Genomic DNA, 68417 nt, shown 5'->3' with positions numbered 1-68417 from the left:
AAACAGATAGAAGCTTACAAAATAAACAGGGTAACCATTTCAATGAGGAATCATAAATAAGGGGAATTCATCAATCTATCGCCGTGCCCCGTTTCTCCAAATAAAACAACTAAAAACAGTGTGGGGGCGGGGCACGGAGGGACGGGGAATGGCTTGCAGACTCGTTAAGATTATTTTCTGTGCATAGTGCATGGAGAGGAGGTGATCAGGGAGAGAGTCAGGGAGAAAGTGTCCCTCTTACGCGTTGTTTTGTTCCATACGCATTTGTTTTGTTCCGTAAGGAGAAGTAAAATAACCTTCATCCAAAATCAAAACACACTGTATTGGCGCGCCCATCAAGGGCATCTCATCGCTGCCGTGCGCATCGTCAGTACTGTCAGAGAGGGAGACAGGTGCGCCAAATGGGTCCTCATCACTCCCTCCCTCTTTCCGGGATGGTGCCCTAGGCACCACCTATAGGCATCTCGCCTATAGGAAGAGCCGGTGCGGAGAGGGACCATCAAACAATATATTACTTTTTTTGTTTTGTTCAAAAAAATGATTAGTTAAAAAAAAAAAAAAAAGTTGATATGTGCAATTTACAACCTAACTTCAATGTTTGTGCCATTCACTGTATCATAAATAAGAGGTCATGTTTCAGACGGCTGGGTAAATATGTTATCATGTTTACCATCATTTTGTACCTCATCCTATTTTGTCATAATTTTATGGTTGAAAATAGCATGGATTACTTGAATAATCAGAAAATAATTAAAAGATGAATTGATTATGAATATAACTGTTATTTGCTGCCCTTCACTCCACTGACGATGATGTTAATGATGATGATGACGCTCTGTGGTTGAAGGTGTGCTAATCAGTGATTAGTTGTTTGGTTGAAATGTAATATTACTCCCAGCTCCATCACGATTATACCAATGGCTGTTAAAAATCAGACATGAACATTTTATTTTGCTACGGCAGAACTTGAACTCGGGACACAAGGAGGTCAAAGTTTAAAACTCCATTTGTATCTCTTGAGTTATAACTCAATGGCGCAAAAGTGCATGGTTGCATCTTATTGTACCAATATCTATAGAGAAACTATTATCAAATAAAGTGATGAAACCTTTTGGCATATTTTTCTGATGATGTTTTTGATCCATTTTGCGTTTCATTTTTATATTCAGACTCAACTTGCTTGCTCTCTCATGTCAGCTTTTCGTAGCATGTCACCCAGCCTTACCAAATTAGCCTCATGTGAGTTATTAATAGTTGTTTGTTGGGTATTTATTACTCAATCCTGATGCCTCATCACAGCAAGGGAGTCCCCTGATGTTTGCATACGGGTGTCACTGTGCAGTTCAAGAAAAATGAAGATACCGATTTAACTTGTAGGTTAAGTGAAGTGGTCTGGGATTCGGAGATGGCATTTACAGAGCAAAACTAATTCAGCTCCAATCATTACATGGTCGGCTGTTTTGAGCCATTTATGTAACATAGCCTTGGAAATCAACACACTGCTGTCATTCTCTGTGTCCAGTGAACTCCGCGTGTGTGTGTGTGTGTGTGTGTGTGTGTGTGTGTGTGTGTGTGTGTGTGTGTGTGTGTGTGTGTGTGTGTGTGTGTGTGTGTGTGTGTGTGTGTGTGTGTGTGTGTGTGTGTGGTGAGAGACTGAGTGTTGATGAGGAAAGTGCGTGAGGAGAGTTGAGTAAGTTGTGTAATGGGCCACGGGCCCTTTGTTGGACACTGGATAAGCAGCACGCCAGGCCGTGCCAGACTTTCCTTGGCTCCCTAATGTCAGACGGAGGCTCCGATTTGGGACATTTTGTCCCTGTAAAAAAAACAAACAAACTGCTGAACGTTGGGCCCCCTGAATTTGGCATTAAGACTTGCATATGATTGCAGCAGCCACTGTCCCGAGAGAAGTTTGTTCTGTGGTTTTTGGGAAATTATCCCCTCCCCCTTCCGCAAATAAATATAAGAATGTAAAGGAAAAAAAATCTCCCATTCTAACGTTAGTGAATAAAAAAATATATTCCAGCTACTCAATGTGAAAATAATGTCTTGGGAGCTCTACCGAAATTCCCTGATTACAGCCGGAGCTGAGAATGCTCGGGTTTAAAATTGTCATATTTCAAAAAAAAAAAAACATCAACCTGAAGGGTAAATCCTGACCAGAGATAAAGTTGTTGTTCCCTGCCTCTAAAATGCCCTCTCCTGGCCCCAGATTATGTTGTAGCTCCATATGATGCTTTATTCACCGACATTTCGACAGGTTGGTCTTCATCGGGGTATCTGAACCATATGGAATTAGGGTGAGAGTGCGATTGATTCAAGAGGTTTATTCGTCACATACATATACATACTTTAATACATATATGCAGTGAAATGTCAGTGCAACGCACCCGGTGATTACACACAATATGTCCTAGACTGAACATATCTTATCCCAGGTTGAGTTGTGCCACGACACCCTTGAAGACCAAATTGTTGCCGAAAACAAAGCATTACACCTGTCTTTGTTTTTAGGAGATTAAGAGATAAACTACACTAAACAAAAGGAGACAGTGTTTTCCTGTATCCGCATCATCTGTCACTGTTGATCTCTTTCGACGAGCCCAAGGAACTTTGCATGCGGTGACCCGGCGAGCCCGAGAGCCGCCTGTCATTGCCGTGTTAGCCGACGCTGGGCAGCTGCTGATCCAGCCACCTGCTCTGGCGAGCCGGTAACACTTAGGTTTTACGGGAGTTTGATCAGGCGCGTGGATCCTCGAGGATTAAAAGCTTCAATTACGATGCTCTGCAGTCTCTATCTTTATTGTTCACGGTGTTGTTACTGTAGCCCTCTGAAAGGCAACCGCTAATACTGTATCTAAATCCAGGTAGTAAACCTTTGGGCCGGTTCTTATTAAACAGCTTTACAGTGACTGCATCGCATTATGAAGGCCCAGTCAACTGAAAATAGAAGACAGTAGGGGGATAAATACCGGCTGTATGCATGTCGACCGGATTGGCACGAAGATAGAAGAAGAATAGGAAACAACGTCACAGAGGGCTTCTTACACTGGGCACGGCAGGTGGAGCAGAAAAACCCGACCGCGCCGGGCGTTTATTCAACCAGAACCAAAGACCGTTTATCTTTTCGGACGACTTTCACCTGAGTCGCTCTGCGATGGGACGCTGCCGGGAGTACGCGAGAGAGGTGAGGTGACCGAAGCTTTTTTTTTTTTTTTTTAAGGTTCTGCTAATGGCCCCAATCTCCTGCAGCCGCGTCCCCTTTTCGCTTGCCGGTGCTGCCCCCCCCCCCCCCCCCCCCCCGCCTGCAGAGGGTGCCAAAACCACCTACCGCAGCCACATCGCCGTTAGAGTCCATTTAGATAGCAGCGTTGACATTCTGACTGTAATGGAACTGTTGTCTGAGGTCAACAAACTGTGAGTCGAAATCCATCTCGGTGCGTTTCCTTCTGATTTGTTTACAAACAGGATGGTTGCAGGCTCATCAGGGCTGTTCGTCGGTAACTGAGCCACTGTTTGCAATCTGGGAAACTGTGTGTGTGTGTGTGTGTGTGTGTGTGTGTGTGTGTGTGTGTGTGTGTGTGTGTGTGTGTGTGTGTGTGTGTGTGTGTGTGTGTGTGTGTGTGTGTGTGTGTGTGTGTGTGTGTGCCTTTGTTTTATATGCCATGGCGTCTTAACTTTATTTTCCTAATATCCTGCCTGTGTCCCCTGCTGTGTTTTGGTAGGGAAGCAGTCTGGGAACGAGCTGACCGATACGCTCCAGCACTCCAGCCCCCACCCCCACCACCCCCAGGCCTCGTGGCTCCAGTTCATCCTCCTCGGCTGTTGCTCCTCCTCCTTCTCCCCTTCCTCTTCCTCTCACCCCTCTCCACTTCTTCGCTCGTCTCCCCCAGTCGCTTCTCTCCCCCAAATCTCCCCTGAGGCTTTGATTCGCCCTCGTTCTCCTGCATCTCCCTCAACTCGCTTTTCACTTCCTCTCCCGTTGAGCGTTTACCGTTACCTCCCTCTGCCCTCCTTCCGCACGTCCTCATGTTTTTTGGACTGACGGGGATGCATGGCCTTGATACATAGATGCAGCATTGTGCGATAAGTTACTGTGCCATAGGAGTGCCAGAGACGCTTTGCTGGAATCCATTCGAATGGATTTCCAGTGGGATAATTACCGCGTCAATTCTGGCGGTTTTGACGTCTCGGACGGTCACCGCTCCTCAAAACGGATTGAATTGTGCAAAGTGTCGCGGGCCGTGCCGTGGTTTGAGCGCCGTCTCTCTCTCTCGCTCTTTCTCTCTCTCTCTTCTCGCTCCCTCCCTCCCGACCCTAACGCGACCTCTTTCTCACCATTTCCCTTGATTGTTCTCCCTCCTGAACTCGATCCGGTTACACGGCGACCGCCTCACTGCGCCGCTCCACTCTCATGTTCCTGTTTTGACACCTCGCATCGCGGATAAATGCAATAAATGAACCTGCCTCCGTGCACCGCACACATGGGAATTTCCTCGTTGGCTTGTCCAGACCAGCCCGACCGATGACCGTAACTGTTGGTGACCTGCTAACTTACTGCCAAATTGATTTGACATGTTCATTGTGTTCTGTGCTGCATTACTGTGGAACGTTCTGCACTGAGGAAATCCACCGTGTGTTGTTGTGTCTCTCTTTTTGGCGTTTGTTCGCCGCCATTTCGCTTACGATGGAGAAGGTCTGGGCTTTGACCACCCCGGCAACACCTTTCGCCCCGTCGACTCGTCCCTCCTTATCACCTGTCATTATTTCTTTTTGATTCGTTTTTATCCAATTACGAGCGAATCTCGCTTGAACACAGTTGGGGTGGGGGAAAAAAAAGAAGAAGAAGAAAAAAAAAAAGAGACATCTGTTCCCCCGTTTCCTGCGACAGCGCAACAGCGATTAATATTTCAGTCACTCCATGTTTGTTTGTCTCGCAATCCTGCACTAATTATAGAAGTATGGAGCCAGATCCTTGTGTGTGTGTGTGTCTCTCTCTCTCTCTCTCTCTCTCTCTCTCTCTCTCTCTCTCTCTCTCTCTCTGGGATATCCACCTCCTGCGTCGTTGGAGTCACCTCTTTCCTGTGTGTGAGCTTTGGCACCCTGGCACCGACTCGATGCAATTGGGTTCCTCATTAGTAGTTTCTGGAGGCCTTGGCGCGCTGGTGGCGACACAGCACCGACTCTGCTTTGTGCACGCCGGTTTTTAAACTCGTCCGCAACACCACACACGTACACGCACGCAACAAAAGAAAAAAGTGATGTTCTGTAGCTTACCAACTTTTAGCCCCTCCTGCTCCGCCTCGTCGGGCAGTGACCTGACATTTAGGCGGGGTTGCCGCGGTAACAGGGGCGAGCCGGCGCAGTGGGTACGGGGTGATCCACTGATCTGGGAATGTGGCCTGCGGTGTGTTCCTCACCTCCCGACCTTGTGGACACAAACGAATGGCTTTTCCTCTCAAACCTCACACTTTTCTACCTTCTCTCTCTCTCTCTCTCTCTCTCTCTCTCTCTCTCTCTCTCTCTCTCTCTCTCTCTCTCTCTCTCTCTCTCTCTGTGTGTGTGTGTGTTTCACATGGTGCTTGGCAAAAAGCGATATATAACTAGCTGGCATTTCTTCACACTCGCTCTGCTTCTCTGCCCCCGAGTTACTGAAGCTGTTTCAGGTTTATTGAGCATTTCAGGTATCTATGTAGAAAAATCCTATAAACATTAAGTTGAGTGGCCATCAGGTTCACTTTCATTCTCTTTATAATCGCGCTATGGGACTATTACATTGGCTCATAGGCTAGTATTGTTGAGAATCTGCTTAATTTAACACTGGTCGTTGTGGTCTTGCCAATGATCGACATTCACTTCAGCAGTGGTGTAAAGTAACAAATTAAAAATACTTTGTCACTGTACCGAAGGGAGTATCTGCACTTTACTTGAGTTATTCTATTTCTGTTGATGTTTGCTGTTACTTCGCTCCCTTTAGTGCAAAAAAAGAAAAAGAAAAAGTGCTTTTACTCCAATACATTTCCCCTGAACACCCTCGTTACTCGCTACAAAATGAAATGGGCCGAAAAATTGTAGCCAGTGATGTCGGTGAAACCAGTTATCGCCAGGTTCATGTTGTGAATCAAGGGTCACATCCAGCAGCGGCTAAATGTAAACAAACACTCTGCAGCCGCGGAGTCGAGTGGCCAGGTGTGCAGTTTCCCCGCAGAATTGGGCTACTTTTTGTTGGGGGACAGCTGGGTTTGTCATGGAGACCTGGCAACCCTGCCAGTGTTAAGTTTTAGTTTTTGCGATGTTGCTACTGAACCAGCACCGCTGTGTCCCAAAGAGCCACAACTAGGGCAGCGCGTCGGAGAGCGACCACCTCCACCAGGGGTGACCCTGCCCCACCTGTCAACCTGCACCTGCACCTCCACCTTCACCCACACTTGCACCAGCACCTGCTGTTGGAGACACCCGTGGCCATTTTCACCACAAATGTTTACGGAATTAAGTGCCTCTCATGCTTATCAGAAAATACAGAAATATTGGCAACCAGAATGAAAAAAAAAAGCTCATAGTAAGAAAAGTCTGGCTTTTTTTTCCTCCACAGCATTTACTTTCACTTTTGATAATTAAGTCAATTTAATACCGTATAATTATTTTTTTATACCTTTTAAGATCAGCTACTGTAAGACTTTTACTCAAATTAATATTTCAATGAGTGACTTTCACTTTTACCGGAGTAATCTTTCGGTAAGATATCCCTACTTTTACTCAAGTGTGGCGTTGGAATACTTTTCCACCACTGCAATTCAGTAAGATCTGGTGGTCCAGCCCTACGTCAGAACAGTGTGTTGGCCTGAAACCGTATACAATTGTGTGTGAATGTTTATTATAATGTGTGTATGCGCATCTTAATCAGAGCCTTTGGTTAAGATGGCACTTAACTGATTACCAAAGGTTTTTGAGCTCTATTCCCCCAGACTGCAGACCCTCTTGTCCTTGCAGAACCTTGGCTTTGATTGCAACAATAACACAGAAGGGGAAATCAGCTGTATTGCCAAGTCCCACTACTGGGTGTGATGGTGAAGCAAAGAAAATGTTCCTTCCCCCCAGGCCTCTTCACATCAGCTCCACGGGTGGAACTCTGTGTACTGTAAACATGAACTTTTCTCTCCAGAAAGACTAAGTGACGCAGAGGAGTTGGTTGTGCAATTAAGTTTCTTTATGTGCACGCACATGTGTGTAAGAATTGGTTTGTTCGCTTTTTCAGATGAATAGTTATGTTATATAGTTATTTGTAAAGATGCACAGAAATGTGTGGAAGCCAGAAGCCATAGTTGACCACACAACCGTTTCCAACATCGATAGCGGATGGTAGCCTCTTAAAGAGCACCTTCATAAATATAGGTAAACATCACATACACCTTGTGCAAAACCAAAGTGAAATATTGTGGTAAAACCACAAATCTCTGATATCACTTGGATGCTTTACATTCAGTTTATGTGTCTCTTTTGTCGTTTATTTTTTCTTAACGTTGATCAAAATAAGCATCACGTTGCCAGTCACAATTGCATGTTGCTGTTCATTACCGTGCCTATGACAAAAAAACTTTGATCCGACTTGGAGCAAAGGTTCGGCAATGGTTGATGTTCTTTTGAACGAAGGAAAATGACTGCACTTAAATAATTCAGACCCATTATTTGGAGAGTATATCGTTCTGTAAACATGACGTCTCTGTCTCTGTTCCACGTCTTTCACTCCCTCCAATGCGAGTGTAATGTAAATGCTCTCTGGTTGTCAACAGGGCGCACAGACACAAGCTTCCCGGGCTTCAGTGTGACATAACTAATGACAAGCAATCCCCTCCATGTAACCCTGTGACTGTACCTGCTATATACACACACACGCACACACACACACACACACATGCACACACACACACACATTGTGTCCCCATGCCAACAGAGTGGAAAGACATGGAAGTCAAGCCCACTGGTTAATTAAAACAATTCTATTTGAATTGCTGACCATGGCCTTGGTTCTGACCATGTTTTATAACCACCCTGGGTCTTTGTGGAAGGAGTGAGGTGCCCGGGGTCTTACATTTATAGACACACATCAAAGTGTGACACCATATGTGACAGCATGGTCTAATGTTACCATTGGCCATGAGTAAAGAGTGACAGTGAATGGCACGTGACCTCAGGCCAGTGTATTATGAATGGATTTGTTGCCATTTTTAAGCTCTTCTACGGGCTAGTGGCGATTGGTTGGACAGATGGAGCTGCAGTGTGGAGCTGCAGCTTAAGCACAATGGGGGTCGATTTCCAGAGAGTGGCACCAATTAAAACTTGTAATTGTAGTAAGGTTTTCTGAAGCAAACAGGAACATACATTACAATCATGCTATTTAAATAACTTTCATAAGAAATAAGGTGAACGAGTGGAACTATAACCTCTGGTTTTGTTGTTGGAGAATACTGGGTCTGGATTGCAGATACTGTATCATTCGTGTTCAAGTTTAAGGTTTGTTGGTTTATTTGTAACCAAACAAATAAACCAGCATATTTGGGGGTTGGGGGTGCCAAAGAAAGTTCTGTTTGCAAAAGCTCCATGTTGCTGGCTGACAACATAGATTTTGGCGTAGCCAGTTCTGGCTGTAATTAAAAAACACAGCAAATGATGTTTGCATCGAAGCCTGACAGTCAACTGCCTGAATGCATTTCTTCATTATTTATTGCCTTTTTTTATCGCAAATTTTTGGTTTGTAATCTTTGTGGTCTTTGTGGTATTCCATTCTACTAACCAGCACCAGCCATCCATAATGAGCTCTTGCTCCACAGCTGGTAAGAATATAAATGTGTTATTATGCTCCATTATTCCATACAGTACCAGGACTTTCTCTACTTGTCCTCACCTAAAATAGTGAGAGCACGCCGGAAGCAGGAAGTTAAATGGGGTGAAAGTGGCTTTGTGGATATCAATCTCCATTATTTCTGATTTATCTAAAAAATCATTGTAAATAATGATATTGTTATTTTATATTTCTGCATCTACTAAATTCTAAATTCAAGCACTATGAATTGGTTCAATTTGGACTCAAATCGATATGGAGGTTTTGTAGAACAGTGGCAGAATATGGATTTACAGCATATCAAGGTAAGGAACACACACACACACAGTCAACACTTCCATATCACCGCAAGAAGGCAGAGCTCGGTTCTGGCTCGATGCAGCCCAATTTGCGTTGCATCCATTGGAAGGAAAAAAAAAAAAAAAAGGCATTCACGACGTACTGGAATCGGCAAGAGAAAATGACTGTCCTATCGTGGAAATGTTAGTCAAGGCTTGATTCCTGAAAATCGCAGGGTAGTTTTCCGCAATCGACACCCGAGCTCCTTATCCAAGCCCTTCCTGTATTTCACATAGATCAGTCCCTCCAAATAGCGCTCTGGACTGGAACGATGATATTTTAGGTGCAACACGGAGGTCCAGGAGAAGGAGCAGGGGGCGGGGAGTGTTTGGAATTTGTTTTGAATATGAAGGACATGTCGTCCTCCATTATTAGAGACGCAAACTCACACCACATTGTTTTAAAGGCACATCCAGAGGGAAAGGTCTCAAGGTCAGATTTAAAAAGTTTGTCTAAGCCCAGTTAGTTGCGCAACGCCCCGTCTCCACCGACATCTCCTATTTCCCATCCATTGTCCCTCTTATCTATAGAGCTGGAAAGGCTGGTCTTAATCAGAGGGAGGATGATCAAGGAGAGAACTGAAAGGGAAGCTGAAAGCAAGTCTATTTCCAGGCCACGGAGGAAGCCTGGAGGATTATTACCCAGCTGCCACTGCTTCTGCCCGGGCTCCTCATTGGGAAGATTCACCCTCAGATGCCATCAGCTGTTGGAGGCTGACTGGATGGGTACAACGGGTAGGAAAATAAAAGACAGGTTCCAATATGGTGTAATAGGATAAAGTCGGATACAAGGAATGTTAAAAGGGTTGTTTTCCTTTTACACATACACTTGTATGCAAGAATATTTCACAGAAATAATCATTTTAGTGCACAGAGGTCGTTCCAGAGCAGGAATGTCAGACGTGACTTGTAGGTCAATTCTAGTCTACAGGGTGGTTTGTGACTTTATTTATTTATTTTTTGTTTATTATTTTGTTCATTAGAACGTGATCGTTTGCTGTCTGCGTGAAACAAATGGTTTTCCCCTCATTCCCACCACAAGGGCAGATAAACACCGCTTGTGCTGTCTGCGTGTTGCATGCGTAAGGACGATCTTCACCAGGAAAAAGAACAGCTGATGGGCTCCATAGTTATTAACCCCAAAAGGCTTCTGATTGTGGCTGTGGTCATGTGACCATAGACTACCACCATGGATTAAAATATTGCTTCAGCCTCCATGAGCATATTGCATTCGAAATAGTCCAATCCCACCTCAAAATGAAATTACTTTCTCTCCCTTCCCTCCTCAGCTTTGTAACTACTTCACAGTAACCCTTGACACTTACATTAAACTATACACAACGCAAGAATAATTATCAGAATTCAAAAGAACGTGGTTTACATTAATTATATAAGCATATATATCCAGTGGTGTGAAGTAACAAAGTACAAATACTGTGTTACTGTACTTAAGTATTTTTGGGAGTATCTGTATTTTACTTGAGTAATTATATTTCTGTCTACTTTTTCTTTTACTTAGTTACATTTTGACCAAAGAAAGTTAACTTTTACTCCAATACATTTCCCCTGAACAACTGAAAAACTGGGATCCAATGATGTCAGTGGAGCCAGTTATCACATCAGTTATCACAAAGGTAAAGTTAGTGAATCAAGGGTCATATCCAGCAGCGAGCTGAGTGTAAACAAACACTCTGCGGCCGTGCTCAGAGTTGCCAGGTCTGCGGTTTTCCCGCGGGTTGGGGGAAGTGTGGGTTTGTCATGAGACCTGGCAACCCTGCCTGTGTTAGGTTTAGTTTTAGCAGCGTACCTACTGAACCGGCACTGGCGTGTCCCAAAGAGCCACAACTAGGGCAGCGCATCGGCGAGCGACCACCACAGCGACGCCCTCCTCCAGCGGTGAAGCTGCCCCACCTGTCAACCTACACCTGCACCTGCACCTCCACCTCCTGCACCTTTACCTGCTACGACTGATGGTGTAGCAGGTCAAGTGTGGCTTTCGATTACTTTTCCACCGCTGTATATAACATATATGGATATAATTCAGCATGCACAATTATAAAATGAAACAAGATCACAAAATAACTCAGAACTAAAAATGCACTAGAATGATATTGGCAAAATGATTACGCATGGCTATTCAAAAGAATGGTATCTTGTGTGGTGAACTGTTTTACATTTATTGACAAATATGCTTAAAATTTTGAGTTAAATCACACCTATAAACAGAACGGCCTACATCTTGGCGGGGAGCTAAAAGGGGATGTGACTAAAATAAAAAATGCATATCACTATACAGTATGTCGTGTCTGAAGTCTTTGCGTGTGTGTGCGTGTGTGTGGACTTTCCACCTCAAGTATGTGTGTATGATAAGTAATAAAGAAACTGGATACCAACATGTAAATGTGTGTATCTGTAGAACAGGCGATAGAGGAGATGAACTTCACCTTTTACATACGTCTGCTTTACTTGGCAGCTGATAGAAAGGTTGAACACCAGCGTGTAGCTCAGTCTGAATATCGTCCTTGTGATGTGTCGTCCTCGGAATGCGTGACGGAATGCTCGGTCACTCCCCGTAATCGTGGCAAAGGGGAAGCCTGCCGAGTCCACCCTGTGAAAACATGTCACCCCGGCACCCATGTATGTGCAGCACGACCACTGTGCCTCCGCTGGCGGCGGCATGTGATAATCCGAGTTTATATCTGTTGTCAACAAGGTATATAACCTTTCTCTAGCGTGTTTAAAATAAACCTGATAACATGATCATTTCAGGTATAAAGTTACACCTGGTGATGGTGATACATGATTAACATGATATACTGACTGGGGGTGACACTGGAGTTGTTTGTGTGCACGCGTTGCCTTGACCACAGTGATATTGACCATGTCTGATTGGGGTGAGAGGCCCACGCGTGTGATCATCACTCACCTTTTTGGATGTTGCCACAGAGCAGGGTCATGCAGGACCTGCATTACACATGATGTCTTTCTTTACATCATGTTCTATCAATGTCAGTTCTATCAGTAAGAGAGGTTTTACTAGACTGTACAATCATTAAACGACTACCATTGTGTCAGAGAGAGAGAGAGAGTGTGTGTGTATGTGTGTGTGTGCGTGCGCACGTGTGGTTTGAATGCTGAAGACGAGATGGTGGCTGGTTGCATAAAGCACAAACACGTTTTGTTGATACAGTATGTGGATGAATTTGGACTGCAAGCAGAGCTGTCAGACACACCCACACACGCACACACACACACACACACAAACACACCACTCCCTCAGTTAATGGATCAACCTGTATTGATTAGATGATTAGATTAGATGTCACTGTATTGTCCATATTGTGGGTAAATTAGAATTTAGATATAGGCCGACAGAATTAATAATAAATAGATGTGACTGCACTGTATAAAAGAAAAGAAAAATGCTCCTACAATTAATAACTCATATTATTTTCGTGCTAATTTTATCAACCGACTTGATTTTTAGGAAAGGAGTAGACTGTTTGCTGTGAACGTACAAATGCATCAGACTGTCTCTGGAGTTTGCCTCAAATTGCTTTTATTTTTATTCCCTCTTCTCACTCATTGCCCCTTACGACCATTTTAACTCAGCGTCATCCCCCCCCCCCCCCCTCTCGCTCCCCCTTGCTCTCTCTCACTCTCTCGCTCTCCCTCTCTTCTTCTCTCTCTCTCTCTTTCTCCCTCTCTCTCTAAATTTCTCTCCTCCCTCCCTCTCTATCCCCCCTCTTTCTTTCTCTCTACCCCCCCTCTCTCTTTCTCTCTATCTTTCTCTCTCCTTCAGTCTTTTTTGGGGTATTCTGTAAATCTCTGTGAATCCCAGCCTGCTCTCCTCATGTGTTTATTTTTGGGGTCTGACTCTCATTGGGTGGCTGCCATGGGAGCCGGAACCATGACTGAGAGGTGAGGAGGGAGGGGTGGGAGGAGGGAGGGGAGGCGGTGTGGGAGGGACCTGAGAAAGGAGGCGAGTCAGAGCCAGAGGAGAGATAGTGTGTGTGGCTGAGTGGGTCGTGAGTTTCTATAAAAGAGTGTGCCATCGCTGTCAGCGGCATTGGATCCAGCCGACTGACGTACGCACAGAACCGGGAACGAGAGGGAGAGAGAGAGAAATAGAGAGAGAGATAGAGAGGAATAAGAGAGAGGGGGGGTGTTGATCACAGAGTTGAAAATCAGGGTCACGTTGTGAGAAGAGCAGACTGAGAAAACCGGACCCTCTTCCGCTCTGCACTTTGGCGACTGGCTGCTCGTCTTCTTCCTGGGCTTTTGAGAAATTTTGTGGACTTGTTGTCCGGGGTTGACATTGGGAGGAGCCCTTCTTTGTGGTCTCGTTGACGCAAGGACTTACATTACGAGACGGCCAGAAAAAAAGTGCAAGGGAAACGCACAGGGAAGGAGAACGTCAGTGTGTGCGGAGCGGCAAATCACCTCATTTCGGCCGCGGTTGTCACGGCTGAACTGCCGAGCCGCTTTGAAACGGCCACTTCAGCTCAATTCCACATCCGTCCATCCATGGCCGCCGTGCGTCAGATGCCCATGGAGGCCTCCGGCTTCCACATCCTGCCGGCGCACCTTCTGTCCTCCGCCATGGAGGAGTTCCCCCAGCAGCTGCCCGTCCCCAAGGGCCCGGCCAGGGGCAAGAGCCGCTCCCGGCGACCCCGCGAGGCCCGCTTCAAGACCCAGCCGGTGACGTTTGCCGAGATCGCCGAGGTGGAGGAGGAGGGCTCTTCGCCCATGGAGGAGGAGAGGGCCCGCCGTTCCTTCCTGCAGTCCCTGGAGAACCTGCGACGGAGCACCCAAACCCTGCACACCCCGGCCACCCGCCACGGCCGCACCGCCGCGCCCGCCCAGGCGAGCCTCGACTCCAGTGACTCTGACTCCACCCAGTGAGGAGAGAGCCAGTCCGGTTGTAGCGCAACCTTAGCAATTCAAAGTTGGCGGTTTCCTCAACAGAACTCCGGCGTGCTTCCCCATTGGGTGTCAGTCAGATCCACAATCGAGGGCTGTGGTTGACGCCATGAGAGATTTGAACATTTTGTAAAATGTGAAATGATTGAAAAGCTGTAAAAGTAACAGGTTTTAATGATCGTTTAAAAAAAACATCCCAATTAGTCTTTCTTCTACGCATAGCTCATGTTCTGCATCAATCCAAAATCCAATGGGGAACATGTCTCTGGGGTTTTGGCCAGGGAACCCATGGCAGAGCTGACTGAAAGACATCTCCACTAACAAGCTCTAATTACCAGACGCCCACCTTCCTGGCAGCACACGCCTGCGGCCCTGGTCCTGCCCGGACAACGCTTCACATCGAGGCCAAGCGAAACCGAACCGAACCAAACTTGACTGTTAAGCAAGTCTGCCTTTGTGTGTGTCTGTGTGTGTGTGTGTGTGTGTGTGTGTGTGTGTGTGTGTGTGTGTGTGTGTGCGCGCGTGTGCGTGTGTCTATCCGCCGCCATCATAAAAACAACGTGCGTTTATTTCTGCTCGATAAGTACTAATATTGATGTACGTTCCTGATACGATGCTGCTTATGCATGTTGGTGAAGTCGTCTACCGGTGCCACTGGGTGGTCCTACTGCTGTGTAGATATGTAACCTGTAGCACATGACACGGTGTTGAACGCAACATTCTGACAATTCTGTTACGTTATGTTTCTTTTCTACTGTGGATGACATTTGAACTTTATGAGGAAAACTTGAAAGATGGAAGATGATTGTTATACGTATATATATATTTTTTTTCTTTTTTTTTTAATCCAAACTTGTAAAAGATATTTTGCTTCGAGACAGGCAGAGGGGATCGTTGGTGGATGCTCAGTTGTGGCTTTGCTAAGAATCATTATTTCCCAGCATCGCAGAGATCCCTGTGTTCTGCCCTCTTTCTCCGAGCAAAGAAATACCTTTTCAAACGGCAAGATATTTATTCTCTTATTTTGATGATAAGTGAAAGTCTAGATGTTATTTCTCTCTCTCTCTATCTCTCTTGCTCTCTCTCTCATCAAAAAGTCTCGCTATCTCTCTCTCTTTCTCCCTCTTTCGTTTCCCAAAAATTATATAGTACTAGTATACTTTATATTTGTTTCCCGTTATTCATATATTTGATATCATGTATGTATTACTTTGTCACATGTACTTTAATAAATATTTGCCAATACTTCTGAGTTGCATGTCATTCGCATTTGGTAGGATTTGCATGAAAATACCCTTTAACTGTGCAAAAGCCCAAGATGCTTTTAGTCGCTCGTGGATTTACTTCAACAACAAATAGTAAAGAGTGCAAAGGTCAGCTGTTCCCCAAAAAAGCCGCTGTGTCCCCTGAATGCTGCCGTGCCCGATCGTACGCAGCGAGTGTGACATACATCCTGTACGTGTCGTGCTTCACGTGTCACTTTTCCTCCGGTGAAGCCGAGGCGTCTCTCACATGTTAACCCTCGTCTTCTAAGCCCGGCTCCCCTTTAAGCTCCTCCGGCACCGTGTTGCACTTGCAGTAATGCCGGGGGTTTGCGTCGGCGAGGGAGGTGATCCTCGCTGCCTGGGAGTGACTCTCGCGCATCCTTCTCTCACGTGCTGCCGCTAATGACCTTCTGCTCCCAATCCGCTCGGCGGCAGGTGAAACGTGACGGGTGACGCTCACCCCGGGGAAAGTCCTTCACCTCAAGACAATGACGGGGAGGGTTTAAGTCGGCGATCTCCTCGAGCCGCATGCGGCCGGATTAAATGTAGACGCTCTTAAGTCAACCTGCAACGATGGGAGGGAGGGACGGTCATTCCAGAAGTAGGGGTGGCTTGAGCGTTTGATTGGGATTCACATGTTGCGCAGAGAGGTATTTACAGATGGGTGCGGGACGAAAATCATTCGAGAGAGAAAAGCAACAAATAACTGTTCAATACCAAACATGTGCACGTATACTTGTTCACACGTGGATCTCTGCAAGCAACTCAATCCAATGGTTAGAAGCCACATATCTCATAGCCAGAATGACCGACAAATAAGAGTTGGTGTTTGTGAAATCGATGATTCAGTGGCTTAATCTTGGGTAGGTTTTTCGACCAGGCACCGGATTTGGGTTCGATGAAGATATTATGTGAGTTTTTTCACGTGACGCTCTCCAGCTTCATGTTTTTTAATTACTCTCCCATCGCCGCAGCAACGGCATAAAAAAAATAAAATAAAATAAAAATAAAAAAAGCAGTTTTCCGGAGAAAAGAGGTTGACGAGTGGAGTGATGAGCCGGAGCAGGCAATCTGTCACCTCGGCGTGAGATGAAAAATAATGTTTCTCTGTTATTCTGCCTGTTTTCTCTGTTTATTTCTCCTCATCCTTCCACTGAGCCTCTCTTTGGTTCTTCCCTTCGAATGTTCCCTCAGTAAAAGCTTTGTGAGGCAAATACTTGCACGGTCTGACCACGCTGCGGGACTAGTTAAGTGTGACGGTTCTTCAAGTACATGGTAAAAGAAACAACTCGAGAGATGGATCGACTGAGAGACGGCAAATAAACACAGCCAAACACGCTTTGCAGTCACATTGACCTTTCATTTGCTCCTACTTGGTCCTTATTTGTCATGGCAAATGGCTGTGAAACAGAAAGTGGATTTTGTGTTTGCTTTCACCCCCAGGGGTACTGATAGCTGAGACAGCGAGACGACTTGTGGTTCATTAAGTAAGGGAAACAACAACCAGCTATAAGGTTTCTAGTTCAACTGCCCAATAAACCGAGGAGTTCAGTGATTCTAGCAAACTGCACCACCAGAGGCGACTTTCGTCTTTTGCAGTCTGTTCCAAGTACAGGTCTTAAAGATCAGCCGATTTTATTAGCAATGTCCAAGTTCTGCATGACAGGCCCTTGCAAGTAAGACGCCTTAAACGGAGGATCCCCAGCCACCCCGCCTTTTAAAATGTCACCACTCTGAACCTGCAAATAGCACAGCAGGTCACAACAATCCCTGCTGTAACAATTTACACAATCTCCCATGGACAAGATCTATTCCGCTTTATTACTTAACGACAATCTGTTGTGATTACTTCTAGAATCTAATATTAACCATGTGAAAAAGTTATTGAATAATCATACTTTTAGAATCATACTGCAACATAAATCCGCATACATACACACATACTGTACATACATACATACAAACCAAAGGATAGTTTTAAAGATTGCGCCTGTGGTGTAGGGGTGGTGTGGTTTAAGCAGCCACACCTCTGGTGGAGCTAGGTAATATGGCCCAGGATCAGGGTGACTGTGCACCTGGCTGTGTCTCTGTGTCAGAGGGCCCTGAAAACACCACCCGGGTGGCATGTGGAAGGCGAAACCGCCGCAATGGTACCTGAAGAGAGTCTCCGGCATGGGGAAGGGACACAGAAGGGCCGCCCGAAGACGCACTGGAGCCACCAGCAGGTCAAGGTCAGAGGGCTGGTGCTGTGTACTTACAATAAGTACATTTGTCACGGTATCAAACCAACTGTAAGCAGCCACACCTGTCGTGGGGCTGGGTAATTGGACCCAGGATCAGGGTGGCTGTGCGCCTGTTGCTTGTTAGAGTAATCAACGAGCAACAGGTAAATCACCCATCCCCACACACACAGCGCCCTTTAGAGTTTGTCTTTGTAGTGGAACGCGATCTTTTTACTGTATATAACATTACATCATATCGTTTAGCAGACGCTTTTGTCCAAAATCACTTACAATAAGTAACTTTGTCACGGTATCAAACCAACTGTATGTCACAGTCACAGCTAAACATTCTCTCGGAACAAGCGGTACTCCAAGCAGTACTACAAGTTTTTCTTTTTTTTTATAATGAAAGTGCGTTAGACAGTAAAGGGAAAATAGATGCTCATGGGTTAGTCAGGTCAGTGCAACTCGGGTCCAGGTATAGTCTGGAGATGTGTTCCGTCTTCACAACCAAGAAGAATTAATTTTTTTCAACTGGTATGAGCTACGTAGAAGTCCGATTCCAGTTAGCAGACGGTCATTGAGATGGGACACTTAAAGCGATGATGCTGTCGTTCCACTCAGGTGCCGCCGCGTTTGCTGTGGGAAGGAGCCACTTCTACTTGTCTAGGATTTAGCGGTTTAATTGTTTAGGCTTTCTTTTAGGTTATTCCCGAGATAATGGCACAGCGCTTCTGTGCACTCCACTCACCTAGCCGCTGTGCGGTTTGGGGCTTGCGGGGCTTGCGACCTGACCAAATATGCTGTCATATCGCTGCAGTGCAGTTTGTTCCATCATGTGCACCACAGACGCAATTTTCCAGATGATTGTGCTATTATTATGTTGGATTCTGCAGGAAAGTGGTTGACAAAGACTACCCACAAGTTGCTGAATTGCATTGGCCCTTTTTTGTCTGCTCTTCAGTGGTTTTCTTTTACAAAAAAATGTTACTAATGGCCTTTGAAGTCCCTCAAGGTTTGGCTATTTCATCTCAGATCTTTTAATATTTAAGGACTTGGCTCATTATGGTGCCAAAGCGGAGTTTATAATTCCTAAGCATTGCCTTCTTGGCCACCGTAAAGTCTTGGCTAAAGACCAAATTCATGTTTTGTTGTTTGAGGACGCACGCTTTTTGAAAGCCCTGCAAGCTCAGTCCTTCAAATCAGTGTCACGATTCATTACTTTTTAAAGTTGAGTTATTGTAGGATAGGTTATTATGGAAACCATTTCAGACATTTTAATTTTGTTTGTCTACATTGTTGCCTTGTATTTTCCAATCCAGTTGTAACTGAAAATATCAATGTCCTGTTTTTTGTAATTAATACATTTCATGGAGAGTTTGCTGTAACTTTTTTTGCGGACAGTGTTTCCAAAATAATACAAATTCATAAAATTGAAAAAAGGAAAAGAAAACATCTCCGGTCTGGTCCATGGGGTCATGTTCATTTTACCTTGTTCCCATTATAATGTTTTCCTGATTATATTGCATTACATATCTATTTTGGCTACCATTGACGTTTATCCAACGTGGCTCTTATGCATGTGAAAACATAAATGATGACTAATATGCCAGACGTTGCGATAGAACAAATGGACTAGCTCCAAAATTCAAGGCATCTGCTCAACCTTATTATACGTAGGCAAAGGGGGAGAGAAACACACAGTCATTCATATACAGTTCATACAGTGCATTGGTAAGTATTTTAAAAAATAGGCCAATTGACTCATATAATATAAATCCAGAGAAAATAGAAATACATTATTAACACTGAGTAGGCATTGAGTAATGACACCCAGAATCGGCAATGTGCTTACGTTTCCTTTGAAATATCAGAAAATGACCTGGTGTTATGCATTTATGGCATTGACCAAAATTTCAAGAAATGACGTGTAAACTTTGACACCAAAATCTGATTTGTGATCCTCTGGTGACCTGTGAATCAGCATTTGCAGTGACACACGCGCACACACTCTCACTCACACACACACACGCACGCACGCACACATGCACACATGCACACACACATACACTGTGTCAGATTTGTCATAATAATTGACAAAGTTATTACGTTTGGTACAGTTTATAAGGTTAAAACCCCTTTGCATCCAGCAGGAATTAATTAAATGGAGATAGGCCCATTGATTTAAATTCACTTAAACATTGACCGTACAGCATGAAATATTTTCAGTCATTGCACAGATCAACCACGCTACGCAAACACCAGCACTGGACATCATGGAAACTACCAAATTTGTGTTGTTTTGGATATTGTCATGGTTTAAATAAAGATTTGTCCTCCTGTTTTGTGCTCAGATTGAGGAGGCGGTGGCCATCCCACTGGAATAAAACAAGATCCTGAGACTGAAGAATAATATTGTGATGGATTTTTTTTTATTTTTATTTTTACCATTTTAGGCACTGTACGAAGGGAAGAGGGAATGACTGCGAGGCTGATTTGAGGATGCCAGGCTCACTCTCACTAGTTTCCTTGGCAAAACCAAAACATATTGTATCGTACGTCTATTTTATTCGACCTTTCTTCGGTGCCAAGTCGTCACGTGACGCATATTCTCGACCAGTTGAGTAGTCAAAACAAACATAAGTAGCGTCACCAAACAAGTGGCTTAGGTTAGCGTTGTATTTTCATAGACAATAATGCGTTATAATAAAAGTCTCTTCCAGGGCAAGTAAGTGTAAGTGTGAATTGCATTGGCCCTTTTTTGTCTGCTCTTTTGTCTAAGGGTAAGTGTCTTATATCACCTTGATTCAGGTCTACATCATTTGTGATGTTATTACTTATCACTGTCAAATTCACACATGTATGTAGTGATGTACATTAAAGAACATAAGCGCCAACAAATGTCATTTTTCAAGTCAAGTATTAAAATAACAGGCCACTAGTCATAAACAAATAGTCCTAATTATTAAGTGCGCATAAAGCGGCCTCTGCTGGTGGATCGTTACGGATGCACCCGCTCAATGCAAAGGGTGCAGTTTTATGGAGGACCAAATTACTTAAAATGGAATTATTACATCAAGAAGTTATTGAATGAATCAAATAATGAAACATACCATATTATTTCCAAATACCCTGTCGAAATATTCCAATCATTATCGTAAATATTTGATAATAGCCATTTTCGTCATAATAGTGTTGCATTTCAATTCAGTCAAACAATAAGGGGCACTGTAATACGGAGCTATGAGAACCAGTATGAAACGAATTAATAGTTCAATGGTTTGTGTTTTTGTAAAAAAAAAAAAAAAAACAACAACAACAACAACAACAACAACATATAACGCAAATTTTGTGTAGTCGGAGCCATTTACAAGTCGCACTTCCCTTGCAATTTGATTGACAACGCGACGGACCAATGAGAATGCGCTGGGGGGGTATTAGCTCCCTCCCTTTTGAGGAAAGGTATCAAACTGAAAACCTTGATCCAGACTTTCTCCCTCGTTTACGAGAAAGTGGCGGAACCAAGCTGCGGTTCAGTCGATGGATTTTATTTCCGTGGTTCAATCGATGCATTTTATTTCTGTGGTTCAATCGATGCATTTTATTTCTGTGGTTCAATCGATGCCTTTTATTTCTCTGTTTCTTGTTGGCACGGACGGCGTGAGCTACTCGCCAATCCCATACTACTGTCAGGGGTCTGCCGTCGTGACGCGAGAGTCGCGAACGATTCGTTTGTAGCGAACAACACCTTGGAATGACTCGGACGTCGGGAGTCGCTCCGCTGAACCAGTCCTGACAGAACTAAATGACTCTCGAGAGCATTCCACATTTCACAACTCGGAGCGTGGCCGACACTTCTGGCTCGTTATACCAACGGAGTCAAACAAACGAAAGAGTCTGAAAACTAAGCGAATCGTTCTTACCGGGCCGCTCGTGTAAGAGCCGAGTCTCCGGGAGAGAGCCGAAGTTTTCATCGCCAGTCTGTGCGTTTGAGATGTGAATGACGGACCAGGTAGCCAATCGGAAGTTAGACTGGGCCGGTTGACGGCCGTTTTGCGTTTTGCTCTGGACCAATGGCGACGCAGCGCTCGCGGGATTTCACCAATCGCAGCGAGGGGGCGGGGACCCCCGCGAGAGGAGCGCGAAGAGTTGAGAAAGAAAGACGGAGCTCGGAGGAAATGGCGAAGCGCGTAGGCTCCGCGTTTACCCGGTCGCAGTGACGATGTGAGCTTCCGCGCAGAGTCATGGCCCTGCACAACTTCGTGTTCGTCATCGACGTGGACGGCGAAGACCGCGCCTCGGCTGCCGGGAGCCACCCCGTGAAGCGAGGGGTTCTGCGGATACTCCTGCACGTCGGGCTTAAGTACGGCTTGGACAAGGTGCGCTGGGGCTACAAGTTCTTCCAGTCGAAGAGCGGCCGACACGCCAGCCTCTCGTCCAGGGGCTCGGACTTCAAGGAGCTCCGGGGTAAAACCTTCGACGACTTCGGGGTGGAATTCGAGGCCAAGCTGGACGCGGTGCCGGGGAGGTGTTCTTCTTCCTCTTCGCTGACGAGGCAGCCCGGTCCGTCCACGTCGGTCCAAACCGCCCTGAAAGAGGCTCTTCTGGACTTCCAGTGGGACCGGCCGGACATCACCTCGCCCGCCAAGCCGTCACTGAGACCCAGGAGGTCGGGGCGCGGTGGCGGCGCGGAGGTTGGGGTCCCGCCACGGGAGGAGGACGACGCGGCCGGGGGTGGCAGGAATGTGCTGTTTGTGGTCTCCCGGTGTCCGCCTTCCACGGAGCAGTTTGGGGAGGTGATGCCCAAAGGACTCCGCGACTTGTTGGTCCAGAAAAACGTGACGATGCACTGGATCGACAGCAGTTCACATCTCAAGGTTGGTTAAACAAAAACAAACTAAAAACAATTCGAAAATTGGCTGGACAAGTCACGGTATATTATCTGGTAGGTGGCAATTGTACAAGGCAAGTTTATTTCTCTAGCACATTGTTTCACACAAACCTCTACCTTGTATAGGAGTAAAGAAGAATATAAACAGAATGAAAAGAAAATTAAAACAGATTTTAGAAAAAGACAACCTCACAGATAACAGGTTGAAGTGCCATTTAAAACAGGCCAGCGCACTCACACATACGTTATGGCTTTGTTTACTTCTGGTGCTCATCATTTACTTACATTAGTTTGTTTATTTTGGGTACTTTCTTTATTTACCCCTTTATATTGTAGATAGCCATTGTTATTTCCTTGATATATTTGCGATTCATATACATCATTACATGTACATGTTAATTTACAATTAGACAGATACAATTTAGGTGTTTAGAAAATTCTTAAACATGTATTCAAAGTACAAATTCAGTTTGTAAAGCAGGTACAGGTCTCACATAAGTGAGGTTAATAAAATAACGTAATTAGCAAGAAGATGCTGGTTCAAGCACCTTGGTACTAACCCTCCCTCTTTCCAAATTCAGAGGCTGTGGGTGGGATCCTAAACAGAAGGAGATTGCTTGATCAAAGCCGATAGTTGCAGGCGCATCAGTTGAAAAGACCATAGGGTATTCTAAAGACTAGGGGGTCGTGGTTGAAAGCAACAGCTGCTACTGTGGATGGATTAACATTGATTTAATAGTCTAATTCACCACCATTGTAAGAGATCAACGTTTTTATCCCCAAGCTAAAGTCATTCTCAAAGTTGATCACAGCCCTTTTTAATTTCTGTTAATTAGTTGAGTTTCTGTCTGTCTTATTACAGGCGCTGAGTTGTGAAGACCAACTAGGCGCTGATAAGTTATCGAAGGTTCTGAAGCAAGTGGGTGGTAGAGTGATTTCGATGGATGCTCTGTTGAACCTCTGCTGCCCTCACCCAGCCACCAGTAGAGAAAGCTTTCCTCTTGAGTCCAGCATTGGATACCTGCTGTCTTCTGAACGATTATACCGCTTGGCTTTCCCTGTTGTGGCAGGGGCTTTACACTGGGGGCAAGGTTTGTAAAGTTCAAAGTTTGCTGTTTAAGAAGCATCAGCTCCATTGTTGAGCATTGTAAAAAAAATATAATAATAATATTCATAATAACAATGTTTTACTATAATAGACAGTAGATGACAATGCAAACAAAACAAGAACCAAATTAATTCATAATTGGTCAAGGGTACAGTAAATGAAGCATAATGATCTGTATGTGCTTTATGTCCCCAAACAGGCAAAGCCGTACAGAGCTTTGGCATCTTGATGGAACCGGTATCCAACAGTCAAAGGATTCTCCCAGAGCAGACAGATGTGACTCTAACGGCAGTGATCCAGGGCTCTGAAATATCGTCACTAATTCAAGGCTCTTCAGACTTCTGGGTTCTGCAGTGTACCAGTAGTGGCAAGCAGACTGCCTTCCAGAACCTCCTGATGCAACTCTCTGCTCGGGGTCTGCATATGGTGAGTCATTTGAGCCAGGGCACTATTTTACATCTATTTTTGTTTTAACAATAACTCTTAACCATCAAATAACTATTATTATGGTAGGGCTGGACGATCGTTTAATATATTTGTTTATCAGCTGGCAGGTGTAATTTGCTAACTTATTCTATTATAATAATAATAATAATAATAATAATGATGATGATGTGATCTGACTAGGTCTGGCTAAGACAAGTAATAAGCATTTAAATTGTTTTATTTGAAAACTAGTTTTTCAACGCGACAACATACATTTGCTCCTTCGATATAGGGTTTTAAATAATATCCCTGGCTATTGCAATATATTGTACAGCATATTGATAATGTCAAATTCCTTATGATATGAAATAACAAATTATTCCATATTGCCCAGTCTATTTGCTTCCCTTTCGGTTGCAGCCCAGATGAAGTGCTACCGATTTATACTCTGAATGTAGAAGGGGGGTGGGGCGGGGTACTAATTCCAAAAATGTTGATGCAGTTTTCATTGATTTTGGCAAATGTATACTTTGCCTTTTGTCTTCAGCTTGCTGATGTGAATGATGGAGGCCTGGTCTGCTCAGCCGTCCTCTCGCCACTGTCTGCTTGTACTGCTCTGCTCTCTGTACCCCAGCCGGGAATTACCCGGGACAGTCAAATCTGTTCCGATGTCATTGCCCCAGCCACTGAAAGTATTTCCTCAGACCTGCCCGACGTGGTCAGCAGTGTCCTGGGAGTTGTCTACAACATCATGGATGAGGATGGAGACTGTGGAGATGGTGAGGGTGAAGACATACCACTCCAGGTTTTAACTAGAGATGTCACAATACCAGAGTTTTGGATGATTAATACTTGCAGTCATTTCAAAAGGCGCTGTCATGTAATATTCAACGTATTGTGTTTATTTGATTATAGAATACAGTTAACATGTCCGATTTTCTATGTTCCACAGCTGCCCTAAAGCAACCCCAGGTTCCCGATTGGGCCCGACAGGAGCTCGGCCATCGGTCCAGTCCACAGACGGCTGGACTGACGGAGAGTTGGTTCTCTCAGTCAGACCAATCAGGAGTCAGCTCCTATTTAATGGAGTCAATGAGGTATGGAGATTCTTTAGCATTTGAATAGAAAGGCAAGAGGGGTTTGAATGCATCAGGCACACGTCGGCCCGAATGAAATGACTTATTCTCTCCAGTCAGGATAGTTACAGACTTGTTGATCCATACATAAACTGAAATCTATGCTCATATGAAGTCTTTGTTTGTCTCCTTTTGGATAGTGGTTTTAAATATTTGTAATTATTTCAACTGTTAAAGGGTTTCTGTGTCTGACATTGTTGGACCAAGCATCCCATAGTGCTTCATTCTTGACAATCAATGAGCACTTTTGGCCTATATTTCTCATTTGTTTTTCAGGCTTCTCCATGCTGCGTCAGAGCAGACAGAAGAGGAGGCTCAGGGAGAAGAGCTGTCTGATCTCCAAAACGAGCTGATCGATGGTCTGGCTGAACTTTATCAGACCTCCCAGGGCCTCAACGACAAGAGGAGCAAGAAACGTAAGATAGCTAAACTCTGCTTTCATGGTTTTGATAGTTTGGAGAATGGATTCCATAACTGGCAAGTTTGAAATAAGTAAAAGTTTCCCATCCTACTCTTCTGAGTTTTAAACGGTTTAGTAAATAGTTAGCCTATCTTCTCATTTAGTTGTTAAGGATTGCTCTTTGTATGGATGGCATGGGGGGCCGAGCGTCAATGCCTATATTGTATCAGATAAAGGCTAAAACCAGGATAATCTGTGTTGGAGAATATCTACAATACGATAATCGGATACGAGGCTTGGGCCGATTTTCAAATAAATCGGCTATCGGCAATCGACTCGTGATGACAGACACACAAAAATGACAGACAAAAAATAAATATACATTTTATCGCCAGGAAAAATCTGAGAAGTGAAACGGTTGCAGTTTACCGTGTCCTGGAACTGGAGCGCAGAGGAGGGGAGGAGGGGGGGAGGGATAGAGGGGCTGGAGGCTCTCTCCTCTCCGCTCAGAGCTGTTGAGTAACCACTGGTGATCAGGCGTCACTTCCCCTAGACAGTCCCGTACAGAGACTTTGAGGGGCAGGTACTCAAAAAAGAAAAGGCACATGGACCCCCATCTCCGGTTCTAGGCATTTTGCCGCTCTGGGCAAATGGAGCAGCACAGCGGAGCCGCTATGCGTACATCGCAGGTGTGCCGAGGTGCAAGGTTCTTGAGGAGTTCCTCACGAATATATTTTTGCCCTATACAATCCGCTACCTTGACACCCATTCATTTAAAATTAAATTTAAAATTAGAAATAAATAAAAAAGTGTGCCTGATAAGCCTGACAGGTGTTCGGCCCCCCTCGCACGTACCTGCCGCTAATATAATATGCAAATCTTGTGATAATAATATAGCAACATATAATATAACCTCATAGAGAGATTAAGATTTCAGATGCACGTCTCCCTGTTGCCTTCTTTTGCTATGGGACTTAATTGAGTAAAAACTGGATTTTTTTAATGGAAATACTTTGCTTCACAATAATAAATCCTGCATTTCCGGAATGGGGAGACCGCATTTGCCACCTTACATTACATTCTATGCGCGCACAAACCCCGCCACGTGCACATGCCCCCCAATAACATCGTATATCGGATTGGAATTTTGCATGATCGTCCAATCCTATTGGATACCAAGAGCAAGATCAAACAATTTGGATATTATTGACTTGACTTCTTAGTTTTCTTTTTTTAACCCTCTCATAGAAGACTTAGATGCCTCATGAAGAAATAAGATATGTCAATCACTATGTTCTAATGGCCCCACACTAAAGTGTGAGTTGATATGGTTCTGCATCAATAATACATGTTAAATCCCTTTTGCTAATAATTCAGTAAAAATAATGGATCTGATTAGTACTTGACATTGGCAAATAGGACCTGAAATTGGCAGTGAAAAAGTGATATCGGTGCATCCCTGGCTGTTTCAGAGGTTTGACAGTATTAACAGGATTACCAACAGCACTACTAAACCAAAAAAACAATCTTCCAGTCGAGGAATAAATATTTCAAATTTGAATTAAAAGAAAAATAATCCATTGTGTGGCGACCCCTAACGGGAGTAGCCTAAAGAGAAAAAAAGAAAGATTGTTTATACCTAAATTTGGTGTCCCTGTCCGTGACCTGCAGGTGGCGCCCAGCGCACGCCTGTCAAACAGAAGATGAAGAGCATGAGCCGCTCCCTGCAGATGCTGAATGTGGCCCGGCTCAACGCCAAGGCCCAGAAGAGCCAGGCGGATGCTGAGCCAACAGGGGGTGAGCCCCGGGGAGCCGACAGGCAGAGCAAGAGACGGTCCAGTGACAAATCTGGAAGAGCGAACTCCCTCAGTGAGTCCCTCGCCGAACACTTCACATCACACTCTCTGTGGGGGTGTGGGGCGGGGACACTTTGTTTTTTTCATTTATTTTTTATTATTAAAAATAGAGTTGGTCTGCAAGTGGAGTTCAAGAAAAGGAGAGGATTGCGTGCGCACGTGTGTGTGTGCATGTCTTATCCCAATTGGTTCTGGTGTATAAGGTCGATATTATGTCGTGGCGCCTCCAAGCAGCGGAAAGGACCATAAGCTCCCCCCGAGCTCCGCAGCTTCAGAGACACCCCACGGCTGTGGGAAAGCACCCCGCCCCGCAGCCGCAGTAGACCCGCTGGCCCCCAGAGAAGCCGGAAGCCCACGGAGCAACCCCCACGCCCGGCCCCGAGGAGCATAACCCAGTCCCAGGGAGTGCAGGAGGCCCCGCACACATACAACCAACCCCCAAGTGCAGGCACAAGACGCAGCCCCAGAACCCAGGCCGCGGGCCCGGAGCCGTAACGCACCCGGCGGCACTCTCCGTAGCCCCGCCAGGTCGCAGCACACCTTCAGCCACCAGGCGCAAGCCGCCAGGACTTCAGCCCAGCCGACGGGGGCCCTGGCCTCCCCCCGACCAACCACACCCTCACACCAACCCACCAGCGACCCGCCACCGAATATGAGTTTTGGCACTGGGAGAGATGGGTGAAGTCGACAAATTAACGCAGGGGCGCAGCAGGCCCGGGAGCGGCCACACAGAAGCGCCATAGCACACCCACCTCCCGTACCTGGAGGCATCCAACCTACAGCGACCAGCCACGGGCGCAGAGCGGCCCACCATGCGCCTCCGCCATGCCGGGCAGCTCAGCGCCCCCATCAGGCCCCTGGTCAGCCCCCGGCCGCCGAGCATGCAGACCACAGAGCAGAGGGGGGCAAGGGGGTGGGCACGCTTCCACTGAGGACACCATGTTGCGCCGCCATGTTTATACAGTAGCCCAGAACGGACAAACCGAACACTGGCTCTAGAGAGGGCCTTTTGCGAGATACGCCATGTTGCACTACCATGGGGAGGTGTATTTAGTTGCTTGCGATCTGCAACCTCATGCTAGATGTCACTAAATTCTAGACACTGCACCTTTTAAATAGTAAAAATAAATATCTTTATACATTATGCCACAGTACAACAAAGGCACCTATCTTTCCATCTGACCTAAATTAGAATTATAACACTTCATAGAATCATCTAGATCATAACTTACCCTGTTTCTGTCTAATACTGGCCAAATATATTCTTACCTTGATACTTGCGTGCATACTTTATTGAATAGGACTATTAGGTTTAGTTAAAATTTGACTTAAATAGGTCTTAAAAAGCCTTTTTTTTTTACCACAGTTAATGGATCTTCTTCCTTTAAGCAGACTTCACATGTGAGGCGGAGCTGCTGACCCACCTGATGTCCAGTTATGAGAAGACTGTGGGAGAGAGAGACTCATCCCTCTTCACCGCAGTCGAGCTCCTTTTCTCCGCCATCAGAGCTTTCTTCAGCACTAAGCCTGACCTGGAGGTGAGAAGCCATTTAAGCAACATTATGTATGTTTAATAGTATAGACAACCCCAGCTGTTTCGCACAAAATAACTCCTAGAACTAGATTGATTGAAGTTTTGTCTTTCTCCATACGTACTGTATGTGGAATATACGTAGCCGAGTGACACAAAGATTATGAAATCATGTTTTGTTGAGCTCTGAATGGTAAACAAATATTTAGATTAAAAATATACACTTCCTTCCAACAAACATGATGCTATGGGTAGGAGATTTATTGGTCTGCATTTTCAGTTTCTTATTTTTGTGTTGCAGGTGAAGACGTCCGTCTTTCTGCATCAGCACCTTTTCAAGTCCAGCAAATCCATCAGGCAGTTCTACGGCTCTGCTCCCAACGTGGAGAGTAAAGTCAGAGAGTGAGTGCTTCCTGCCGCAGTAGAGCAGCTTTCTTTGAGAATGGACTGAGCGTTTAATACACTCTTAGGCACCCTTTTCTTTTCATGCACCTTTTCCCAACTGTGCGTTTACTCCAACAAATGTTACTGCAGCAATTTCCTTCAATGTAACTAAAGTTTTATTGTATCTTATTTGGAGCAGGTGACCCAAGACTGAAATTGAGTAGAACTTATTTTTACTAAATGCATTTCACTTGTTTGCTTTGTTTTCTTTATTATTATTATTATTTTGTTTTTACTACTAATAAGTACTATTTCATTGCCTCAATGTAAAGCACTTTGCATGCATTTGCATGCTACATGTTTTGTTTTTTTTTTATGAAAGGTGCTATACAAATTAAGGTAATTAAACAAAGGTATATGTTACAAATATGTGCCCTACTTCAGCTGTCACTAACAGCTTTTTGCCATCTGTCCCAGGTGCCAGCTGCAGGCGGTGCTGAGGTTGGAGTTGCTCAAGCTCCTCCCGTCAGAGCAGTCTGACTCTGTGGATGCAGAACAAATAGTAGAAGAGGTAAGACTCTTAATTTGTTAACACTGATAGTGTCGAATGACAACACCGGTGTTACTGGTGACACTAGACATTTTACAATGGGGGGGGGGTGGGACGTGGTGCGGTGCGCAGAGTGTCCCCATTGTGCACGGTAGCTAATTACGGATGGAAGGAGATGTTGGATTATTTAGCGGAATGAAGGCATCAAGATGTTTTGCATACATATATCAGTCTACAATGTATAGGATTTGTACAACTCTTAACACCTTTTCGTTTGGTGAGGGTGACTGAAATTAGTAGTTTTATATATGTGTTGCAGCAGTGTTTCATCACTCAAGTTGACCAGTGCAAAAATTAAAAACCTTACGAATGGTATTATTTTCTTGTATCCCATCTTTAGCAGCTAATGGATGCATGAATCTCCACAGGGATTCATTTGAAGAACTGGTCGGGGGAACGTACAGTACCTTCACAAGTGTTATTTTATGAGTCATCAGCGCAATCTCGTCCAACCTTTTCCACAGGTGGCTGATATGTTGAGGATTATCTCGCTGACCAAAGACCCCGTGAGCATGACCAGATTTCTGCAGGACTGCATCCTCCCAGGGTGAAGAGCACATACTCATCTCGCTTTGATTTCCTGGGTTCTGCATGCACGAACTTCATTCATTTCAAAGATTGCTGCAGCGTTACTGTTTGTTTTCTCTTTCCACTGCATTTTCTTCCCTCAATCATATCTCTGTTCAAGATTATTACAAAGGTATAGTTTAGATCAAAGTTAGACATGCTTTCCAATAAAAACGTGAGGAAAATGGAACTTTACCGTTAACAGTGTGCACTGCCATGTTGCTGTAATGGCAGGTTTGTTAACTCAGCAAAATCGGACGAGAGTGTTCTGTCTTGAAATTCCTGGTTCGGTGGCCGTTCCATTGTTCTTTTGCCAGTAGGAGGTCGGGAGTCTTCCAAACTGTGACTTCAGTGGAATATAGAATTGGTGATTATGACCTGCCACTGGTCTCTCTGTTGTTGTAGGTTCCTGACCTCCATCCCCAGGACTCTGGCCGACGTCTACCATAGTCTGGGAAATCAGCTCCCAGAAGCCCTGGCAGCTGTGCTGCCCCTTGACTTTTTTAGCGACGAGTCAGTCGCTAGGGACAGCATGTCTCCATCAGTTTCCTCACTCCCCCCCTCCATCGCTCACAGCTTGGCCTCAGACGGCCGGGAACGCCTGGAGGATTTGCGTAACCGCTCTGCCAACAAGAAGAGGTGAGGACCTTGGATTTGGGCTGTGCGTTTATGTTTAAAAAAAAAAAAAAAAAAAAAAAAAAAAAAAAAGTGGGGGCGGGGACAAAATGTTATTTTAGAGAATAACAGGAAATTAAACTACCCAGTGCCTAGTATGAGTCTTTAATTACAGATTTGGAAGAAAAAGATAATGTTGTAATTATTATTTATTTATTTATTTTTAGGAGCGGTATGTTGACCCGTCATCGCAGCATGACTGAATCATCACAGAGTCTACGGCAAATCACAATGCCCAAAAAGGTCACGAAAGCTGAGAGTTGAGACAACTGATGATGAAACAATGCTGATAGAGTTTCTATGATAATTACATAATAAGACAACTTATTCATGGTGAAATATTTGCAAAATTTAACAAGTGGTTTTAACCTTGCAGACCAAAGTGGAAGGTTCGAGTGGCAAATTGAGATAAACATTTTAGACCATTCTTAGACCAGTTGTTTTGTTCTCATTAGGCCAAACAGAAGTGCAGTGTTGCCTCGGCGAAATCAGCTGCAGAGCTGCCACATCAGAAACAAGCAACACAAGGTACGTCAAGGATTGATTTATAGGAGCTGCCGGAGTCTCAATATTTTTGTTCGGTGCGATTGTTTCTGACTGAATGTCTTCTGATTCAGTAAATTATCTTTTGTGCAATATTCAATTGGCGCTTGATTTGTAGCAATTTTTTTATTTTTATTTATTTATTTTAACAAACAAGTCATGACTGAAAATATGCAGAAATGTATTTATAACATTCAAGCTTTTTAAAAAATTTACATTAAATTCATAATTGGGTCCATATATTGATTATACCTATGATTGGATTAATACCAATTATATGGCGATTCTTTACAGAGGTGACTAAGGTCAGGAGAAACCTGTTCAACCAAGAGATGGTCTCTCCTTCCAAGAAAGCCAAACTTCCAAGGAGCCAGTCTGTGTCTGCTGTGGAGGGGCTGAAGTGCAAGCGAAGTCATGACCTGGAAGGTAAACAGACTCTTCACCTTTACTCCTTACACTTTACAGTTTAATGTAGAGGAATTCATATTTGAGGCTTTTATGGCATGGCAGCATTTTCCGCATTGCGAGACTCAGCTGCAGCCACTCATAATTTGGAATGAGTTTCTGCACTGAGATCTACCTGTGCAAGCTCTGATAATGTGTCTAATATTAGTCATGTGCAAAAGTCTATTTTTAAGTCAAGTTTATTTATGCAGCCCTCAATCACAGTGCAGTCTCAAAGGGCTTCACGGGGCCACATGTTTGCATAGTAATCAACCTCCACCCAAAACCAGCATTGATTGTCTCTCCTGGTTGTATCAGCTGTTCAGCTACGGATGATTTATTTATTTATTTTAATGCATACTATACTTTACAGAACGACACAAACTGCTAACAAAGAAGGTGGCTGAGACGCCACGTCACAAGCAGGTGTCCAGTCGTCTTCTTTATAGGCAAAGAATGGGAAGGTATGTTCCACAAACCAATCACCATGTTACAGATGTTGCACCCCTTCAGACCAAATCACACTGTTTTGGCACACCGATCACGGGCAGCGCATCACTGGAGCGCACATCGTCTATGGTGCCGAGGTGGTTGCCTATCTCGCTTTTAGGGCGGGCCGCCACCCCCCCTGAATCCGATCCGACTGACAAAATTCTGAGTCGGGTACAGCCCTACAAATTAGGTTGGACTCTAAAATCAAACAATGTGCACTCCTAACCAAAAGTGTTTGTCTATTCTGTAACAGACGATCAGCCCCAGTGGAGGAATGTATTGTGGAGGAATCACCAGTTAAGCCTGCAGAAGGTACTTGAATGCACGGTGTCTGTTTCTATTAAGGGGAATGTATCATCTGGAATTACAAGTCTTATAAGTAAATGTGTTGTTAACTGTTACAGAAATTAAGTATTGCGAAAACACATTGGATACATGTTTGATAATCCGGCTGTATGCTGAAGCATTTTGTATCTTGCACAGTTCCTTAGGAACTTGTGAGTCGTTTCTCGAGGCAAACAATTGCCTTTCAAACTGTGCGCTATTTGATGGCTATCTGGTTAAGAGTGGTTGCTGCGTAGCCCCTCAGTGAATTCTTCATTTGTGTGATGAGAAGGGGGTCATTTAAAGACTGCTTACTACACAACTGGATAGAATTGGCAAACTATAATTTACTGAAATTGTGCTGTAGTTTCCTATATAAGTTAGTTTGGTAATCAGTTATCTAACTAGCTTTGGTAATCTTTCTCACTTTTTAATCTTAAGTTACTCAAAATAAATGTAATGCAGGCAGCATTACTAGCTACACATAACTATAGATTTTCTACTGCCTGCTGCCAAAGAGTCGATATTCCATCCTGTCTGTTAAGGGTTTGTTTTTGTCTCCGTCGGGACCGCCCTGGATTAAAAAAATAAAATAAAAATCTATGGCTCAAGTGCAATACTGCACTTACAAATGTGATTAAATGCGTCAGGTGATTTTGAGTCTGTCCTTTTTATACAACAGACCTTAGAAGGAGCCCACGGATAAAGAAGCTAGCCAGAAGACATTCCAACATCTTCTACTCAAGCTCTCAACCTCGCTCCAGAAACCTGGACAGGGCCATCTCTGCCTCCCAGCTCCTTCTTGGTGATGGGCAAACAGGAGAGGCTAAACTGACCAACGTCCGGTCTCCCATGCGTCTTCTTTTCGGGGCAGCTCAGTCCTCTGCTCACCCTTCCACTTCCTCAGAGTCTCGCTTAACCAGGGCCAGTCGGAGGCGGCGATCCACCGACGCTGATGTCTTTGAGGTAAGATTTACATTTTCCATGTTCATTTGACATGCCACAATGGTACCATTCTGGCCATGGAAATAAATTATTTTTAACTTAAAACTAACAGTGCTTGCCATTTGTTCTTATTTTTTGGAGGGCTGAGAAATGTTGACTTATACCTGCTAATTTTAGGCAATGGACGCCTTTCCTATTGCCAGGAGAAATTTTTTTTTTGGGTTTTTTTTTCCTGGCATCATGAACACGCCTGAAAGGGGCCATGTCATGTTTCCAGTGTGATTGGGAACAAAACAATAGAGGAGATAGCAACTTCAACAAACAACGACATAAAACTATACAACTTGGAGGGGAAATAAAAAAAGTATTTTGACCTATTCAAAAAAAACTTGGATTGTATGTGAACGACCCAACCCTACAGTAGAAGCAGCATGGCGTATCCACGCTGGTCCTTCAGGGTGGGGGTGCGAAGACGCTTCTCCTGTTTGGACAGTGGCCTGGGGTGGTGCCGGAGTGGCGTGTGTGTAATAATTGTGGGGTTTTTTTTGGTGTTATAATATTGAAAAATACCAACTTTTGTATTCCCCATTCTCTTTGTCAGAGTCCAATGAAAACTCCAACAAAGTCGCCTGGTAAACTTGGACAATTTGCTCATGGGAACAGAACGCCAAGGACACCTCAGACGCCAAGAACCCCCAAAACAACCCATCCACTTTCCATTGCAGAGAGCCCCAGAGCAGGGGGCTCTCATCAGGATGGTATGGTCCTCAGGGGCAGCCCCTTCAGATCTCCAATAGAAAGGACACTGGTGCTGGACACCCCTGAAAAGCAGACCCCGTTGAAGAGCCCACTGAAGGGTATTCTCAGGACCCCAGTCAAGGCCTTGCACAAGAACTTATCACCCACTGGATCTCTCCTGCTCATGAGCCCAAGTTGCAGGACGCCCAAGAAGAGTGTCACCTGGTCACCGTCACCACGCAAACCCATAGCGACAGGGAAGGATGTAACGTTCAAAGTGCCCGAATCACCCCACACTTCGGTACGAAGTTCTCCAAGATTGTTGAGAACTCCAAACAAGTTTGGCAGCCCTCTCCAAAGTCCTGTCAGCCAGGTGGCTCATTTCAAGACACCGGATAAATTATGGCGGAGAGCGCAAGGCAGTCAGGCAGGTCCAACAAGTCCCCATGAAAAAATCGCCCGTTCTGAAATTTCTAAACATGAGAACAACCAGCGCCAGAGATCCTCAGAAAGGCTTTGCAACATGATAAACACACCTGTGAAGGGTGTAGAAAATGAGGTTAGACCCTTGGCTAACCCCCTACAATTGACTCCACCCCCAGATCAGCTTTCCCCATTTAAAGCCAACACTAGGACACCAGCTAAGAACCCTGGTCCTACTCACCAACTGAATACCTGCTCCAGAAGAACTCCTGTAAAGGACTCCAGCATGTTCTCCACATCCAAGCCAGTGCTTACAGCAGTGTGTGCTGTTTCTCAAACATTGAGTACCTCCCAGGAGTCTCCAAGAACACCTCTGATGAGGACCAGGTCCGCCCAAAGAGGTCAAAGTGAGACGAGGCCCAGTTTTAGATCTCAAGCAAGCCTCATGCTGCTTTCCAATCCGAACCCTACCTCTAGTTGTACGGTGACCGGTGACAGCGCGGTGGAGGAAAGCACGACGCCCAAAACACAGGAGCAGAAACCCCACCCTGTATCTCCTCGAAGATCAGCGTCTGGATCCCGTACCCAATCCCAACAGTTGGACTCCTCCCAAAATAGCTCTGCCACTACTGAGGATGAGAGCATGGATATTGTCGACGCTGCCATCGTCAAGACTAAACTCAGTGGCGGTCTCAAGATGAACATTCAGTTCTCCAGGAAACCGCCGAAGTCCGGCGGCGTCTTTCAGTTCACAGGCGCCTCTCCCGAACCCCCTCCGCCACACCAAGTCGCCACGCCAACACAGAGCTACGGCTTCCGCCAAACACCTGACCGCCAACAGAGAGAGGCTGCCGCGCGTTTGGGATACTCTAATGAACCCCCTCGCTTTTCGACCCCCAGGGGTACCGCGACACAGAGTCGGTGTAAGGGTTTGGCAACTCCTGTGACGTACAAAGTAGAACTGGAGATGCAAACCTCTGGTCTCCACAAGCTTAGATTCAGACGCACGGACTCCCTTAACGCTGGTGATTTGGCTACTGACGGTGGTCTTGGATCAGGAGCTCATAGTCCCATAGTTGGTGCGAAACCATCTCAGTCGGACAGCCCTTTGGCTTTGTGCTCTAAGCGCAGAGATCCTAGCTGTGTTTCACCATCCCTCTGCACTCACGTCACCCCGGCAAAGAGCACACCTGGCAAAGGCGGGACCGTCCAAACCTATATCTGCAAGTCCTACACCCCGACGCGGCACACTGCAGAAACTATGTCCCCAATTCAAGTTGCAGATCTTGCTCCTCCTGCTTCCTCACCCCAGAACGCAGCGAGGGCAACCCCAGATAACCTAAACAGCTGGCCTCGTCGGAAGAGAGCCCAGGCTGCTGTGGTTGGCGGCAAAGACCGTGGTCTGAAGGGGGAGCCACTGCACGCAGAGTTGCTGGAAGAGGCTGAGCTTGGAGTTAGCAGGTTGCAGGACACTGAGGACACAGACTATCACTCAGGCAACCAGGCTGTAACCTCCGAACGGCTTTCTTCCATTGAAACAGACGCTTCTCTGTCGCCGCTGGTGGATATGGATTGGTTGGAGAGCCTGGCTCACCAAGCCGATGAGGCCGATCCGAAGAAATGTGGAGATGACTTGACCTGGGCCACCGGAGAAGATGTTAAGTCAAGTAAGTGTTGGCCGATATTTATTAACGCAGAGGTTGAATGAGGTCGATGTGCAGTCATCATGTGTGTATTTATTCTTTTGATAGCCGCGACCCCTCCCAGCTCCAAGGTGAGGAAACCAGTGACAGCAAGTGGGATACTGGCCCTCACTCAGTCCCCCATGTTATTCAAGGGCAAATCAAACTCTGCTCCCAAGAGAATGAAGTGCTTTAAAGGTGAGGCTGAATGTCTGCGTTTATGTCCCTCGTTGCTGATAGAGGCCAACAGAGTTTTTTCAGTCACTCAAATTAAATTCTCATGTCTGGACGATTTGTTTAGAATTGGAAAGAAATAAAAAAAAAAAAACAACAACATGGACATATAGACTGAAGTTGTTTCCGGTAGCTAATGATTATCTATTTTAATCTCTTCGCACAAATACCAAATGTTACTTGTTGTAGCTATGGTTAACTCTGTGTTGACCATTGTAGATGAGGCTGCAGCAGAGAGAACAACTGTGGAGCTGGAGCGCCCTCCTTTCAGCCAGGCTCCCCATCGCCCTGTGACGGGAAGAACCTGCAGCAGGAAGAGACTTCTTTCTTGACTTGATTACTCGCGTAACCCTGACATTCTGGTTATTCTTTTATGACAGCGCCGAGGTTCAAGACGGAGGCGTCTGGGGGAAAATTAGGCTCAGAGGTCCGAGATCATTGTTGGTGTCATTTCCACTTCTGAACTGTCAATTTAGCTAAAGAATTTAAGAAATGCTGACTTTTTCAAGCAATTTTCTTGCCTGGGTCTTTGAGCTGAAAGCAAGCGTCGGTGGTGACATTCAATTCAATACTCTTATCCACATTCTAAGCAGCCACTTTGTGAGAAAATGGGAACTTACATTTGTTTAAATTGAGACATGTTTATTTATTGAACACGTTATTTTAATATTTTTTTTATTAAATGTTTTTAAGTAAAATTGAAGGTGTGATACTGTACATTATAAATACTGGATGTTATATTTGTAAAAGTCCTTTGTAAATAAAAACTAATTTTCCTAAATAAATCCAGAATGCTACACAAGATATTTGTGACTTTTTCCACATTTGCTTTGTGGATCTGCGGCAGATTATGGCCAGACAACAAATCAAACTTTTAAATAATTGATTGCTTACAGCTTCCACCGTTAACCCTGATGAATAACTGGGATGGGCACCTCAAAAAAACCATACCACAGTTTTGTTTTTGTCTTTGTCTGTGGGTGTTCGTCATAAGTTAATCTTAGTTTTTCCAAGGTTTGCCGTCACACTGACCAGAGCCAACCAGCACATATTTCCTTGTGTATTATGTAGATAAACCTGATAGCGTTCACTGGAAACCTAACTTCTGCTCAAAGGTCAATGATCTTAAAGTGAAGTGCCCTTCCTATTCTGGGTAAAGTGTTGGAAAAGGTTTTGAAATTACATTAAATGGCTTCAAATTACCCAATGATTGGATCATGGCTGCATAAGTGTAATAAGAAAATCGAATTGCAAATCATGCTTAATAGAATTCTTGCTCATGGTAGTTGTGCATGTTTCACTTGTCAAGTCTAGGTCTCAGCCACTGATTGTTGATGAAAGATCAAGGTGGCACGCCTTATGCTCTGCCAACTTGGACAAACTGCAGAAGGAAAATTTTCTCCATTAAAAGTTACCAGCTGAAGGTGCATGATCTAGCCCAGCAAACCTCTCAGCTAACCCCAACCCTACCACATCGCCCATTGGTGTATTGCCCAACGGGCCGACCCGTCACAAGACCAGGGGCCCAAGAGCTCAAGGGGCCCGTCAGCCAGAGCTTGATGCATGATGACGTTATCTCTAATTTCACATTTATTTCCCCCCATTCGGAGGAAGGGAAGTAATTCATATCGACAATAAAGCCCCAAAATTCCTACTGTAATAGCCTAAACACTTACTTTGAAGGTGTCACCATGGCACTGTCAATTACAGTGAGTGTTCCCTTCACTTCACATCTATAGGATTCTAACGGTAAAGCACTGTATTATTGTCTAAGGCTCCAAAATGTCGTTTTCCACTCCTGATCTGCCTGAATACGGCCCCCTGAGTCATATGACATGGGGCCCATCCCTCCAGACCAACAACCAAGTGGCCATACAGTCGATTTTGGGGGAGTGCAGGTCATTGGACGGCCTGAGCATTCTGTCTGTAGAAGCATTTTGCACTAAAAAACATGTTTTGATCGTCCAAACAAACCTTTCTTACAAAGGTTTTTCGAAGGCAAAATGGGTTATGTAATGGAAATACTTTTAGGATTTGATCCCATTTCTAGTATACCTACCTACCTACCTACCGGAGGGTGGCGTCTTATGGTGCAACAATATACAAATGATGCACATTCACAACGTTGTGGGGGAATTTCAGCCGACATTCTACTCATGACTTGTTCACTGGTGTTAAATGCATGAACCCTATTTTCTTTTTTGAATATCTATATTGAATAGACTGTAACTGATACATTCAGCCACATGTAGTTTGCTTTTCACGCACTCTGCAGATGCAAAAAGGTGATATATGGTCAGTGGTTAGAGTGATCATTTTACTATGTAATCAAAGCACTCAGACCTTTTACTCATAAGGAATGACCCTAAATACAAATACCCTGACACAAAATGACTCGTAAAAAGTGCCACATTTACGTTTCTACTCCAATAAAGTGTATATATTGCTCTTAAATTAACTTAAGATGTCTTAAAAGCAAATGTACAAAAAAAAAACAACAACACTTTTTCAATAATCTAAAAAAAAAATGGTCAGGCGCTGGAATGGGAATTCCGCATTTCTTGTGACGTCACAAAAATGTCCTAGCGCTCCCTAACGGCGCTTATTATGACGGCGGACTCCGCGTTCACGTTCAGTGTGAAACCCGAGCTTGTCCTGGTGAACACGCAGCTGCCCCCGGTGGACTAGCGCGTCCTCGCAACTTTGACCTTGCAACACGCGATCCAATTCCCGCTCGATATTTCGCCGCAGAAGCGCTCGGCGTGGTGACAAGTGGAGGGAACCGCCTCCCCCGCCCCGCAGCCCTCTCCTCCCAGCAGCGCTCTCCTCCTCCTCCTCCTCCGCCGCCTCCTCCTCCGCCTCCTCTCCGCTCCCATTCCTCCAGACAGCGTCACTCCTCCGCGATCCGTCCGTCCCGCCGTCCGTCCGTCCCGTCCCGTCCCGCCCCGCCGTCCGTCCCGCCGTCCGTCCGTCCGTTTCTCCCTCCTCCCGCGGAACCCGAGGGTCTAACCATGGCGAGCAGCTTCTCCAGGATCCTCACCTCCAGGCGCAACGTCGGGATCCTGTCTCTGGTCGGAGCCGGGTCCCTCACCGCGGGCCTGCTGCTGAACCGGGAGCACGTCGCCGCCGGAGCCCCGGTCCGGAGGCTGTACCCCTCCAGGTAACCAGCAGCCACGCCGCCCGCTCCGTGGGCACCGGTGGGTGATCACTAAAGATCAGATAGGATGGAGTAAGATGGTGCATTGATGAGCTGGGTGAGGAATATGGAGTGAGAGCATATACACCAAATTAGATATAATAAGATCTTATTAGAGTCTGTTGGTTTTTTGTTTTTTTTTTCAATTGAATGATAAACAGAACAGAAATATGAAATGACCAATGTGCAATGCAAAATAATAACTTACAAATAATGTGTCATATGCCGTTAATGAAACAACAGAGACATACAGTGTACACCAGGACGGCGTGTCTGTGTGGTTCCTGAAAATTGTAACAAAGACACAACAGTGTTGACTGTCATTACGTTTTCTTGGCACATTCTGCAGCCTCTTGAATGGCCTAGCTGGAACTGTAAGTAGGGGAAAAAAATGCAGGGACCCATTGCAAGGTAACCTCCATAATACCCTGCAGCTCTATAAGAAGGTGTGTGTGTGTGTGTGTGTGTGTGTGCGCGCGTGTGAGTACAGTACGTGCTCCTGTGCACACAGCCACACAGTCACCTTGATGCATTTTTAGGGCCTTGCACAACCTTATCCATTGCTATGTGATAACATTGCCTCATGCACAGGGATTAAACGAGTGCACACAATACCCGCTGGGTGTGTATCATGGGCCTTGCCCTCTATGCGTCAAGCCAAGATTGCTCTGAGAGCAGCTCCCGCTTCCAGCCCACCCGGTGGGGGGCCAAAGGTGTGGACAACCTTTACGTTTCCAAGGGAACTCTGGGACTTGTAGCGTCTTCCACCCAGCGCGGATGGTTTTATGGATTTTCGCTTTAACCCTACACCGCCTTTGAAGTCAGTGGGACGGTGGTGAATCTCACACTATTATGTTCACCACAACCCCAGGAGATTTCTAGTCATATCACTTGCTCACCGCTTGTCCTCCACACGTCAGAGGACGTCGCACCTCATTCGCCGCAGCGCTGCAATGTTCTTTTCAAGCACTCACAAGCATCTGCCCCAAATAAGCGTCTTAAATAGTAGTGTAATAACTAATTATAATGGACAAGACCTGTACGGTAAATTGCCATTCAAAAGTAGTCAAATTAATTAACAAAATGTGCTTACTATTCACTATTACACTATTCAGAATCAGAATCTTAGTTTCCTATCTTTTTATGATTTTGGACTTCATGTCTTAACCAAGTTTGATGAAAAAAATTGGACTCTTTGGAAAATGAGTGAATGAGTTTTAAAGGCTCAACTTTTAGGTTTATTGTGAATTTAATGCAAATTATTCACTAAATTAGTAATTAAAATAATTTTTGTTATATCCCTTTTTATGGCTGACAGACAGGTCAAAATGCTTTACATTGAACAAATAGATAGATAGAGAGAGAGAGAGAGAGATAGATAGATAGATAGATAGATAGATAGATAGATAGATAGATAGATAGATAGATAAAATGCTATACATTACAATAGAAAATTCAACGATAAGGTAGATAAGATATGCATAAGAATATGCAATATGCATATTAAATGCAATAAACAAAACTGCATTAGAAGAACACAATTGCTATAAACTATTCAAAGGAAGATCCGTCTATAGATCATCTGAAAAGGTGGATCAGCAACTCAAAGCGGCCCTTCCCGTCTGGATCAATGAGTCACTTGTTCACCTTTCATGTCGCGTTTCAGACACTCATGCGCTCACGTCTTTCCTGCCCCGCCCGAACCCTTTGTGAATTTAATCCAGATGAAAACCTCTTGTGAAGTTCACGCCACGTCTCACTTGATCATTCGGAAGGCCCCCCCCCCCACACCTAATTATTCGGTTATTCCGGACGACAAGAGGGTGAGACAGGGTCATGGGTCGCAAGGTGTTCAGCGGACGTGTGAGGCGCTCGGGAAGCGCTGGATCCCCCCCCGACCTGTCGGCGCGAAGGGTCTTTTTCCTAAAACTTTTACCCTCCCCGTGCGTGCGTCCGTCTGTGGGTCCGCCCGTCCGTGCAGTTTCTAATCCGGTGTTTGCCTGCGTCCAGTGCCGAGTACCCCGACCTGCGCAAGCACAACAACTGCATGGCCAGCCACCTGACGCCCTCCATCTACGCCAAGCTGTGCGGCAAGGCCACGCCCAACGGCTACACGCTGGACCAGGCCATCCAGACCGGGGTGGACAACCCGGGCCATCCCTTCATCAAGACCGTTGGCATGGTGGCCGGGGACGAGGAGTCCTACGAGGTCAGACCTTAGAACTTCTCGCGATTTGGAGCCGCTGAATTGCCTTGAACTCGCTCAAATGTTCGGTTCAAAAGAAACACGGTCTGGATCTCGAATGGATTAAAGGGTTTCCTCCAGATTTGGGCGCCTCGCAAAAGTCAATATTCTTAAGCGTCTGGTGGCGTCGATGTAACATTCCGTGCATAAATTGGGCAGACCACGGGAACTTATTTGGTTAGTTTATTTGAAAGTTTAAGGTTTGTTACCACTCTTACTGAAGTGGTACTAAAACTTGCCACGTAGTTGTTTACACTGAGCCGCACCCTGGTTAGTCATAGGGAGGAAATGATCTGGAATGTACAGTTATCTTAGTATTGTTGATAATGGAAGGAAAGCGCTGAGCGGAACTCCTCCTCGTGACCCCCCCAGAGCCAGACGCTGAGTTGAGAAATGTTTTCTAATTTCCTAAGATCGACCCTCAGAATTGACAAATAACCCCGGCGTGAGTGTGATAAATCGGATGCTTAGAGAACCCAAGGTGAATACCCCTCCGTGACCTGGGAGAGCGGAGTTCTCTTCCTGTTCTATTTGGTTTCCAGCGCCGTGCCCTGTTTAAGAACAAGGCCAGTTTTTTCACCAGAGAGGTTTGATTTTAGAATCAGCGCCGCGCTCCACTTGGGAGCTCGTTGTACTGATAACTGCATATTTATAATGAACTACAGACCCTGCCAACCACGTTTCTTTAGAATAGAAAAAAATATATACTGAATATTTTATTTTAAGGAGTGATATTGAGACCTCGAGCATCTACTGCATTTCTCCTGGTTTTTATATATATATATATGACATTTTTTCCTGGTTTTAATGCAATGCTCAGCCGCGCCTAAAGGGGGAAAACCTTTTCGTTCTCCCATTTAAAGTCTTATGAATAACATGAATGATAAACATACCATAACAACACTGCAGGATCATTGGAAGTTAGTGATGTCATTTCCTGCCCGGGGGCCTGGGGAAAACCTTTGAGCAATACGATACCGACTGCCAACACGTTTTACGTTGAATGTACCATAGTGTAACAGCAGTTCATTGTCTGCATCCCTATTAAATATGAATATGCTGCGGTGCTTTCAGGTTTTCGCAGCCCTGCTGGACCCCGTCATCAAAGAGAGACACAACGGCTATGACCCCGCCACCATGACCCACCCCACCGACCTGGACGCTGGCAAGGTACCCCCCCCAAAGACCATCTGCTGTAGAGTACAGCAACGTTCTACTGCTACTTTTTTTTTTTACCCCGCAACGCTGTGAAAAAATCCAAAGTGCAATTTTTTTTATCAAAAAACAAAAAAAAGTACAAACCCTGATGTGCAGTTTGTCTGAATATGTGCAATACGCCTCATTACTCTAATTCCTATTTATGTTGTTTCTACTTAGGTATATATTTTCTATATATTTTATATTGCATATAGTGCTTACCTTGATTCTTACTTGCTTTTTAGTTACTACGACTCTTTATCGATGCTCTCTATTTTCTGCTGTCACTTTTTGCTGCTGTAACTGTGCAAATTTCCCCGTTGTGGGACCAAAAAAGGTTTAAGTTATGTTATGTTATCTTATCTTATCTTATCTTATCACTAGTGCTACGAGCTGAGCTGATAATTCTGGCAAACCTATTTTATTACCCAAACGTGTCCGACCTACTCTTGATCCTCTGACCTGTGCGCGGACAGATCCGATCAGCGGTTTTCGACGACCGCTACGTGCTGTCGTCCCGCGTTAGGACGGGCCGCAGCATCCGCGGCCTGAGCCTGCCCCCCGCCTGCACCCGGGCCGAGCGGAGGGAGGTGGAGCGGGTGGTGGTGGACGCCCTCGCCGGCCTGAAGGGCGACCTGACCGGGAAGTACTACAGCCTCACTCTGATGACGGACAAGGAGCAGCAGCAGCTCATCGATGTGAGTGGGGGGGGGGGCCTCCGGAGACCAGGCGAGACTAGATTACTTGACTAAATTATTTCGCAGTCATTTCGAGACGTGGATTTGGCGACAGGACCCGATGCTGTATCAGTGTTAATACATATGTGTATGAATGGAGGTGGATCCCGGAGCAGCGCAGCAGAGATCTTCCTGACACCGGTGGTGATGGAGACTTATGTCTTACCATGACCGCCGGGAGGATCCGGCGAGGCTTGGGAAAGGGTGGAGGTGGGTGGAGGGGGGCGCCTTAGCACAGCGTCCGAAATGACACAGGGAGAGAGGAGCGAGCGGCCGTCGAAATGCTGGCGCGAAGCCGAGGGACTTGGCTCTCTCGCAGGGTGCTGCCGGCTCCGCTCACGACTCGACGGCAGAGCTCTCAAATGCCACCCGGGCCGTCGTCGTCCCGCCCCGAACTTGGGCCGAATCTCCAGAAGAAACGTTGCGTAATCGCCGCTGCGTTCCTGCTCCTCTGCCAAAATGAGTCATATGGTTGTCATGGGGGAAAAAAACGGTTTTCTTGGTTTTCTGTTGGTCGCCGAAAATGCACTCTCCTTGCGGGAAAGCAGAAGTGAGCGTGACAGTAGGATGCCTGCTTCTCCGATCCTCGCCCTTCAGAACCGCCCTCAAGGCCACATAACCAGTTTAAATAGTTTAAGTAAACCAGTCAACCAGTGAAGTAACACTTATAAAACATTCTGTTAACAGGTCATTTATATTACAGGCTGTAGGAATGTGAAGATCCAGCGCCTGTGCTTTTGGCTGGCAGATAAAGGTGTTGTGATTCTGATCCATGATATGCTGTAAGGGAACTCACCTCACACGCTGTGCTCGTTTGCTTTAACGCCAGGATCACTTCCTGTTCGACAAGCCTGTCTCACCCCTCCTGACATGTGCAGGCATGGCTCGTGACTGGCCAGACGCCCGCGGAATCTGGTGAGAGCCGTCTGCCTGTCTTTCTGCCTGTCTGCCTGCCTGCCTGCCTGCCTGCCTGCCTGCCTGCCTGCCTGTCTGTCTGCCGGTCTGTCTGTCTGTCCTCTCTTAGAACAGTTCCCACTTATCGGGAAACAAACGTAAGAATCCGCCCCTATTTGACAACTGTTGGGTGCTGCACCACTGGCTGTGTCCGAGATGCATGAGCAGTCGGGACGACGCCTCCTCGGTTTCAGCACGTAGCCACAAACACAGTTGACCCTGCGATCAATCAGCAGCCGCTACTCTCGCTCTCTTTCTCCCCCAGAGCCCAAAAGGCAGAATGCCAGCTTCTCTCTTTAATAATTCACCTTCACCCCCCCTCCCCCCCTCCCCACCCTCCCCACACTCCATTCATATCACCTTACAGGTGCATTGGCAGCTTCAGGATCTCTCTCTCTCGCTCTCTCTCTCTCTCTCTCTCTCTCTCTATCATTTATCCCTCTCGCTCTGTAACTTGTGTTTTTTTCCTCCGCCCTTTCCCTTTCCATCTGTCTGTCTTTTCTTTTCTGTCTGTCTTTATCTGCTCGTGTCATATATTTTTTTCCTTCCCAAGTTATCTTTGCTCCACTTTTTAAAACATATTATTTCACTTTTCCTTCAGGCTGCTCCTCAAAGGTCTGTTCTCTTTCCTCCGGCCGACCGCCCTGCCCTAGTTTATTCTCCGCACAGGTTTCTGGCCCTGTTGTAACGAATGCACATCTCTCTCTCTCTCTCTCTCTCTCTCTCTCTCTCTCTCCTCTCCGTCTCTTTTCCAACACCGCTCTCATCTTTCATCTTCTTTAATGCCCCCCCGCGTGCTCTTTCCTTGACCTTGATACTGAACCGTCATTGCATTAAATCTCTCTTTAGAGATTTAGCTTCTGAGACGAAGCTGTGCACTGCATAGAGTCTGTTATAACACTTCTAAGATCCCATATTTCCCATTTGGGGAAATTCATCAGTTGATCAGTCCATATATCTAAAAATAAATTGAGAATGTTTCTAATCTAATCAATGAGCCTGATCTGATGCATGGTCTATATTTACTAATGATCATCTTTATGAGTAACTTTCATTGCAACCCACAATTAGTTTTACCTTCATGTCAGCGATAGCATGCGTGTATTGGTTTGTTTGCTTTTAAAGTTTACTTTTTTTTTTTTTTTACCATAAAAATAACTATGATCTGCGAGACCGATATGAACCACCTTGGAGACCATTCGGACAGACATAATTATTAAAACTTATCATTACTGTCTCTTGACGGGGCTTTAACCGGATCCCCCTTTATACTTGCCAATTTTAAGCTTCCGTTTGAATCCATAACTGGCTTCCACCTCCTTATTAACTCAACAATCTACTTACGTACCACAATAGCACAGAATACATCTGCAGCTGTACTGGCACCATAATCACAAAAGGAAAGAAACAACATACTCTTGATTTTTATATACAATCGTGTTATTGAGCTGTTGCACAACATCACGCGCCTTTTAAAAAATGAAATTATCGCTGAAATCCTCTGAGAAATGTCCGCGAGGGGAAATGCATCCCTGCGTTGTGGAGCTGTGGTCGCCCCCTGATGGCGCCCTCCTCTCTGCTCTGCAGGCACAACAACGAGAAGACCTTCCTGGTGTGGATCAATGAGGAGGACCACACCCGAGTCATCTCCATGGAGAAAGGAGGGAACATGAAGAGGGTCTTTGAGAGGTTCTGCAGAGGCCTCAAGGAGGTAGGAGTGTGTGTGTGTGTGTGTGTCTGTGTGTCTAAATGTGTGTCTGTTATACACCGTGTTTACACACATGCTGGTAAACATCCCTATGCGAATAATACACAATATAATAAAACACAGGGTGTATAACAGACACAAATTTAGACACACACACACATATTCATCTTCCATCATTAAGCTTAATCATGAAAAGGCATTTCTATATCGTGCTCGGTTTTTCTTTCTTTCTTTCTTTCTTTTTTCTTTCTTTCTTGCTCTTTCTCTTTCTTTCTCTCTCTCTCTCTCTCTCTCCCTCTCTCTCTCTCTCTCTCTCTCTCTCTTTCTACAACCCTGTTCTCTTCCTCTCCCTGGTTTTCCTCCCCTCTCTGTCTCTGCCGCTGAAATTCTCTCCCAAACACATGACGCCTCCTCCTCCCGCCCAACCCTCCATGCACCTCTCTGTTCACGTTCCTTTTCTCCACCTCGCCCTCTCCCCCCGCCTCCCCCTCTCCCCACGCCTCCCCGTGTCTCTCGTCAGGTGGAGCGTCTGATCCATGAGAAGGGCTGGGAGTTCATGTGGAGTGAGAAGCTGGGCTACATTCTCACCTGTCCCTCCAACCTGGGCACGGGGCTCCGTGCAGGGGTCCACGTCAAACTGCCGATGCTCAGCAAGGTGAGCCACACGGGGGAGGGGTGCACACAAATGGATTGTAAATCACGATTCGGGTGAGCACTGGATTTAGAGCCACAACTCCGCCGTATCAAAACCCGCGGGCAGAGAAAATGCCTCGTCGAGGGGCCACCGGCAGGAGCGTACAATGCAAATGTCTCTCAATCCCTGAATGAGTAATTATGTCATCTTCAGCCCTGTGTACGACTGTCTCTCACCCCGTTGGTGAAGCGCACGCCTTTAAAATTACCTTTAACACCGAGCTCCTGTGTGCCGCCCAGGACCCCCGCTTCCGCGAGATCCTGGACAACCTCCGTCTGCAGAAACGAGGGACGGGCGGAGTGGACACGGCTTCCGTCGGGAGCACCTTCGACATCTCCAACCTGGACAGACTCGGACTCTCCGAGGTAGGGAACCCCCGCCCCGCCCGTTGCCACTTTTTTTGAACGGCGCAGTTGTGGCTTCCAACAGCGGGTAACCGGGTCATTCTCATAAAAGCACCATGAAACATTAATTTCATAGAAAGAGAACAGCTTGACGTGAATGTGCGTCATTGAACATGAAACTAAATAAAGGTTGGTTCAAACTCTATATGGCCAACCTCATGCGGTACTCTCTTGCTAAAAAAATGTATCTGAATCCAAGTTTTAGTTGCATGTAGGTGTTCAAGTGTGAACCCTAATGTGAGAGCCTTGAGACCTCAACAGGGAGACACAACTGCGCTCCCTCACATGTTTTGTAGGACAACTGGATGAAGCTTTTGCTGCCTTGGTGATTCGGAAACAAACTACCATGTGATCCAAGCCAAACGATGGGAATAAACATCGCGCTGGCGTCGGGGAGGTGTGGCTGCGTTTGGCTCTCGGATATTTTCGTCCGTTCGCGCATCGGTCGGTTCGGACGTGCGGCCAAGTCCGTGCGGCGGATTATTGTGTGGCTCTTGTTCGGCTCGGGCGGTGGCGCTTGGTGGATTTGGACGGCTCCGATGAAAGGAGGCCTGACACTGCCTCATCTGGTGTGGGGGGTCCAGCGCTCCGTGGCCGTCCACCGCGCTGGGTGACGGAACGTTTGGAGCGCACGGCTGAGCGAGGAAGCGGGAGCAGGCTTAGGCTTAACGCCATTCACGTGAAGAGGGAATACGCTGTGCAGGTGGGAAAGGAGGGCGAGAACCCCTGGTAATAGCCTTTGGAACCGTGCCATTACCCATTACAAGACATTAGAAACAGACGTGTGCCTGTGTAGATCATCACATGGAGCAGATAACTACAGATCATTTCAATGTGACCATGAAAACACTTTTTTTTTTTTTCTGCCCCGTCAGCTAGCCTAGATAAATCAGGGAGACCTTTTCAATTCTGCCAATAGTGAAAAGTATTTTCTTGTATGTGTGATTTGAGATATCTTTTCATATTTTCAGCCGTATTTAGAAATGTAGTTAATTATAGGGATGTCATGGGGTGAAATAAGAAAGTCTTTCAAGAGAGCAGCAAACTTTTGATGCCGTCCACCCCGAAAGAAAGACTATTTTCAAAACACCTTTCCTTATTCTAAGAACACAATGGTTTGTGGACTGTAAGAGCAGGATCATTTCTAAACTGAGAATTTTTTCCTGGCCTGAGAAACCTTTTGCTGGAAGTGAGAATGTCTCGCTCCGCTTACCGAAAATGTTCAATACATTTTTACTTTTTTTTTTGTGTGTTCCCATCTCTCAGGTCCAGTTGGTGCAGACAGTGGTTGATGGTGTCAACTACCTGATCGAATGCGAGAAGAGACTGGAGAAAGGCCAAGCCATCAAGGTGCCCCCGCCTGTCAGACAGTTCAAGTAGATTCCTCCCGACCCCCATGACCCCACCAACCCCCATGACCCCACCCCCCCAACCCCTGTGGGCGTGGCACACACACACACGCACAACACTTCCCCTTGTGCCCATAGATAAGATCCTTATCTATGCCATTGCCTCAGTTATTCTCACTACCTGTGTAATGTACCTTACCTGCTCCACAGAGTATATACAGTATATCCTTCTATAATATAATCAACATTATATTATGTATATATGATATGAAGCTTTCCTCCCAAGCCTGTCGAGAGCCCTAGATACTGTGTTCAGCTAAATTTCAAGTTTCGCATTAGTCCATTCGAGGGGGTTAATGCAAAATTGGAATTTTATCCTGGTGGCGCAAGGAGGTTGCCAGTTTTTTAAGCCTTTTGCGTGGTGAAACAGTATCTATCGCTCTGGACCTGGCATAGCTCTACAAAAGCGCTTCCCCCTCCTCATGAGATCCCCACACCCTTTAGAACCTTCCTCCACTTACCTCCTCTATCCTTTCCTAGCGCATGTCCCACACTTTGTATCTATTGCGCACTTCCTGTGTATTGACCGCCCGCGGTTGGCTCTTATCTGGTACGAATATAACTAATATCTGGTGCTTGTGTTGTTCATTCGTTCATTTGTGCCTCAGTCCGCCTTGTGGTTTGCGTGCTCACAACTTGACTTTATTTTGCCGTCCTCATCGCATCTGAATGTGGAGCGACCGCGCGAGACTAAATTTGGCTCAGGGTTCCCCAGAGGTACGTTTTAAAGATGCTCTCCTCATGTTCTCTGTACCGCAGCTAACAATGCAATATCACTCCGAAACCAACCGTCGAATGTCACACTGTACGCTCTTTCATTAAAGAAACCATCTGTTGAACGGTTCTCTTTCGTCGTTGCCTTTTTGATTTGCATTTTCATAACCCGCTCCCTTTGGTATCTTGGGCGGACTTTGCCCCCCTGAGCGCCGGGGACCGAGCTCAGTGTGGGCCGGCGGCGGCGTGGCGGCGGCGTGGTGACCGACCGATCCCTGGGGGCGCGGTCATGGGAGCGTGACATCATGCGATCGATCACGCTGCCACGGCTCCCCGGCGTCGCTTTGTCGCTGAACCGTCAAAGTTTCACCTCTAAACAACAGGCGAAGCCGCCATGTGACGGACCAGCTCGGGCGCGGACGGGTGTGTGAGACGTACGACAATGTTCCAGTGTGTGTTGTCTGTGGAAGAGGCAGCACAACAAGCTCTTCTTGTGCTGAGATGAGACACGGCAGAGGTCTGAAGTGGTGGTGGTGCGGCGCCATTTATTACTCCACCCCTCCCTCTCTCTCTCTCTCTCTCTCTCTCTCTCTCTCTCTCTCTCTCTCTCTCTCTCTCTCTCTCTCTCTCCATCCTTACTTGTCTCTCAAGAGAACAGCATATCCATATCAGATCCATATTTATATCCATCACACACACACACACTACACTTCCTTCACCCCGAAGAAATGTGTCACATGCTCAATACTGCAGATCTGGGCTTTCCTCCTTGTTCTATAACTGGTTGAGAAATGAATGGGTTGCCATGGAAACTACCTCACCAAGGAAACGGGGGCTCCAACGGAGGAGTGAAGGGGCTCTGCTGCTGGTACAGGGGATAAATCTCCACTGGGTGTGCGCACATGCACGCACGCACGCACACACACGAGGCAAACAATCGCCTCACGAAACAACTTGCAAATTCGTACTCCCCAAACTGAATTTCTCAGAACGCCTCACATGAATATTTTCATCAGTCGATAGAACAGATCATTAACAACCGGCCGCAGGACAGATATTTGGTGACACTGCCGAGTTCATCACATTTGCCACCCGTCTCCGTAGCGGCCTCATATAACCTTTTTTGGCCGGCTCCGGCCCCGAGTTATTTCCTTAAAAATGTTCTACTTTCTCCTCGGCAGCAGATTTACTGGAAACACAGGTCAGTGTTTAAGAGATTAGCGTGGCTCAGCAGCCGGATAAATCAAGTGGGCCTCGGTCCAGGGCCCTGTGCAGTGGAGACAAGAGGACAAAGGAGCTTTAATGTGTGCTACAGAATCAAAAGACAATCTATTTCACCCAGACATACAGAGCTATTGTTTAACTCTTGCTTGTCAGTTTTTATGTAAGCAGTGATAATAGATCATAATAACAATAATAGTAATTATGACAATAATAATAATATATGTATGTTGGGAGTTTGGGAGGGGAGCGTTGAACGCGTCACACTATAAATGCTCATTCGACTTAATCTCTTATCGCTTTGTGAGCGACTACAATTCACACGATAAAGTTTCTCTGTACTGATTCCTTTCACCGTGATCTGTCGGGGGCACTGGAAATACAGGTATCCTCCCCCCAAACGTGTCTTTGTATTGGCAGAGTATAAAAAGAAAACACCTTTGGGTGAATTCACACGATAAAGTTTCTCTGTACTGATTCCTTTCGCCGTGATCTGGCGGGGGCACTGGAAATACAGGTATCCTGCCCCCAAACGTGTCTTCGTATTGGCAGAGTATAAAAAGAAAACACCTTTGGGTGCGTTTATGCACGGTGAGAGGCTGCAGCAGAGCGGTTACGTTTCCCAATAATAAAGCGTCCAGTGATGCTGTGCAGTGAAGTAATCAATTATATTAAACCCTATTTTAATAAGGCCTGTGCTGGAAAAAAATGAATTTATCCTTTTAATCTATGTTTGGGTCATATTGCTCACTTTAATGTGATAAGAGGGCTCCCTCTACAGGTCTATGTATAGAACTGCAAGATAGGAAATGGGGGGAATAATAAATCTTGCGTCGTATCTCTGATAATGCTGAGATAAGCACATTTTCTTGTAGAGAAAAAAGTAAACTCAGTGATTCAACCTCTTTCAACCGCATTGTCCAACGAAGGCTTTGGAATTATAAGAATAACTATGGGGGAAAAAAAACAACCTGAAGAATTGAACAGAAACACTTAAAACGTCATCTATTAATAACAGAAATTACAAATAATATTAACAGACCCAGGTAGACGCCACAGTGCCGCTCTTAATACATGAGCGCTCCCCCTAGCGGTCAACACGTAGAACTACATACAACTACTACTGTATAATCACTACTAGTTCAAGTTCAAGTTCACAGGATTATTTGTCACACTACTTTATCTGCCAAGTGACGCAAAAAAAGTAAAACAAAAAACAAAAACAACAAAAATCTAACGGTTCAAGACATTTTAGTTGGAGCACCACTTAACTCTCGACCAGCTGACTACACTAATCATGTACTTAATGGAGCATCTATATATGCATTCTGAGGGCCAAGAAAAGGTGGTTGTGGATTCCTACATGACTTGGAAAAACATAGATTCTGTTTGAAAGGCAGCAACATCAAGAAGAGAGACACTGAAAGACAGGAGGTGTGTGTCCGCTCGCCGTGTTTGCTCTTTACACAGCTTGTTTGAGTTCATGTGGGTGTGTGCAGGCCTTTGTGTGTGTGAGGGAACATTTCAACGGTTCAAAGATCACAACGTAGGTAGTTTTTGGGGACTTATTTCAAATAACTGCTTGTACCAAATGGAAGTTATTAATCCTTTATCGTTGTATAAATCTGTCTGATACAATAAAGGCGACATGAGACATGCGGTGTGTATGTGGTGTCTGAGGTCACATCAGAAAACCTAAAGTCTGGTGGTGTAAGGTGATGCTTGGGTGGATGTACGGTTAGTGTGGGCGGAAGAGTCTTGCCCAAATACAAGACGGTTTAATCCTACTTCAAGGGTTTTTGTTTTTTCTGAAATATCCTCAAAACAGATCCGGACATTCTTCTATATGTGCAGCAAAATACCACATTTGACCTGGAAAACGCCCAAAATAAAAATACGGAAGTGATTATAAAGTAATTGGGAAAAGTTGAAGACAGAAGACAGTAAGGAGACCCAACTAAGGATATTAACAGCATGGAGAGGAAATATAAACCAAATGATGTGTGCACCTTATTTTAATCAGTTATGGCTGGGGATTTACTGTGCTGAGTTACCTAATCCTGGGGCCTTTACTGTAGTTCCATTTGCTCCAGGAAAGATAGGGATCAAGGACGCTGTAGGAAGCACAATCATCAGAACTGATCACCACAAACAAGGTGCAGTGCTCTGTGCACCACACATCTGCCGCATCTCTATTAAAGGAGGCAGAGGACATTGTGGGAAAGGCATCAAATTTAAAGGGTTAAACTAAATTGTTAAGTTTTAAAATCACTCGTAATGATGATTTGATGTCAAATTGCTATAAATCACTTCCAAGGTTCTGGTATTTTTGTGATTCTATCACAGAAGAAAGATTTCCTTAAAGTTCCAAATAATAACATTCTAGGACTCTAGAAAACGGAATAAAGTGTGCTGGCCGTGCTGCACACGTAGGATCATAGCACAACTTGTAATTATCATTATTATGGGTCCATCCCATAGTGTAATTGGTGTTATTGTTAGGATTTTTATTATTTTCTTTAGCAGTTTTTGGGCTAAAACGACTGCTGCAGCTACGGACACGGTTGAGGCGTCGTTAGAACCGTGTGTCGGTTGTGAACGTCCATTCCCATCGTGTGTGGTGCGTAGTGTAGGATCATCACTCTGGAGTGGTTAGACAAACTAGGCGTGTGTGTGTGTGTGTGTGTGTATTTATGTACCGTCTTACCTGGTTGATGTCTGCAGGACTGTTCGATTTGATATTTTCGCTCTTTGGTCTTTTAGTAAATCAAGACATTGTAGCAGCACAACGTAGCAGACTTAAATCAAAAGGCAGAAGGTGTTAAGTATTGGCAAATGTTTTCCATAATAATTCAAATGTCAAATGCATGTTTAAGTTCCATATATGTTGTCTGCATTACAATATAGACAAGTAATCTATTTAACTGAATTTTCCAATTGTAGATCGTTAACAGAGAAAATACAATGAGGTACTAATTAAAACTAACATTTATTTATTATGTTTGTGAAATAACATGTATTTATTATTATTGTTATGTAAAGTAATTACAAAGCTTGTGTTTCTTATTGTTGAGTCAAAGGCAATGAAGAAGCAATTGTCCAAAAACAATTGCTTTGAGGTGAGTCACAATATTCTAAAATAAAATACTAAAGAAAAATACTGTGAACAAAAGCTTTGAATACAGCAATGGAAAATAAATTGGGGACAAAAAAATAAAAGTAATGAAATGATATCTATAAATAAAGTTAATGTTAATGAGAAAACTTTCAATTTAAGTGTTAATTTGCCGTTTGTGTCAGGCTCATTTCACCAGGACAATTTTTTAGTTTGGAGACTCCGGGAACAAACAGTGTGCTGCAATCAATTTAACAGCAGTTCTTAAAAACGAGATCCAGAATGTTTGGAGATGGACACAAAATGAACTAGACGATCTTTTGATTGAAGTAAATAATCTTTATCTGGCTATGAAAAAGTTTGTTTTGGACAACTGTTTCATAAAACAATTTTTGACCTCTCTTGTCCCAAATTCCCAATGCACTCAATAAAGGAAATGTTGATGGAACTTTACAAACTCCCAGATAATTGAAGAACATTGGTGTTACATTGAAAAATGATTTTGAAAAATTGTGCTTGTGCTAAAACTTGTGCTACGTTGCACAGAATCTGTAATACTGTACTGGACTGTAATACGTATCTAACACGACTAAACTTAACCCTGTGTATTGTTGCCTGCAGCTATATTTATTATCATTATTATCCTTAGAGCCAAATTCAAGAACCACAATTTTGAGCACAATTTTGACACAAAAACAACCAGCTCGATCCCCACGGTTGCGCTGTAACTTTATGGGAGGTTTCTGCCGGTGGTTTTACAGAATATCCCCCTTTTTGTACCACAATTTCGCCCAAGAGGATTCATAATGCAGCGGAGAACACCAGTTTCTCCTCGCGACAGCTCCCACAGTTCTGCAAGACACACACACACATTGTGCGTAGGCCATTTTGTCCCCTCGCGCGCAATGCAAAAATGGGGCCAAAAGAAGTTTGAATATCTAGTAGTTGCCTAAAGATGTTCCCTATTAAAGCGCAGCAAAGCCATTCAGTATTTGTGATGTCACAACTGTCAAATACATGGCGGCAACGAAATCTACTGTACATCAACAGGGCCAGCACACCTTGAATTTTTGGTGATGAGGAATAATTACCTGGTTATAATTATTATCACCAGGTTATATTATCTTTCCTCGCATTAAGTAAACATGTTTTACCACATGTTGCGGTCGCACACGTTTATGATTGCCCCCTTTCACGACAATTGCCATAAACCTATAATTTCGAATAAACATCTGAAAATACTTCTTGGTCATAATATAACCAAACATCACGCAGGAACTTCTGAATCCCCCAGCGCCGACTGCATCTGCGTCATCACAAGTCGCACATGCGTATTTGCCCTGTTTTCAATTGACAATGTTTGTTTAGGGACAATAGATGTTTAACATTGTCCCGTACTAATACATAGATAAAACACACAGCTTTGCCTGATTCTGTCAGCATATAAAACGATGTGACAAATACAAATTACTTTTCAAATTAAGGAAATATTTCAATCTCTGTGGCGCCCGTCAAGCTCTTCGTATTTCCACGGTCCTAACGTCGACGTAAACGTTTCCTGGTCTCACTGCCACTTCCGCCCAGAAGTGTTCTCTTTGGTGGTTGGTTCTGAGACGGGGGACCCGCGGTAGCCGGCCCGTGATTGGCCGAGTACGTGACAATGACGCGCCAGCCCGTCCAATGAGCGGGTGCCACACTGTGGTTAGTTTAAGAAGCGCCGGTAAAGCGCATCCTCCCCTCGGCCCCGCTGCGCTTTCTCTTTCTTTCTCTCCCCGCGACCTGCCTTTACGGGAACCCGCTCCTCCGCACTTCCCATCCACAGGGGCAGGACGCACCTCCACCCGCAGCCCGAGCTCCGGACTTGGCCTTAGAATCGAGATGCTGAGGTTCATTCTTTTCGCCCTCGTCGCCGGCTTCACCCGGGCCAGCGACGTGCTCGAATTCACGGATGACGACTTCGAGAGCCGGATCGGAGACCACGGCCTGATCCTGGTGGAGTTCTTCGCCCCGTGGTGAGCGGTTAATGACGGTTCGCCCCGGGCAAGGGGTCGGGGGGGGGGGGGGGGGGGGCGTTCTCCCCGAGCGGCGTTCTCCCCGAGCGGCGTTCTCTCCGAGCGGCGTTCTCTCCCTGTGCGTTCGTCGCGCATCGGCTGGCGGGGGGGTAACGCCGCGCAGCGTCCCGGGGGCTTCATACGACGCCAGGCTAGCGGCGAGCAGCCGTTTCACGTCAACGCTAGCTGCTAAGGGGAGGTGACTTTTTTGGGGGCCCGGTGACCGGCGGGCCCGGTGACCGGCGGCCCGGTGACGGGGATCCCCGAACCCGGGTGCAAATAACGGCCGATTCCGCACCGGACCCGTTTGTTTGAACCGTCGAATGCAGCGCGTTTGGACGGCGAACTGCACGAGACCGAGGTTTACCCGGGAGCTGGTGGGCGTGGCCCGACGCTGTTGTAACGCTCCGATTGGCCGGGGAAGTTTTGGTGTCCACTTCTGATTGGCCCTCGTGGACGGCTGGACGCTTCCGCGGTGCCGAACTCCCGAACGGTCGGGGGGGCCGAATTGAGCCGAATTGGGCCGAATTCGTCGTTTCGCTTTCGCGGCGATCGTGCGAGGCCCCGGAGGGCGCCCACAACATATGAGCTTTTCAATACCACTTCAATGTACTTTGGTTATTTTGCCTTATTGTCACGTTTTCTTAATCGGTTATCATCTTATTCGTGCATATGGAGCACTTGCATTTCCGTGCTTAGTGAAAGGGAAGCTCAATTGCAAAATTAACACAATTTATCTGTAAACAATTAGACGCGACGCTAGGGAGTAAATCAAGGGTATAAACGTCACCATCCACATGTTCACCTTTCCAGATACAATTTGATTAAATGAGTCACACGATTGACCCAGAACTTATTTCCTCGCCAATTTTCCTCTCCCCATAAAACCTGACGTACAATCCGTGTCGCTTTGGAATTCCGCACTTCCTCTCCTGATTCCGGATTCTTGTCCAGTCTGAACGAATGGTGGTGGAAGTATTGGCGGCACTTGGGTCTAACACGTGCACCTCTGTCCCTTGCCCTGTGTCACAACCAGGTGTGGCCATTGTAAACGACTAGCGCCGGAGTATGAGGCTGCCGCCACCCGCCTCAAAGGCGCCGTCGCGCTGGCCAAGGTATTACAGAGACTCAACCCATTTCTAATGTAGATGTGTGCATCGCAGTGCCCGTTTAACGAAAACGTGCCCGAACCGCTTCTCTGTGGTCCCTTAGGTTGACTGCACGGCCAACAGCAACGTCTGCAGCAAGTACGGTGTCAGTGGTTACCCAACACTGAAGATCTTCAGGGACGGAGAGGACTCCGGTAGCTACGACGGTCCCAGAAGTGCAGGTATGTGTCCACAAAGCGCTGCGGCAACTCGGTTTTTAGGGATTGCCCTCTACGTTGCCATACCTCTGTGAAATTTGTGAAATGTTGATTACTGTATAACAAATTTCAAATTCATTTTCTTATTCGGTCACACAAACTGCATAAATGGCGGACAGGCTTGGTTAGAACAGCCAGCTTGACTGATCGCCTTCGATAGCGTTGTGATTGCTGGTGTCAGATATGGCGGTCCTGGCATCTCGGCTGCACTCCTGGGATTTTTGCCCCTCATCGTCTCTTCATACCTAATCATTGTCTCTCCTTCCCTCCCTCCCTCCCTTCCTTTCCTAGATGGGATCGTCAGCCACCTGAGGAAACAGGCGGGACCCGCTTCTGTGGAGATCAAGTCTGAAGCGGAGTTTGAGAAGTACGCCACAGATCGCGACGCCTGTGTCGTTGGTGAGTTGTTCCCGCTTTCGCTCTTTGATCGCTGCACGTCCTGTATGTTGGGGGTTGAGGTTACGCTGAACACAAAATTGTCGTTGACTCTTGACAACTTCTGTCTGCGTCCCAGGGTTCTTTGCCGACAGCGGAAGCGCGGCCCAGGTGGAGTTCCTGAAGGCGGCCAGCGCCCTCAGGGAGTCGTACCGTTTCGCCCACACCAACTCGGAGGCTCTCCTCCAGAGCCACGGCATCGAAGGAGAGTAGGTGGACGCTTGGGTTTAAAATGTGTCGTTACGGCACTGGATGGGAACCTTTTTAATGAATCCCTGTGAGAAAAGGATATAAACACAATAAATAGGGGTGGGGACCGTTAACCGGCCGTGCTAAAATGTATCTTCTATTTTCTTTTCTTCTATTTTAAGGACATAGATTATAGAGAGTGCAATGTTGTGATACTTAGGAGTGTTACTGATAAGCTGAGGATGGCGGAGTGACCTTTGTTCTGTTGGTTTACAGGGGCATCATTCTCTTCCGCCCCCCACGGCTGAGCAACAAATTTGAGGAAAGCACCGTTGCGTTCGACACAGAAAAGTTCACCAGTAACAAGATCAAGAAGTTCATCCAGGACAACATGTAAGTGATTTATTCACAAACAAAAGTCAATGCTTAATATCGGATGTGCCAGCCCAGTTTGTTTTTTTCCTTTCTCTCCTGTGCAGTTTCATTGTACTTGTATTCAAAACCAGAGAAACACCGCAGCTGCAATCTCTTCAGTTCAAATACTTGAATCTAATCAATCAAGAATACAGTAAATCCTGTGGGGTTTGCCATGGAAGTGGATGTTTGACTTAGTGCTCTTTTGAGGATATGACATGTAAACAGAGACTTAACGGAGAGCACTTCTCTCTCTCACTTCCAGAATAATGCTCTGGTCAAGGATGATATCCTCTGTTCAAGTCACGGCTCTAATGCACACGCTGTCTGCCTCCCCTCAGATTCGGAATGTGCCCCTTCATGACAGACGACAACAAAGATCAGTTGAAGGGGAAAGACCTCCTGGTGGCCTACTACGATGTGGACTATGACAAGAACCCCAAGGGATCCAACTACTGGAGGAACAGGTAGGGAGTCTTTATTTTTCCCCCAATATGTCCCATTGTTTTTTTTGTTTTGTGTGTGTGTGTGTGTGTGTGTGTGTGTGTGTGTGTGTGTGTGTGTGTGTGTGTGTGTGTGTGTGTGTGTGTGTGTGTGTGTGTGTGTGTGTGTGTGTGTGTGTGTGTGTGTGTGTGTGTGTGTGTGTGTGTGTGGTGGAAAGAAAACAAAAATAATACAATAAATTATTTCATTGTTGTAATGCATCGTGATACAGCTGCTCTGTCAACACTTGGAGTCATGATGACACTCAGTTATCGTCAGTGGATTTATCTATTGATTGAGACCAAAACACGGCCGTATACCAATCAGTGTCATTTGGGCCACATGAGCACAGGATGATTTTTGTTGTATTCCTGCAGGGTGATGAAGGTGGCCAAGGGCTTCCTGGACCAGGGAAAGTCCCTGAGCTTTGCGGTGGCCAACAAGAACGTGTTCAGCCAGGACGTCTCTGAGCTGGGCCTGGACGCCAGCACCGGGGAGGTGCCTGTGGTCGGACTCCGAACTGCCAAGGGAGACAAATACGTCATGGTGGAGGAATTCTCGTATGTAGCTTCTGTCTAAATTGGCGTCCGTCCATTTTAGGGGACGGGAGAGGCGTTTCAAAAATGTTAATTTCGACCTTTTTGTTGAGGCCATAAAGTTTGAAACTAGTTTGGTCCCACTGCTGGGGCAGGTGTAACTTTCACCTACACCCCACCCATGTTTTATGGAAAGGATGCAGGAGATGGGGCAGTATAAGGAATGCTGTTCCTTAGATTTATTCCTTTGCAATTTGAGCAAGAAAATGCCAACTGATTTTAGAATGTTGGTTTATTTATTCATTTTTAACAAGGGCCTATTTTGAGTTTCCTATATTGTGTTTCTCTGTGAGTCTCTCAAATTTCCCTAGGAAGGGCTAGAATTGGGCCCTTTTTGTAACGTGTTTATTTTCCTTTCCAACAGCCGCGATGGAAAAGCCCTGGAGCGTTTCTTGCAGGACTACTTTGACGGCAAACTGAAGCGTTACCTCAAGTCGGAGCCAATCCCAGAGGACAATGACGGACCGGTGAAGGTGAGACGCCGGGAATAATTTTGGAGTGTTTCTTTAATTGAGACCTGTGTTTACCTCCCCTGAAGGTTTTATTTTTATTTTTTTCTTGCCTATTGTCACACCCCAGAGCGATATGTCAAGGTGAGGTCCTGTTTGTCACTTTCCTTCCAGGTTGTTGTGGCTGAGAACTTTGACTCAATCGTCAATGACGACAGCAAGGACGTGCTGATTGAGTTCTACGCTCCGTGGTGCGGCCACTGCAAGAGCCTGGAGCCCAAATACAAAGAACTGGGAGAGAAGGTAAAGACTGTTCTTCCAAGGCAAAGCGTGCCTCCTGTGCAGCTTCAAAATAGATTATTATATCAACTTAGGAAAGTGTGTGTGTGTGTGTGTGTGTGTGTGTGTGTGTGTGTGTGTGTGTGTGTGTGTGTGTGTGTGTGTGTGTGTGTGTGTGTGTGTGTGTGTGTGATGTAGCTCGTTGTGCCAGCTTGTAACATCTTCCCTCTCCACCATTGCAGCTGGCCAGTGATTCCCATATTGTCATTGCCAAGATGGATGCCACAGCCAATGATGTTCCATCCCCATATGATGTCAGAGGGTGAGTGTTGCAGGGTTTTTTGTTGAGTTTTTTTTTTTTTTTTTCCCCAAATTAGATAATGAAATTCCACTTCCAGTTTCTTCAAGTGTAAATCATAATGTGTGTGTCATTTGGTTTTACCCTCAACTTCACTCTTCTCAAAAGTATTGACTTTCCTGGTCTCTATTTTTTATGGGCTGTGCCCGACTTAGCATTTTGTCAGTCGAATCAGATTTAACTGTTCAATTAGAATATTTGACTATTCGGCGGGATAGGAACGGAGGACGAGCAATCACCCGTGCCTAGAGTTGGGGACAGAAGTTACTGGTAATGGTATTGGCGGAATTAAGAAAATAGATTCATTTAGGCTAAATAACCGCTTCTAACTTGCAATAAGAGTAAGATATTTGTCTAAGAAGCATTTTCGCTACTATCAGAAGAGACATCTCTCCATCGCCGGAGTGGAGAAATGCTCGGGCGGGCTCCCTCTGCCTGGCTCACAAACACACACACACACACACACACACACACACACACACACACACACAAGGAGACACTTCTCACAATGGCACGGCGAACACAGATTGCGTCCCAACCGACCCGTCTCCATGCGTTAATGCCCAGAAAATAAAGCAGTGTTAATTCTGCTCTTGATTTGTTTTAGTTTTTCTCTTAAAAAAATATAAATAACAGATAAGAGTAGCGTTTTAAGTACTGGATCGATAAGCAGTATACTTAAGAGTAGTCGTACCGTTAAATCTTAAATCTCTTGTTTTATTTGGAGGGATGGTGCTCGGCAATAGCGGCGCACGGAGAGTCGTGTCCGTGTCCAGACGCAGACAATTCACACATCTAAAAATATATATTTATGATTCCCCTTATTTATAATTCCCCCTTGAAAACTGTTATCCCTGTGCATTTTTATTTACATTTTGTCATTTAGCAGACGCTTTTATCCAAAGCGTCTGCTAAATGACTAAATGTAAAAAAATATATAAACTTTACAGGATAACATAAAAAAAAAAAAAAATGTATCCTGTTATTGTAATGCACACTGACTGACAACCAAAAAAGACTGCTCAACTTGAAGAATCTCAGTCGAGTGATGTTTTTTCTGAATGATGATTCGACCCTCAGGGACGGCCCTAATTATTATTATTTTTCGTATTTTTCTTGGTCTCTTGAGGCGTTGTGTGTGTGTGTGTGTGTGTGTGTGTGTGTGTGTGTGTGTGTGTGTGTGTGTGTGTGTGTGTGTGTGTGTGTGTGTGTGTGTGTGTGTGTGTGTGTGTGTGTGTGTGTGTGTGTGTGTGTGTGTGTGTGTGTGTGTGTGTCCGTGTGTCCATATCGACAGTTTACTGACCACAACTAGCTACGCTGCTTAATCAAATTCACCTCGGCTATAGAAACCCATAACACAAATACGGGCTGTTTCTTATAAAAAGGAACTAAAATTTGTTTTTTGTTTTTAAACCAAATTAATCTCATTACCGCTTTTAGAGCCAAACATATATTTGACTTAGAATCTTGTCTTAACATTTCCTAATTTCTGTTTCCAGATTCCCCACAATATACTTCTCCCCAGCTGGACAGAAGCAGAGCCCAAAGAAATATGAGGCAAGTCTGGTTACTTTTTGGAAGCCAGCAGATGACTCTGGCGTTTGGCTTTGTGCGCGTTAACTTATTTGTTCCCCGTTGCCGGTCCTTTTGTAGGGAGGTCGTGAGGTGAACGACTTCATCGCCTACCTGAAGAAGGAGGCGAGCAGCCCCGTGGCGGCACAGGAGGAGCCCAAGAAGAAGAAGAAGAAGAAGTCCGAGCTATAAAAGCTCTAAACTGGAACTCGACTTCTCGCCCCAAAACCCACCAGCCCTATCACGAGGATTGGGGAGTTGAAAGAACTAAATTATATTCCAGTTTCGTAGTGAACTACCGAATGCTCTGAAGCCAAGTGACAACGCCGTGGCCCCGCATTTTGGGTCCTCAGTCGGTCTTGGGAAAACTGTGGAAGGTTGGGAAGTGGTGGCCAGGGCCTGCCTGATCCAAAAAAACAAACAAACAAAAAGCAAAGATTAATTGTTAGGGGAAGAGGGACAGTTTCCTAAATTTTGAGATTACTTTCCCCTGGTCTGTCTACTACACCTCGGACTGCTGCACTTTGGTATGACACCAGTCTCCAGTCATCTATCTCTTACATTTTTATTGTTTTCTCAACTCTGGGTATTGGTTGTGGTTAATTTCTTTTTATTTTTGTTTTGTAACACGTCTTTTGTTTTTGTACATTTGGAAGGATCGTGAAATAAAAGGCCCACAAAACCCCAAAGAACGGTATGATTTTATTCCCGGAGCAAAGTTGCAGCTGACTACTGATGCCCGGTTTCTTCTGCTTCCGTTGTGAATGTACTTCTTTATTCGAGCTTATGTTCAATAATTCATACCCCGATGCGCATCTCAAACATGTTATGATCAATTTGAACTTGAGTAGTTACTTAGAATCAATCCCATCCCAGAGTCAGAGGTGCACCCTTGGTTCAGTTCTGTCCATATTTCAGGTTTTCTAAATACATGTTTATGTTGCCTCCAACTTCAAATAAGCGCAGTGTGTACATTATAGAGCAGTTATAGTGGAGGTTAAATGACTTACTATCAGCCTCAATTCACCTGTCACTCCTCACTCAGAAAATGTAATGTGTGGCATTTTCGAAACAGAAATGCAAATATAGACATGCACAAGTTTCAACGGGGGGTGGCAGACATTTAAATATTGAATCAATTTTAGTACTACAACGTCATTGCCTTTTAAACCATTTGATCTAGGATGGTCGGTGGACAGTTAGGGTTATTAATGGGGCCAAGATGACGCCTGGGTGTGTTCCTGTAGTTGTCAGCAGTTTCCAATTTGACGCTCCCATGAAGAGCGTGGGTTGTAATGGAATAGGCCGTTCAATTGTCCGATCCAGGTCGTGCACCTCCGCCCAGCATTAAAGGCTCATTAATGTTCCACATGTCACAACATATTTGTGCTCCTGTGCCGGTTGCAGCCACATTAATCCAATTGGTTTGAACAGCCATAGCCCCCCTTGCTGCCAGCCGGCCGGGACAATGGGTCATTATTAAGAATGGATTTTTAATTACTGGAAAGTAAACAAATGTTGATGTTTGTTTTTGTTCTTAAATTCCATCCGCAACTTTGTTAAGGGAGGCTTCGACTGTAGATTTAGATGGTGGTTTATATATTTTCTGGCTTAATGATTTGGGGGGAAAAGAAGACAATTGTAAGCCCCAAAAAAGCAAAGGTGTGAAACAGCCATGCTGATTCATCTCTGGATTTGTGCGAGCAACTTTCCTCTATAAAAAAAAGACCATACTATAAAAGAAAAGAGAGAAATGTAACGTGTTGTGTTGAAATATTAACGTTCAGCTATTATCAAGGAGTGTTGCATTGGGTACAGGCAGTGGATAAGGCAAAATTAATAACAGTTAGCTGTCTCTGGAGAGATCAGTCGATCCTGTTTGTAAAACGAAACACTTTCTTTACTGCAGAGATGTGACAGCCAGTTGGGAAAAAAAAACCATGTCTCACCCCTGCTGCCTCAGAAGGGGTGAGACACGTCGCCGTACGACGTGCACAACCCCCCCCCCCCCTTTTTTTTGTTTTAATTCACACGTTTGTTTGACTAAATCTACAGCCATGTGCAACTATTCACTCCAGTCACGACACCACTCTACTGCAGGACTTGAAGAAGCACGTCTGAAGTGTGTCTCTTCCCTTGTTCCTTCCAGGTGGGCAGGAGAGGCCACTGCTCTGTGGAGGACTCCCTGGCGGTGCTGGACATCTACAAGCTGGTGGTGACCAGGGACAGAGACACGGTGCCACAGCCTGGATCCACCTCCCTGGACCAGTATATGCAAGACCAGTACTGGCCGGAGCATCTGGCGGATGGCGGCCATTGAGAGGAGAGGCGGTGAAGCGAGGGGCCACGGACAAAAAAACAAACCAGGATGGATTGAATTTGGTCGGATTTACAATAGAGCGTCATTGACGGTAACGATGGCTTGCCAATTTGGAACAAGGCAACTTTATTGAAGCTGACTGGATCAATAACCATTCCTCAATTCCTCTTTTGCAAGAGCACATTTTATTTAATGTAAACGATATTGGTGGTGCTGTGGGTGAGTCACAAGGAAAAGTGCTTCTATATCACCTTTTTTATAAGGTTATATTTATAGTAGGAATGGGACAATGGATGAGGGAGAAATATCACTACCAAGTTGCCTCATGGTCTGAAGCTTTCGCTAGGCGGCCAGATCCCCCCCCCCCCCCCCCCATGTTGCGCTCCCACGCCGGCCCGCTCGTCGGCGCCCGCGCCCCGCGCATCCCCCGGAACGCGGCGCAAGTCACGTCACGTGGCGGAACGATCGGCGAGACGGGCGGAGGAGCTCGCCCAGGGGCGCTCGGACCGCACACGTGTCGCGCCGCAGGTAAGGTGTCGCTCGCCAACACGGCCTCGCGTGTCGAAGCGTCCGTGCCGTGGACGTCCCCAGCTCGCGTGGCGCACGGCGTGGCCCGCGTGTTGGTGTCCGGCCGCCGCTTTGAAACGCCGCTTCTCCCGGGCGGCGACGTGGCTCTCGGTCCTTTCCGGGGCCCTGCGCCGCAATTATGAATTGAGGTCGTAATATTTGTTATTACGATTATAATTGTGATATAGTCGCGTTGACGTGCGTGCCGTTATCTACAGCGGTTGTAACAAAATACCCTGCTGACAGTCGTTGCCGACGCCAGGCTCCGCTCCCGTCGGCACCTTAAACAATGTGCCAATATGTGATAGTTATGAGTATGGGTCATATTTAATACGTCGTCATATGGAGATTCTCTATTCCGTCCCCACGGTGTCTCCGCCGTGACTACACCATTCGTGGTTGGATTTGCGTTGAGAAAATGACTCCGACTGAAATGCAACGTTGAGCGCTGACCTTGCGCTCAGAAACTCGCCGAATAAGCGCAATTTACTATCATTCTAATTCAAATTACACCAGAAGTGCACCATTTAATACGTAAAGATGATCCCTGATAGCATCTAATATGTTTATATAGATGCTATAGATTATATAGCTATATCTTTTTTTCTGACATATATACTGTATATCTGTCAGAAAGGAGTGTGTGTATTAGGCTTGTGCCGATTTACTATGATTATTTATTTTACGATTTAATCGGTTGGCATTGATGACAGGTGGTGTTTTGTTTATCCATCAGGAAAAATCTGAGAGTTGAAACAAGGGGCGGAGGGTCTCCACCTCTCTGCTCAGATCTGTCCAGTGATCAGGGTCTCACTTTCCCTCGACAGTTCCGTACAGAGACTTTGAGGGGCAGGTGCTCAAAAGAAAAGGCACATGGACCCCACATTTTGCCGCTCCGGGCAAACTGAGCAGCACAGAGGAGCGCAGATCACTGGGAGGAAACTTCGGTGATCTGCGCTCCGCTGTGCAGGTGCGCTGAAGTTCATGAGGATTTCCTCATGAGTATGTCTTGCCCAGACAATCTGCTACCTCCGACACCCAAAATATATAGCATAATACAGTGGTACCTCGACTTACGACTGCATCTACTTACGACTGCTCCAAGATACGACCGTGGAAACTTGCAGTTGGCGCGTCGGCGGCCAGTCGGCAGTCAGTCAGCGGGCGACCTACATCATGTGTGCATATTTTTTTCATATTTACCATGTTTGTGCTGTGTATTTTGTTTATTTTCACCCTTCATGATTTCATAATTTATATGGGAAAAATTGCTTCGACATACGACCGTTCTTATAGAAGGAATTACAGTCGTAAGTCAAGTTACCACTGTATAGCAACATATTATAAAATATAATAAAACTCAGAGAAAGATTTTGATTTCTTTTATTTCTTTTGTTTCTAACTGCTATGGAAAATGAGAAAAGTAATCCTAACTCAAAAAAATTGGAGTGGAGATTTTTTTGTGTGTTTACAGGTTTTCGTTGAAATGTCTCTTAAAAGGTATTGCATTGAAACCTGTTGCAATATTCAAAATACAAAATGTTGACTGTATATAGCATTCATAGGACTGTGAAATTGAAATGTCAATTCCCAATCTTGTTATAGTCAGGAAATCAAACACATTTTTCTCACGTCGCCAATGAATTTTAACTTTGAAACCGTGAGAATAACTGGTGTACATATTCAACATTTGATCTGGTATTTCTGATATGTTTATTTCCAGATATGACTGTACTAGCGTCAGCTGATCAATGGTCGAAGCCTCACATTGAAGAAAATCATTTCACAACTCCAACATCAAGAACTATAGCTGTTTATGCTGAAAAACCATGATGTTGCACGCTGTCGAGAGTGCAAAGTCCATGCAGAAACGACAGCGGACGAGCAAAGCTGACGGACTGAAGCGAAAGAGGACGGAAAATCTACCTGAAATACCTGCAGATAATAACATGGTCAAGAAGACAAAATTAGGTTCAAGTGAAATGGGGCCCGAACCCCACGGTGCCCTCGTCTGGTGCGACGCAGGCACTGAAGTTGCCCACCCCCGGACGGTGGCGGCAGTTCTGAAGGACAACTGGGAGTCGGACAGCGGGTTCTCGTCCGAGGCCAGCCCCCCGGCGAGCGGGCGGAACTCGCCTCTCCCCTGCCCCTGCCCGGACACCGTCGTGGCCGTGGACTGCGAGATGGTGGGCACGGGGCCGTGTGGGCGGTGCAGCGAGTTGGCGCGCTGCAGCATACTGGACTACCACGGCAGGGTCCTCTACGACAGGTACATCAGACCCTCTCACCCTGTGACTGACTACAGGACTCGCTGGAGCGGCATCCAGAGGCATCACCTCCAGAACGCGGTGCCCTTTGGCGAGGCCAGGGAAGAGGTGAGCGCCGTCACAAATCTCCGACAAATTGCAAACCAGCGCAACACGTTTGGAGGGACTTTCGACAAAAGTAATACCTTAATAAGCCACTGAGGGGCTAGCGGGGTGAACTTGTTTCTTCAGGTGTGTTCTGGACTAAAAATAAACCAATGTCCACTGGTACTGTATATATTTGGATCTGGCGATCCATTTATTCACAGTTAGGTATAAACATATGCTACTCACTATAGTAGAGGAAGATAGCTCCATTGTCCATATTCAAATAGCATGTTTTCATTCAGCGTTCTCTTAACCATGCTGACACAGTGAAACGGTCAAAAACTGTTTGCTTCCTGGTCCACACACCTGATTCTCATCCCCTGGAGCTTAGCCAACT

At 45.6% G+C, this 68417-nt stretch overlaps 5 protein-coding genes across 6 annotated transcripts in view; all 5 read left to right on the top strand.

Moving 5' to 3' along the window:
- Positions 1–13256: 13256 nt before the first annotated feature.
- Positions 13257–15342, top strand: cUnh11orf96 (chromosome Un C11orf96 homolog). Its single transcript, XM_080001977.1, has one exon. It carries the CDS (start codon positions 13702–13704, stop codon positions 14077–14079), a length of 378 nt encoding a protein of 125 aa, XP_079858103.1. The 5' UTR covers positions 13257–13701; the 3' UTR covers positions 14080–15342.
- A 6486-nt stretch (positions 15343–21828) lies between these two features.
- On the top strand, positions 21829–37795 carry ticrr (TopBP1-interacting, checkpoint, and replication regulator; the record flags this gene model as incomplete). The annotated part of the gene is made up of 21 exons (XM_080002903.1): positions 21829–22461; positions 23338–23566; positions 23783–24009; positions 24557–24788; positions 24962–25106; positions 25422–25561; positions 27217–27414; positions 28794–28939; positions 29234–29334; positions 29794–29887; positions 30391–30473; positions 30899–31132; positions 31336–31411; positions 31624–31696; positions 32006–32137; positions 32529–32619; positions 32901–32959; positions 33654–33937; positions 34518–36744; positions 36829–36957; positions 37213–37795. 21 exons carry the CDS (start codon positions 21829–21831, stop codon positions 37323–37325), a joined length of 5646 nt encoding a protein of 1881 aa, XP_079859029.1. The 3' UTR covers positions 37326–37795.
- A 1955-nt stretch (positions 37796–39750) lies between these two features.
- Positions 39751–50368, top strand: LOC307231498 (creatine kinase U-type, mitochondrial-like). The gene is made up of 9 exons (XM_080002238.1): positions 39751–40153; positions 42200–42398; positions 43509–43604; positions 44108–44329; positions 45198–45283; positions 46910–47033; positions 47551–47685; positions 47964–48089; positions 49395–50368. The coding sequence occupies exons 1-9, from the start codon at positions 40005–40007 to the stop codon at positions 49506–49508; spliced, it is 1251 nt and encodes a 416-aa protein (XP_079858364.1). The 5' UTR covers positions 39751–40004; the 3' UTR covers positions 49509–50368.
- Positions 50369–56319: 5951 nt separating this feature from the next.
- pdia3 (protein disulfide isomerase family A, member 3) lies at positions 56320–63471 on the top strand. Of its 2 annotated transcripts, none has more exons than XM_080002559.1 (13): positions 56320–56599; positions 57675–57753; positions 57851–57968; positions 58296–58403; positions 58519–58648; positions 58905–59021; positions 59384–59509; positions 59903–60085; positions 60486–60594; positions 60745–60873; positions 61092–61171; positions 62707–62768; positions 62865–63471. In XM_080002559.1, the coding sequence occupies exons 1-13, from the start codon at positions 56466–56468 to the stop codon at positions 62969–62971; spliced, it is 1482 nt and encodes a 493-aa protein (XP_079858685.1). In that variant the 5' UTR covers positions 56320–56465; the 3' UTR covers positions 62972–63471. The 2 variants fall into 2 exon arrangements, with proteins under 2 accessions (XP_079858685.1, XP_079858684.1); XM_080002558.1 differs by having other exon boundaries at positions 56322–56599; positions 62707–62764; positions 62861–63471.
- Positions 63472–65551: 2080 nt separating this feature from the next.
- isg20 (interferon stimulated exonuclease gene) overlaps positions 65552–68417 on the top strand; it is a 4906-nt gene continuing 2040 nt past the window's right edge. The window contains exons 1-2 of the mRNA XM_080001972.1: positions 65552–65627; positions 67390–68041. Of these exons, the coding sequence (XP_079858098.1) occupies positions 67496–68041 (546 nt within the window). The 5' untranslated portion in view covers positions 65552–65627; positions 67390–67495. The remainder of the gene's footprint in view (positions 65628–67389; positions 68042–68417) is intronic.

The sequence above is a fragment of the Zeus faber genome (assembly GCF_960531495.2).
Source record: "Zeus faber genome assembly, chromosome: 6".
Classification (NCBI taxonomy): Eukaryota; Metazoa; Chordata; class Actinopteri; order Zeiformes; family Zeidae; genus Zeus; species Zeus faber.
Note: the sequence above shows the minus strand (reverse complement) of the source record. Positions and strands in the feature narration are given on the sequence as shown.

What these genes read in the sequence shown, in the direction of transcription:
- cUnh11orf96 (XM_080001977.1), top strand. Translation starts at nt 13,702, where the DNA reads ATGGCCGCCGTGCGTCAGATGCCCATGGAGGCCTCCGGCTTCCACATC.
- LOC307231498 (XM_080002238.1), top strand. Translation starts at nt 40,005, where the DNA reads ATGGCGAGCAGCTTCTCCAGGATCCTCACCTCCAGGCGCAACGTCGGG. An exon ending in GGGACGAGGAGTCCTACGAG is followed by an intron (nt 42,399 to 43,508) that starts GTCAGACCTTAG and finishes CGGTGCTTTCAG; the next exon opens with GTTTTCGCAGCCCTGCTGGA. An exon ending in ACAGACTCGGACTCTCCGAG is followed by an intron (nt 48,090 to 49,394) that starts GTAGGGAACCCC and finishes CCCATCTCTCAG; the next exon opens with GTCCAGTTGGTGCAGACAGT.
- pdia3 (XM_080002559.1), top strand. Translation starts at nt 56,466, where the DNA reads ATGCTGAGGTTCATTCTTTTCGCCCTCGTCGCCGGCTTCACCCGGGCC. An exon ending in GCGCCGTCGCGCTGGCCAAG is followed by an intron (nt 57,754 to 57,850) that starts GTATTACAGAGA and finishes GTGGTCCCTTAG; the next exon opens with GTTGACTGCACGGCCAACAG. An exon ending in TCCCCATATGATGTCAGAGG is followed by an intron (nt 61,172 to 62,706) that starts GTGAGTGTTGCA and finishes TTCTGTTTCCAG; the next exon opens with ATTCCCCACAATATACTTCT.